Consider the following 60948-nt stretch of genomic DNA (forward strand, 5'->3'; position numbering starts at 1 on the left):
TAAAAAATTTTAAATGTTTATTTATATTTGAGAGAAAGAGAGAGAGAGAGAGAGAGAGCTCACATGCATGCAAGTGGGGGAAGGGCAGAGACAGCCAGAGACAGACTCTGAAGCAGGCTCCAGGCTCCAAGCTGCCAGCACAGAGCCCCACATGGGGCTTGAACTCATAAGCCTCGAGATCATGACCTGAGCCAAAGTCCGATGCTTAACCGAATGAGCCACCCAGTCGTCCCCCAAAATTAATTTTTAATTCTTAATTTTTGAGAAAAAGAAAGCGTGAGTAGGAGAGGAGTAGAGGGAGAGGGAGAGAGAATCGTAAGCAGGCTCCACACTCAGTGCAGAGCCTGACATGGGCCTAGATCTGACCATCCTAATTTATTTTTTGTTGATGTATAGTTGACATACACTGTTATATTCTGCTTACCACAAGTGTAGCTACCATCTATTACCACACGATGCTATTACAATATCGTTGACTATATTCCCTATACTGTACCTTTTATTCCTGTGACTTACTCATTCCATAACTGGAAGCCTATATCTACTGCTCCCTACCAACCATTTTGCTCATCCACTCACCATCTCCCCACTGGCTGCCATCAGTTTATTCTCTGTATTTATGGGTCTGTTTCTGCTTTTTGTTTATTTGCCTATTCATTTGTTTTTCAGATTCCACATATAGAGAAATCAGATGGTATTTGTCTTTCTCTATCTGACTTATTTCACTTAGCATAATACACATGGGTCCACCCATGTTGCAAATTTGCCTCTGTCTTTTCAATCTATGTTGAGAGAGAATAGATCAAAGATATTTAAGATTGTATATATATATATATATATATACTATATATATATACAATATATATGTATATATATATTGTATATATATATATGTATATATAAAACTACATTTTAAAAATTGTATGGGTATCTGGGTGGCTCAGTCAGGCATCTGACTTTTAATTTCAGCTCAGGTCATGATCTCATGGTCATGAGATTGAGCCCCATCATTCTCTGTGCTGAACTGGAACCTGCTTGGGATTCTCTCTCTCTCCCTCTCTCTCTGCCCCTCCTCCCCCACCTCTCTCAAAATAAATAAATAAGCATTTAAAAATTGTATTGGCTCTAAAATTGTGATTTAATGAGATAATAAATTATATAATTTATCCTGAAGACTCAATCTCTTACAGAGATTATAGTCAACAATGTTGTATTATAAACTTCAAAGTTTCTAAGAGACTAGATCTTACTTGTACTCATCACAAAAAAGAAGTGATAATTATATGATGTGATAGAAGTGTTAGGTAATAATACAGTGGTAATCATATTGCAATATATAAATGTATCAAATCAACATGTTGTATACCTTTAACTCATACAATGTTACATGTAAATTATACTTCAATAAAAATTTATGAATTCTTTAATTCAAAAAAGGAGAGAGAAGATAAACCAGTTTGAAAACCTAAAAATAAAATAAATAAAATAAAATAAAACAAATTATATAATTTATATTATAGACAACAACGAGTAACTGGATTGGACCAGCTTTCTTTTCAAGTGTTTTTTAGGACACAGATATTTCTGCCATTTTATAAATTATGGAGTTTTCAGTTACTTTAATATTTGGAGTTATGTCTTACTTACCAAGTTTTTTTAGTGAAAATTTGCGCTCACTGTAAAAAATGTTGAAACTCAAAAGAATAATTCATCTAGTCTTTTTCTCTCTTGTTAAATGGCATGATTTAATTCACTGTGAAATTAGCTGAATTTAATTTCCTTAAGATAGGATAAGGATAGGATCCTTAGGGTAGGGTACTTAAACTATTAATGATGGAATTAAATTGTTAAGTTAAATTTCCTAAAATTCAAAATAATATGAAAATACAACTAACATAAGTTTGAGTGACAAAACCAAGTCAAATTTCTAGTTGGAGTCCCATTTTTTTCTTAGGATTCATTAATAGAAGGATTCTAATTAATTTATAACTCAACTTCTAAAGATCACATAAAAAGAGATTAAAATAAAGCAAATGCCTCATGTAAAATTAGCATGTTACCATTCTTTGTTATTAAAAACAATTAGAAATTAATTTTTTTACATAAACTTTTATTCCAAAATAGAGAGGGAAAAATAAATGGCAAGCTAGACCCCTCAATAATTCTACAGATTATAAAGATCAGGTATTGATTTAGAATAACTACATACTGGCAAAATACTTTAAATGCTTCAGTGGATCAGATCCATTGAACCCATTTAAAGTCTTCTGCCATTTATTTTTTTTCTCTATGTTTTAGAAGACAATTTATGAATAGCAGTGTGGTATATAAATAGGAATTGTTGTTATGTGCTTTGAATACTCCTAGATTTGGAGAAATGTTGTGACTCTAACCTGTGAGTTTATGTATTTTCCATTTATTTTGTTTGTTAATAAAGACAGAACTATTTATATATACAATTCAATTAATATATCAAAGTTTATATACGGACATGAAAAGTCTAATCCAAATAGGTTTGATCCTACGGGCCAAGTTGTCTGTGGAGGGAAGAAGCAGTAATGGAGAAAAGGGCCTGTGAATTAGATGTGTGGCTCTACCTTTCCTAGGATTCAACAAATCCTTGAATAAGCTTCTAATAAGCTAAGGGAGTAAGGGGAAACAATTTTAAACTCTCCTCTCTGCACAATAAGTGCTCCACAGGCAGTCATGTGTTTTATTCCACTCAATCATAAAGACAATAAATATTTAAATATATATACGTATTTATATACCAACCTGCCATACACACACACACACACACACACACATACATGCATAAACATGATACACACACACATACATATATACACACGTATAATCACAATTTTTTTAAGCATCAGAGTTGTAGGAGAGGTGTAGATAGAGACGTAAAATGTTAATTGTAGTTAAATATTCAAGTACCCACAATGTGACAGGTGTTATATAACACACGTGCTGTCTTCCTAATTAATATATAGAAGATAACTCCTCTTTCTCTTATTCCTAATAAGATAAATTAGAAACACCTCCAAACCTGTCAATTAATTAAAGAATACCATAGCTACAAAGCCCTCAGAAATCTTGACTTGCGTCTATGAATTTCCTTGAATTTTAGGACTAGGTCTCTGTTAAATAGTAGAATTTTGGCTTACTTTCTTTGTCCTGGACATTTGTACCCAAACATCATTTTATGTTTTTTTTTTTTTTTAAGTTTTTAAAAATTTATTTATTTTGAGAAAGAGAGAGCAAGTGTGCCAGCAGGGAAGGGGCAAACAGAGAGGGAAAGACAGAGAATCCCAAGCGGGCCCCTCAGCATCAGCACAGAGCCCAACAGGGGCTCAAACCCACAAACTGAGATCATGACCTGAGCTGAAATCAAGAGTCCGATGCTTAATTAGCTGAGCCACCCAGGAACCCCTCAAACATCATTTTAAATTGTGGACCATTTCTGAAAGTAATATAAAAACATGGATATTTGGGAAGGGAACAATTATAACTGAATTAATCTCTATCATTTATTAAATGCTTCCATGACCAGTTTTTGTCAGTTTGACTAAAAAAAGAGTAAACTGGTTCTGTCTTTATATATGTCATTAAACATATATACATATACAGATATATAAATATATTTAAAAATTAAATATGTAGCATTTCACAAAGAAATAAATCAGGTATGCACTCCCCATACTGTTTGACTTCAGATACTACCTTGTGCTTCAAACACTACCTTTCCTTTTCTTCCCTCCTGAGAAGTAATCTTTATCCTGAAGTTGGTGTGTTTCATTGTTAATTTTTTTTTTAACGTTTATTTATTTTTGAGAGACAGAGCATGAGTGGGGGAGGAGCATAGAAAGAAGGAAACAAAGAATCTGAAGCAGGCTCCAGGCTCTGATTGTCAGCACAGAACCAGACAAACTCACGTACAGAATTGTAAGATCATGACCTGAGCTGAAGTCAGACGCTTAACCAACCGAGCCACCCAGGCACCACTGGTGTGTTTCATTCTTATGCACATTTAAAATTTTTTCTATGTAAGTATATTCATAAATATTTTTCATAACTATATTTTGTATGTATCTTCTAAAGCTTGCTTTTAATTTAACACTGTTACATTTATTGACATAACTATTTCATTCATGTTTACTCTTATGTAGTATTCCATCACATACATAAATGTAAGTAAGTATATTTATTTAATCTTCTGGTGGGCAGTTAATTCAAATGGGAAATAGATTCTTAAACTTATTTTAATAAATATTCTATCATGTTAGAGATTTTTATATCTTTATGAAGAAAGGATGGAGGAACTTCCAAAGGTCTCTTCTGAATTATTAAAGAAACAAAGAAGCTTGAACAAGTACTTTACATTTCAGAAAACAGAGAAGTCAATCTGTTATCAGGGCAATAAATTACTATTTAAGATTTATCTTAACCACAGACTTTCTTTTTTTTTTTTTTTTTTAAATTTTTTTTTAACGTTTATTTATTTTTGAGACAGAGAGAGACAGAGCATGAACGGGGGAGGGTCAGAGAGAGAGGGAGACACAGAATCTGAAACAGGCTCCAGGCTCTGAGCCGTCAGCACAGAGCCCGACGCGGGGCTAGAACTCACGGACCATGAGATCATGACCTGAGCTGAAGTCGGAGGCTTAACCGACTGAGCCACCCAGGCACCCCTCTTAACCACAGACTTTCAAGAGTTAAAAACATAGCAAAAGCCTGTTTTAAGTTAACTGGAATCCAGTTTAAAAACCCCACCATTGTTAACACATAAATTAAGAAGCCATCAGATATTCTTTCTTGTGAAATGCCTGTTCAAGTCTTTTTCTAATTGCTAAACTTTTAATTTGATTGTTTCCCTTTTTCTTACTGATTTGTAGGAGTTCTTAAAAATTCTGTATAGGAGTCATTTGTTAGCTATACGTATTACGAATAACTTTTTCAGTCTGGGAATTGAATATCAAGTATCTTAATTGTGTCTTTTGATGAACAGATGTTTTAAAGGTTGATGAGGCCCAATTTCTCAGTTTCCTTTCATGGTTAGTGCAGTAAAAACAAACAAAAAATAATGAACAGAGACCATATGTGGTCTATAAAGCCTCAAATATTTACTCTCTAGTCCTATGTAGAAAAAATAAAGATGATCCCTGAACTAGACTAATGAATTGAACATAGCTGCAATTCAGAGATCAGAAAGTGGGTATAGCTACCACCACCATCAAATCAGCTTCAAGACATGAGTGAAATTAGTAAGTATTGGAATGCTGAGTCCAGGCACAAAAACTGGTCTAACCCCTATTATTCATAACCCTGCGTGCCAGCTGAAACAGCAAAAGGAAGCTGTCTTACTTCCTCTTTTTATATTGACCTTGTATCTGGCAACCTTGCTAAATTCACTTATCAATACAAGTAGCTTTTTTTGTAGATTCCTTAGGATTTTTTATGTAAATGATCATGTCATCTGAGAACAAGTAAAGTTTGACTTGCCTCTTTCCAATACGTATGCTTTTCCTTTTTCTTTTCTTATTGCACTCGCTAAGACATCTAGTACAATACTGACTAGAAGGGGTAAGAATGGTCATTCTTGCCTTATTTCCCATCTTAGTGGGAGAAAATATTTAGTCTTTCACCATTAAGTACGAATGTTCATGTTAGTTTTATGTAGATGGCTATTCAGATTTACTATTTATTCTTTTGTCAACTTTCATAATATGTTTTTGAAGTAATGTTCTCGTTTTATTTAGGCTGTCAAATCTGTTGACATATGGTCTTTGTTAGCAAACTCTACACGTGCAGGTAAAAATAATGGGTATTCTGCTGTTGCTGGGTATATTGCTCTATTAATATCAATTAGTCAATCATGTTATTGAAGTCTTTATACCATTATTGACTTTGTTTCCTATTTTATCAACTGCTGTGAGAAGGCTATTGACATTTCTGACTCCAATTGTGGATCTGTCTATTTCTCTTTGCAGTCTATCCATTTTTGCTTCATATATTTTAAAGCTTTGTTATTAGGCGCATACACATTATGGTTGTTATGCCATCTTGAAACAATCCTCCTAACATTATAAAATATCTTCCTTGTCTTGAAGTCTTCCTTGGCTGATATTAATATAGCTATGCCAGCTTCCTCATAATTAATGTTTACATGGGATTTCCTTATCTACCCTTTTACTTTAAGCCTATATGTATATTATATTTCACTTTTGTAAAAAGTGTATATACAGGTCTTGCTTGTTCTGCCTTTTACTTGGAGTGTATAGAATATTATGTTTAATGTAATTATATATCAGTTAACTTTAAGGGTATCTTATTTGTTTTGTTTGTACCAACTGTTCTTTTTTCTCTTGTCCTCTTACATTCTTTTGGACTAATACAGTACTTTTTAGCATTCTATTTTATCTCTTTTTATTGTTTTATTAGCTACAATTCCATGGTTTTTTTTTTTTTTTTTTTTAATGGTTGCCTTGGGGTTTCCTGCATACATTTTTATACTATTTTATTTTACTTTTTAAAGTTAAAAAAAAAAGCATTCTGAGGGAGAGAGAGAGAGAGAGAGAGAGACCGAGTGGGGGAGGGACAGAGAGAGGGAGCAAGAGAGAATTCCAAGCAGGCCATGCATGGATAGTGTGGAGCCCCATATGGCACTCCAATCCAGGAACTGTGAGATCATGACCTGAGCCTAAAACAAGAGCTGGATGCTTAACCGACTGAGCCACTCAGGTCCCCCTTCCCACATACATTTTTAAATTTATACTACTTCACATATAATGCAAGAACTTATTAGCAGTAGACTTCCACGTCCTCTCTCCCATCCTTTTTACAATTGCTGGTCATACATTTTACTTTTACATGTTATAAGCTTCACAATATATTAGTATATTTGCTTTTAACAGTTAATGATCTTTTAAAGAAGTCTTTTATATTTATAAATGTCAGCACTGGGGCGCCTGGGTGGCTCAGTCGGTTAAGCGTCCGACTTCGGCTCAGGTCATGATCTCATGGTCCGTGAGTTCGAGCCCCGCGTCGGGCTCTGTGCTGACGGCTCAGAGCCTGGAGCCTGTTTCAGATTCTGTGTCTCCCTCTCTCTCTGACCCTCCCCCGTTCATGCTCTGTCTCTCTCTGTCTCAAAAATAAATAAACGTTAAAAAAAAAATTAAAAAAAAAATAAATGTCAGCACTTACAACATTTTGTATAAGTTGTATAAATAGCTTTCTGTTTATTATTAATTCCTAAAACCCATTCATTTAAATAATACATATTTCATGACATTTGGTCACATTTTTATTATAGCACTTAAGTTGACTTTATTTGTTTACAGACCCAGAGCACACTAGATGGTGAGCTTCTATGTTAGCAGGTCCAATGTTTTGTTTTGTTTTGTTTTTTTAATTTTTTTAATGTCTTATTTATTTTTAAGACAGAGAGAGACAGAGCATGAGTGGGGATGGGGCAGAGAGAGAGAGGGAGGCACAGAATCTGAAGCAGGCCCCAGGCTCCGAGCTGTCAGCACAGAGCCCCACAGGGGGCTTGAGAACTGTGAGATCATGACCTGAGCCAAAGTTGGACGCTCAACCCATTGAGCCCCCCGGGGGGCCCCAATGTTCTTATTTTTATCTAGCATTTAACAAAATAGTATAAAATTTATATGAAATAAATGACATCGTAAAGTATATCTAATAGCATTATTTAAAGAAATAAGTGAACTTTATTCTGTGGTCCAAGATTTAGGATTTTACATGAAAAATTACTTTCTAAAACACTGGTCTGGGCCTGTCGTTAGACTGTACCACTGACTTTCAAAAGATGTGACCAGAGATTGAGGACACAAAGTTTCAGTGCAATGAATTACAGAACTCGGTTTTTACATAATCCCTCAACCCTGTCTACTGCCATTGTCTAGTGCCTCAATTTTAGAAGATCTCAGGCTCCTTTGTGGGAGCCTGTAAAAGAGGCTGAGGAGGGGCAGAAATGTGTGGCGTCCCACAAGACAAAGGAAAAGGGTGTGGTCAGCAGTGTCTGAACAGGACCAGCATTAAATAGGACAAGGATTTGAAAGGGTCCTTCGGTTTCTGTGAGAAGGGAGTTCTGTAGAGGTAGGTGGTGGAGGCTGCGGCGAGGCTACAAGGCTGCCGGGGGGTCTAGGAGAAAGCTGGAGGTGAGGAAGAGGGGGCTCCCGGAAGCAACCCCAAGATCCCTGGGAGTGGGCTGGGAGGAGGGAGACTGGAACCAAGGGTGGAGGCCCCTCTGGGAGGGCTGCCCTCTTCAGACGCCCCCAGAAGGAGGGGTGGCGCGGGGGCACGAGATGCTCCCGTCAGAGGCGAGGCGCAGGTCAGAGCACTCACCTGAGGAGCCGCTCAGTTTGCGCAGGGAAACACCCAAAAGCTCTTTCGACGCCGCCAGGGGGAACGCGCGCCCTCTCTGCTTCTGCTTAAACTTTCCTGGACTCCCGGGTCGCTCGTGGGCCCGGGGAGGTCCTGGGTGCAGGTTGCCGCCACGTTTGGTGCTTCAACCTGCAACTTTTGGGGCGTAGCGACCCTCGCGAGGCGCCTGGGCCCGGTTTCCCACGAGGCGGTCCTCCGAACTTGCTCCCAGCGGCACCCGAGAGCCCAGCGGTGTGGGCGGGCTCGCCGCGGAGGCCCCGTCGAGCCGTTGTCTCCGAGGTCCCACGCAGGCGGGCGTCGTCGAGGCGGCGGCAGGTGGCGCAGCCGGAGGCGGGAGTGGGGACGGGTCCGGCGGGTCGCCCTCATCCGGCCGGGAGGAGAGGCGGCCGAACGGCCCCCGCCTTCCCGCCCCGGCCATGCTGCGCTGGCTTCGGGGCTTCGTGCTGCCGGGGGTGGCCTGCCAGAAAGACGAAGATGACTTAAGGTACGAGATCCTTTTCCAAGACCTGGACAGCGACGGGGACGGGTTGGTGGACATCGTCGAGCTCCAGGAGGGGCTGAAAAACTGGGGCTTATCGTCCGGCCAGAACTCGGAGAAGGTGAGTGACCAAGGGAACGTGGCACCGGGAGTGTGGGAGACGTTGGGCGGAGGTTAAAGCCACACTTGCTCTTTGCAAAGCTTCTTTCCAAGAACCATGTTGGAAGGGTGGGGTTCTCTTCCGTGAGCGCCCCCTCTCACCCGCGACGCAGAATAACGCAGCCCAGCCCAGCTAAACACGTTCTCGGCCTTACAACAGTCACTTTCCACAATGACCAGAGCCTTCTCCTGGACTTTTTGGGAGATGCTGAGTGGATGTCTAGTGACTCAACATTTACTGAACCCGCACAGAATTTCAGGGGCTGTGTTAGCCTTTGTGAATTCGTAGAAGAGACTTTCTTCTTTCCCAGGATGTTCACAGCCTAGGTTCACGCTTCAGGGTCTTGCATAAAAGGCAAGAGCAGGTAGGTCCCCAGAGCTGCTCTCTCTTTCTCTTAAAGTTTATTTATTTTGCGAGGCTGGGGCAGAGAGAGAGGGAGAGAGAGAATCCCAGCGTTGCGTTGCTTAACTGACTGAACCATCCGGGCGTCCCTCTTCTCATTCTTAAATCGACACCAAATGTCTTGGGGGGAAATCAGACCTAGATCCGTGGGTTTACGCTTCAGCTGACTGATTTAGTGCCTTGCCTAGATTAGGGATGTCTTCCTTCTCTGGACCAGTCTTGATTATTTAAATACTGGTTAGGTGAAAGTTTCAAAATACCAAGAGAAAACAATCATGTTTCCCCTCTATTAGTGCTAACCAGTCCTCAGATTATCTCCCCACTTGTTTCAGCTCTCTGGTGAGATGTGTGTTAGAAGTCCAGAATATTCTTATGGGTCAGGAAATTCCTTAAGGGTCTGTGTTCCAGAACCAATTGCTCTGATTTGATTATTATCTCTTTATCTCATACCTCTGTCTTCCCGCTCTGCTTTACTTCCTTCTACTTAGTCCACAACTCCAGGACACTGGACCTCAGCCTATCAAGTATCTCTGGCTCCTGCTTACTTGAGAAGGGATATCAGAGAAGAAACCTGAGAGAGTAGGGTAGGAATCAGAGAGGAATGGTAGGGATATAGCTATATTAGCATGAGTACTGATTTAAGGTATACACTATGTCTTAGAGAATGGTATCTCATTCTCAAAAGGTATCATCTCCAACCTGTCACTTGGAAGCAAACCACTTATTTTCTGTCACTATATCAGGATTGGACAGCAGGATTGGACAGAGGGGGAAGTTGAACTGTGATAGAATTGCAACAGAAGCTTCAGACAATTCAAAAGGAGCTTTGCATCTGGGGTAGTTCTTTAAGAGTTGTCCTTCCTTGAGGCAAGAGCGCCAGGGCTTTATTACCTACCCCTGTCTCTTATGCCTCCTCCCCTACTTATTGAACATTGGCTGCCTCCAGGGAGTGACTTTAGGCAAGGTGAGTCTTTTCAGCCTAGAGAAGCATGAAGGAGGAGCTCAACTGAGAACTGTCAGTCACCAGTACTCCCAGCTACTGTCAGTCCTGAGAATGTGGGCAATGCACCACAGCATCTACTGCAGAGAAACATTTGGAAAATAGTGCTGACAGGACAAATTAATTCGATCTGGAGTGTGAGGTAAAGGAAGAATTCAAGAATGATTCCAGGAATTTTGGTTTGAACAACTGGTTGGTTGGTGGTGCCATTTGCTAAGATCAGGCAGAATTGGAGAGTAGTGAAGTGGGGTGAGTGATGATCGAGAGTTCTTGGTTTGGACATTTGAGGTTCCTTAGAGACATCCAGGTGGATATAGCAAGTAGTAGTTTTGTATTTGAGTGTGAATCTCAAGGAGATAATCTAAATCTAAATTTAGATAAATCTAAATCTCAAGGGTTAGAGATGTACATCATCAGCATTGTATCGGTAAAGCTTTTTATTGGGTGAAATCCCCTAGGTAGAGGGGTCTGAGGACTGAGTTGGTCTGAGGACTGAGTTGTGAATCATTGCAACATTTTGAGGTCAGGAAAGAGCCAACATAGGAGACTAAAAGGAAGCAGTTAATGAAGTAGAAGGGAAATCAGAAGAGTAAGGTCTCTTGGGGCCAATTTGAGTCAAGTATTTCAAGGAGGTAGTTATATAGAACTGAGATATCTGCTGAGAGATCTTGTAAGATGAAGACTGAATTTAACTGTGGGGTTTGTCACAATGGAGGAAATTTCTAACCTTGAGTAATTCCATGTATGCATGTACCTTGTTGTTGGCTGTGTCTCTGAGGAAAGTGAGAGGGCTAGGATCCTGAATTGCTCAATGCTTTACCACCTTCTTCTGCTAGTGATACATGTTATAGACGTAGAAGGTATACAACACAGATTACACTTGACCTGGGGCTTTGGTCCTAGATCCCCATCTTATTCCCTTCTGTGATGAGGGAAGTTGTGCTGAACTACAGGTGAGTCTTGGTCCTGTTGCCTTGAACACAATCCAGACTATTGGATCTCAAAACTTGAAAATATAGGCCAAATATTATCTTTTAAAGAAAAACAATTCTTGTACTCCTAAGGATTGAGTTAAATCATTTTTGTCATGTTACTTAGATATATTTATAAATATAAAGAAAGTATAAAATCATTATGCTTATAGCTCTTATACAACCATAGATCCTAACAGGTATGTAAATTAAAGATTATAAAAACCACCCAAATTCTAATTAATAACATTTATTTAATGAGATAACTAATAGTGTTTGGCTAAAACTAAATTTCCATTTTCTTATGAATATTCTGCTGATAGGTACATTTGTTTGAGTTAAACATTCTGAAATTATCACAGTGTTTGCCCAGTTCTCCCCCACTTTCTTTTTTTGTATGAATACTATGAAAACTGTTATATATATGTGGGCTCTGATGTCACTGGATTTTACTTAACAAAAAATACATTATTGCCTATGAGGTGAACCTCTGTTTTTTGTTTTTTGTTTTTCATTAGCCTTCAACAAAGTGGTATCATTTTAATGCTTGATTACTGGATTACACAGGGGCAATGAAATAAATATTAGACCTTAGTTATAAGGTGGCTGTCTGGTTGCTTATGCTATTTGTCTTCAGATTATCTTTAAAAGGAAAACACAGGGGCGCCTGGGTGGCGCAGTCGGTTGAGCGTCCGACTTCAGCCAGGTCACGATCTCGAGGTCCGTGAGTTCGAGCCCCACGTCAGGCTCTGGGCTGATGGAGCCTGGAGCCTGCTTCCGATTCTGTGTCTCCCTCTCTCTCTGCCCCTCCCCCGTTCATGCTCTGTCTCTCTCTGTCCCAAAAATAAATAAAAAACGTTGAAAAAAAAATTAAAAATAAATAAAAATAAAAGGAAAACACAAAATTAGGAAATTCTCACAAAAGATACTCAGACCTGTAGGAGTTTATGGATTTCAGGATAAGAAATACTTACCTAGATTATAGGCAGATTTAAGCTGCCACAGCCCTGTCTCTTTTCCTCTGGACTCCACCCTGTTTCCTACAGGACCTTCTAAGGGGAAGGGTGGGGGACAGGGCCTAGAAAACCGGTTTGGAGTTTACCAAGCAGAAAGAAATGTGCATTTGTTGGAGTTATAATCCTTTTACTCCTCCCAGCAAAACTCCCCTGTTTTAGCACTGGGCCTAATTGTTTTTGATCTATATCAGTGCTCTTATTCTTTGAGGAAGAATAGTAAAGTAGCAGGAAGAAAGCTTTCCTTCTCCCTGAACCCTCTGTCACCTCTGGAACTTTTATTCTGTGGTTAACAACCTTTCTCAGCACTTAAACCTCTTCGTAGAGCCTTGCTTCTTACTGAAGCAGCTCTCCTCTGAGGAGCCTCCTTGCAGCCCTCTCAGGGCTGAAGTCCCTCCTCTTTCTCCTTTCTAATTACCCGCTTCATTGAGGTCCATGCCATCTACCCTCTGACCTAACCATTTTATTCTTTGCTACTCACTGAACTTCTGTATAAACCTCTTGGTCACTCAAGACTTACCACCTGCTCATGGTCTCCATCTCTACTGCAGATCTTTATATCATCCTGAGTGACTTCCTCATCCACTTCTGCGTATGATCCATACAACATCCAGACTTCCTACTTCCTTGGCTATATATGTCCAGTGACCTTCACCTCACAACACTTCAGCATCTCACTCTCTGGGCCCCACTTGGGTAAATTTTCTTAATAGGACTAGAACTCACCTTATAGGGTAGCTGTTAGGATTAAACTAGGTAAGGCTTTATTTTAGCACAGCGAGGACACATAATTGTCATTTAGCATATGTTAGCTGTTTTTGCACTAATTTATATCCATAGGGTTGGAGGGTGGTGAAAACAGAGCAAAAAAGATTTCCATTTCTACAGATTTCACTAGGAATGTGGGAGATTCTGAAACACTAGAATGGGAGTATGGCTGGGAGTGTGTGAGAAGGCCCAATGATATGAGCGGCTCTCTCCCAGGCAGTGGTCCCGACTGAGACCACAGGGCATATACATACACACTGACTTTAATTAAAAATAGGTGAATTGAAAAGTTTACCCACAACTTTGTGAAATGGCATACTTGATATAAAATATTGAATTAGGCTACCTCTTGTCCAGTAATGTTACAAACCATACAGATAAGCCACTGGCTAGTCATTTGACCATTGACAAGGCAAGCAGAAGAGTGACAGAACTATTTATTGATTTTTTACCATGTGTTAAGTACTGCCTTAGGTAGTTTACATCTTCCATTTCATTTTAAACTTGTGTTTTCTCATGTATAAAAAACAAGAGAGTTCTAAGTTTCAAAATTCTGATTCTAGGGACATCTGGGTGGCTCACTGGGTTAAATGTCCGACTCTTGATCTCAGCTCAGGTCTTGATCTCAGGGTTGAGAGTTCAAGCCCTGTGTTTAAAAAAAAAAAAAGCAAAATTCTGATTCTCATTTGAATTCTCAGGATTTACATAAGTAAATCACCTGGAGAAATGAGCCTCATTGACCCTTGGGAAAATGAGCAAACTCTTATTTTTTTTTTTTAATTTTTTTTTTTTAACGTTTTATTTATTTTTGAGACAGAGAGAGACAGAGCATGAACGGGGGAGGGGCAGAGAGAGAGGGAGACACAGAATCGGAAGCAGGCTCCAGGCTCTGAGCCATCAGCCCAGAGCCCGACACGGGGCTCGAACTCACGGACTGCGAGATTGTGACCTGAGCCGAAGTCGGACGCCCAACCGACTGAGCCACCCAGGCGCCCCAGCAAACTCTTATTTTTAAAAACAACATATTTCTGCATTTTTATATGCTTTATAAAAATAAAACTGTTGTCCTTCACTGTGAGCTTTCCTTGTGCTACTTCAAAAACTTTCTTCATTTTAGCCTCCAGTTGTTTTGTGACTTACTAGCAAATGTCATGCATAGGAAAGCATATGGTTCCTACATTTTTTCTTGAAATTGGCATATGACTTTAAATTGATTTTAATGTACAATTAAAATGTATTGAGTGAGCAGGTGTGATTAATGATGGAATGCAAATGAAGTATGGCAAAAAACTTATGCAATAATTGGAATAATTTCTATAAATTTAACTGTAATAGGAAAAAAATGTCTTTATTGGCAAAAGAGGAAAAATTAGTCTTTGAAGCCAGTTGGTGGAAAATGCTATGTAATGATTCTGATATAAAAGTGTTTAAAAGGTTCTGAAGGAGAAGAAGTTATTTTCTTATATGTCTACCAATAACCTCAATGCCTATTTGAATTCTGTGCTGTACACACAATATAACATCTTAGGAATACTACAAGTTGGCTTGCTTTCCAAAGCAGCAAAATATATACATCTTGGAGCTTCATTAAACAAACGTTCCAATAAGAAATTGTAAATTGCTTTGGAAGACTTGTCCTGCAAAGGGAATGGAAGAGGAATAAGTGAAATTGGTAGAGAAGGACTAAAAATTTCAGGAAAGTGAATAGATGGAAGAGAGTTTTCAATCTTATATAGTATTGTTTTCTTTCAGTATTATAAATATATCAAGCATACATTTATAAAGTATGGAAAAATTTAGGGAGGAACTTTAAAATTTGGCTGTGATATCCTAGGTTTTATTATGAAATTTAAAAATTAGAGAACTTTATACTGATAAATAATGGTAATTTTGCCAATTTATATTCACATTTCTAGATGTTTTGGATTTCTAGTAGGTTTTCCAATATTAAAGTAGAGGAAAAATCTAGTTGAAATGTGTTTTGTTTCACTTAGCAGTGAATAGATGTTATGCCATATGATGATAAGAGAGTATTTCACCTCTTTGAAATTAATGTCAGTATTATATAGATAAGGAATCAAAGAAAGACATAAATTATAACTACCCCCCATCACTTCTTAAAGGTATAAAGACTTAGCTATCCTCTTATGAGAACAAAGCATCATTTTAACAAACTTTCCTGCAATGTAAATGATGTGTGCAATTTTTTTCCCCTTATATTTTCATCTTCCTTAGAATAAAATTCTAGGTGAGTAATTTCAGGGTCAAAAGGTATGAATAAGGATCTTAATACATACTGCAAAATTATTATGTAGTTAGATTGTACTATTATCTAAGTAGATTGTCTCATTTACTGCCATAAATGAGAGTGCTTGTTTCCCTACATGGTCAGCAACAATAGGTAAGTAAAAAAAAAATATTTCCAATTCAGTGTGACAACCAGCATGTTAATAATTTAAAATGATAAATTATTTTATCATGCCATCTGGTCTCAATAGCAGAGGTTAATTTTTACTTGCAATGTTTTTTGACCTGTGCTTTTTCCCCCTTTTCTTTTATATGTAATCAGTCTTCTGTTTTTTGGTTTCTTTTGTCTGAGTTTGATTCTAAATAGTTAATGTAATGTGAGTAGTAATTTTTAATCTTCTTGTGTCCCTTAGTGATTTGTATCCAATTTCTACCAGCACAGATTGTTAGGTTCAGATATGGGAAATAATATTTAAGCCAACAAACTTGATGTTTAATTTCATTAATAATGCAAATTGAAACAAAAATATAATTTAATATTTCTTTCCTTCCTTTTTCCTTTCTTTTTTTTTAAAGATTCATTTTTTAATTTTAGACAGAGAGTATGAGCAGGGGGGAGGGGCAGAGGGAGAGAAAGAGAGTCTCAAGAGAGAATCCCAACATGGGGCCTGATCCCATGACTCTGGGATATTACCTGAGCTGAAATCAGTGTTGACTGTTCAACTGACTGAGCCACCCAGGTGCCCTTTCTCTCTCCCTTCTTTTCTTTTTCCCTTCCTTCCTTATCAGTGAGATTGGCAAACATTTGAAAAGTTTGATAGTATTTAGTATTTGTCATAATGTGGGGAAGTAGGCACACTGTAATATTTTTGATGAGAATATAAATTGACATTCCCTTTAAAAAAATATTTATTTATTTTGAGAGAGAGAGCACAGATGACCAGGGGAAGGGCAGAGAGAGAGGGAGAGAGAATCCTAAGCAGACTCTGTGCTGATGACAGTGTAGATCCTGACACGGGGCTCCATCTCACAAACTGTGAGATTATGACCTGAGCAGAAATCAAGAGTCGGACACTTAAACGACTCAGCCACCCAGGTGTCCCTGACATTCCCTTTTAAAAAATTATTTATTTTAGTATAGTTGACATACAATGTTACATTAGTTTTCAGGTGTACAACATATGATTCAACTTCTGTATATGTTATGCTATGCTCACCACAAGTGTAGCTACCATCTATTACCATACAATGCTATTATTCCAGTACCATTGACTGTATTCCCTATGCTGTACCTTTTATTCCTGTGACTTATTTATTTCATCACTAGAAGCCTTTATCTTTCACTCTCCTTCACCCATTTTGTCCATCTTCCTACCTCTGTCCCCTCTGGCAACCATCAGTTCTCTGTATTTGTAGGTCTAATTCTGCTTTTTGTTTGTTTGTTTGGTTTCTTAGATTCCACTTATAAGTGGAAATCGAATGGTATTATTCATTCCCTGTCTGACTTATTTCCCTTAGCATAATACCCTCTAGGGTCATCCATGTTGTCACAGATGGCATAATCTCATCCTTTTTTATGACAGTAATGTTGATTGTCTATATCTACCACATCTTTACCCATTCATCTGTCAGTGCACACTTGGATTGTTTCTGTATCATGGCTATTGTAAATAATGCTGCAGTAGACATAGGGAGGTGTATATCTTTTCAAATGAGTGTTTTCATTTGGGGGGAGGCAAATACCCAGTAGTTCAGTTATTGGATCATATGGTATGTTCTATTTGTAATTTTTGAGGAAATTCCATACTGTTTTCCATAGCATCTGCACCAATTTACATTTCCATCAACAGTGCACAAAAGTTCCTTTTTCTCTACATCCATCCCAACACTTGTTATTTCTGTCTTTTTTGCTTCTATCCATTTTGGCAGGTGTAAGGTGGTATCTCATTGTGGTTTTGATTTGCATTTCCCTGAGGATTAATGATGTTGAGCACCTTTTCATGTGCCTGTTGGCCATCTCTGTGTCTTCTTTGGAAAAATGTCTATTTGGGTCCTCTGCCCATTTTTTAATTATACTATTTGTTTGCTGGTATTGAGTTGTATTAGTTCTATATATATTTTGGATGTTAACACCTTTTTGTATCATTTGCAAGTATCTTCTCCCATTCAGTAGGTTGCCTTTTTGTTTTGTTGATGGTTTCCTTCACTGTGCAAAAAGCTTTTTATTTTGGTGTAGTCCCAATAGTTTATTTTTGGTTTGTTTCCCTTGCCTCTGGAGATAAATCTAGAAAAATATGGCTATCGTAATGTCATAGAAATTGCTGCCTATGTTCTAGGAGTTTTATAGTTTTAGGTCTCACATTTGGATCTTTAACCCATTTTGAGTTTGTTTTTGTATATAGTGTAAAAAAGTGGTCCACTTTCATTCTTTTGCATGTAGCTGTCCGGTTTTCCCAGGGGGTATTTATTGAAGATAGTGTCTTTTCTCCACTGTACATTCTTGCCCCCTTTTTCATAGATTAATTGACCACATAAGTGTGTGTTTATTTCTGGACTCTCTGTTTTGTTCCATTGATCTATGTGTCTGTTTTTTATGCCAGTACCATACTGTTTTAATGACTACAGCTTTGTAGTATATCTTGAAATCTGGTATGGTGACACCACCAGCTTTATTTTTTCTCGGGATTGCTTTGACTATTCAGGGTCCTTTGTAGTTCCACAGAAATTTTAGAATTATTTGTTCTAGTTCTGTGAAAAATACTGTTGTTATTTTGGTAGGGATTGCAATGAGTCTGTAGATTACTTTGGGTAGTATGGACATTTTAACAATATTAATTTTTCCAAGAATATTAATATTCCATGGGGTATCTTTTCATTTGTGTTGCCTTCAATTTCTTTTGTCATTATTTTATAGTGTTCAGAGTATAGGTCTTTCACCTCCTTAGGTAAGTTTATTCCTAGGTATTTTATTCTTTTTGGTGCAGTTGTAAATGGAATTGTTTTCTTAATTTCTCTTTCTGTTACTTTGTTATTGGTGTATAGAAAAACAACCAATTTCTGGGTGTTAATTTTATATTGTACAACTTTACTGAATTCATTTATTACTTGTAATAGTTGTTTGGTGGAGCTTTTAGAATTTTCTATGTATAGTATCATGTCATCTGACAGTTTAATTTCTAACTTACCAATACGTATGCCTTTTATTTCTTTTTCTTGTCTGATTGCCATGGATCAGACTTTCCAGTAATATATTGAATAAAAGTGGCTTGAGTGGACATCCTTGTCTTGTTCTTGATCTTAGAAGAAAAGCTATCAGTTTTTGACATTACTTCCCCTACCCCCCCTTTTTTGACAATCTTAGTTTTTTTGACATTCCCTTTTTGGAAGATAATTTGGCGGTGTATAAAATTTAGAAAATCTACATGTCCTTTAATTCAGCAATTCTCTCTCTAGGAATCTATGTTACAAACAATTGTGATTCAAAAATTATAATTTTACAAGATTATTCATTGTAGCATGTCTTGTAAATAGTTAAAACTTGGGACCAACTTAAGTTGAAACTGTAAAACTTCTAGGTGAACTTATATTCTTAAGTAGGCCATAGAATGATTAAATAAAATTCACAGAATATGTTTTCTTTATATTATGTCATTTTTAAGCTTTATTCAACAAGTGTTAATTGATTACCCATTGTATGTCAGAAGCTGTTCTATGTGCTTGGGGTGTAGTGATGAACTAGACAAAGTCCTTATTTCTTGGAGCTTATGTTTTAGTAGCAGAGGCAGGCAGTAAAAAGACAAACAAGATAATTTTATGATATTCCCTAACTACATACACCTCTCTGGCCTTGTCTCTTGTTTTCTTCCATTTCTCATTCCCTCTCTCCTTTGCTGATTGTATTACAGTGAGCTATAATTGCTTCAGCATTGTTGCCATTCTTGCCGTTTCCAAACACATCCTAGGCAGGCTCTCATGAACATTTACATAAAGCTATGGCTCTAGGTTCTGGTGAGTTTTGTGTCAGGTACTTTGGTAAGGATGACAGACATCAAGGACCTCAGCTACTTCAATTCATGAGACTCAGCTTTCATAAAAAGGTGTATATCACTCATAGAACACTTAAAATATCAAACGCAGGAAAATCAGTAACTAAGTGACAAAAAGAATACTGCTAAAGAAAAGTCGGTAATAAAAATACTAGGTTAAAATATCAGATTTCACAATTTTAGCAATTTGACTTTGGCTCCAAAAAGTGTGTGCAAATTAAGAATTCTAGGAAAAGACCCCCATGGTCTGCTTCGTGATTACTACCACAAACCAAAAAAATAATTCTGCGTTGCCGCAATGTCTTCCCTGCTAATATAAACCACTCTTTCATAGTTCTAAAGAAACTAGATGGTAATTCACATAAAAGGGGGTTATAAGATCCTTCTTACTCAAAATGAAATGAAACTAAATATGATGTTTATCAGGTCAGAAAGAAATCTTATCAAAATGTTGACCAGACAAAGAAACCAGTTACCTTCACTGGCTGCCTCAGAGTGCAGAGCTAGCATGAACAGAGTCTTGGCTGTATCTCTGCATCCCCATAGTGTGAGGGTGGACAAAAAAGCCCTTCAGCTTTCCTGAGGTTTTGTTTCCCCAGGTGTAGGATTGAGGGGAGCAGACTAGGTGGCTTTTAAGAGACCTTTCAACTAAAAGGATCCAGGTCAGCTCGAGATCCCTGTCTTTGAGCAGACATTTAGAGTGGCAAAAGAAATAGATTAAAAATGGTGGGTGAAGTATTTTTTGCCTTTTGATCCCATCATTCAGAACTATTCCACATTACAGTTCAAGGAATCTGTGTCAGATACTTTCATCTAATGGCTGGTACTGCTAAAGGGTAAGCAAATAAATGAAGCATCTGACAATGAAATTTTTAATAAAAATATAGAGGCTGTGCCAAGTTTGGTTAGAAAAATGACGCACCACCACGTCACACCAGCAGTTAGGACTTCCTGCCTCTGAATTTTAAGAGCCATCAACTTGGTCAGGAGACGTGCATTCAAGCCATTCACCAAGATCAAACGAGTGCACATCGATTAAAAATATGCTTCCTGGTGCTTGCTTCGGCAGCACATAAACTAAAATTGGGAAGAATATGTTTCCTGAAATCTTCCCAGGAAGGGAACTTGAAAGAAACTGTTTTTAACAGAAAGGATGCAAGAGAGTTAAGTGCAGGGTAGGATATTTTTTCTTTACAGAACAGAAAGATGTCCCAAAGAATAGTAGTCTCTCATTTTTTGTGCCCTAAAAAGAATACACATATCACTTCTTTTGGAATCTAACACTGGCTTCATTTTCAAAGTGAATCATTTTATTTTCCTCAAATGCAGCCATAAATTATAAACTTTAAGCATGTGATAGTTACATGATTTCTTCAGTAAGCCTAGGGCTTCCACAAGCTTTTCTGGAGTTTAGAGCCGGAGTAGTCCAGGGAGTCAAAGATTAAAACTTTCTTCACAGCCATACATTCCTTTGATGTTTGGGTTATTGAACACAAACTCACTGGATAACTTGTCTTCTGCATTGTGCATTAAAGTGTTAGCTATGTTTTCTTCCTTTTTCTTCCTTTTCTTTTATTGTTTTATTTCATCTTCATCATAAGTGACTCTTTAATCCTCATCCCCCCACCCGTCTCCCCTCTGGTAACCATCAGTTTATTCTCTATAGTAAGAATCTATTCTTGGTTTGTGTCTCTCTTTTTTCTTTGCTCATTTGTTTTGTTTCTTAAATTCCACATATGAGTGAGATCATATGGTATTTGTCTTTCTCTGACTGACTTATTTTGCTTAGCATTATAGTGTCTGGTTCTATCCATGTTGTTGCAAATGGCAAGATTTCATTCTTTTTTCCCCCACAAAGTAAAGTTATTTTAAATAGCATGTGGGAACATAAGTTGTTCATTTCATCCTGAGCATGATTGACTGATTCATACTCTGAATGGATACAGAACAGGATATTATGAATTTCCTTGTCTTTCATTGAGCTATGATTTATATTTTCTTGATAAATTTATTTGAAAACTTATTGGATAATTTCATCTTATATTTAAGCATTATTGGAGGTAATAAATCATATTTTGAAAGACACTTAGGGTACTGAAGAACTTGTCTTCACAAGGTGACAAAATTCACTTTTAAGTAGCTTTATCCAGCACAGTGGTGACCCTGAAGAAGAAGGGACTAATCTCTACTCACTCATAGAGGGTTTTTTCCCTTTTTTAAGAAGCTTTTTAAAAATAATTTTAATTGATCATCCAATGTCACATTTCAAATCACACAAGTGATTGTAACTATAGAAGGATCTCATCTTCTTCATTCTCTAATTCTTGGTTTGCTGGTTTCTATTGTTTTGTTTTGTTTTGCCTTTTTAAGCTTTTATTTAAATTTCAGTTAGTTAAAATACAGTGTAATATTAGTTTCAGGTATACAATATAGTGTTTCAACACTTCCTTGTAACACCTGATGCTTATCCCTACACGAGCACTCCTTAATCCCCATCACCTATTTCACCCATCCCCTTCCCTGGAAACCATTAGTTTGTTCTCTATATTTAAGAGTCTGTTTTTTGGTTCGTCTCTTTTTTTGTTTTGTTTTGTTTTGTTTCTTAAATTCTACATATGAGTGAAATCACCTGGTATTTGTCTTTCTCTGACTGACTTATTTTGCTTAGCATAATAGGCTCTAGCTCTATCCACGTCATTGCAGATGGCAAGATTTCATTCTTTTTTATGGATGAATAATATTCCATTGCAAAAAGTACTACATCTTCCTTATCCATTTTTCTATTGATAGATACTTGAGCTGCTTCCATAGTTTGGCTATTGTAAATAATGCTGCAATAAACACAGAGGTACATGTGTCCCTTTGAATTAGTGTTTGTGTATTCTTTGGGTAGATACCTGGTAGTCTGATTCCTGGATCATAAGATAGTTCTATTTTTAATTTTTTTGAGGAACCTCTACATAATTTTTTTGAAGAGCCTCTATGAGGCTAATCATTCCTTCTTGTTCTGGCCATGGTACACAGTGGCTGCACCAATTTGCATTCCTACCAACAGTGCAAGAGGGTTTCTTTTTCACCACATCCTCGCCAACACTTGTTGTTTCTTGTGTTGTTGATTTTAGCCATTCTGACAGGTGTGAGGTGATATCTCCTTGTAGTTCTGATTTGCATTTCCCTGATTATCAGTGATATTGAGCATCTTTTCATGTGTCTATTGGCCATCTGTTATGTCTTTTTTAGAGAAATGTCTGTTCATGTCTTCTGCCCATTTTTAAATTGGATTATTTGTTTTTGTGTATGTGTGTATTTTCTTTTCAGGGAACACTCTGACTCCATGAGGAACTCCTCCATCAGAATTTCCTTTTGTTTTTGTGTGTTCTAAAAGTATAAGAAAGGCCATTACAACCCTTGGTTTGGACATGATGTTCAGGCTTATCTTTAAGAATTTGTTTTATCTTGGGGTGCCTGAATGGCTCAGTTGGTTAAACGTCCAACTCTTGGTTTCGGCTCAGGTCATGATCTTCGGTCATGGGGCCTGCTTAAGATTCTCTCTCCCTCTGCCCCTCCCCTGTGTGCCTGTGCTCTCTCTCAAAAAAAGAAAAAATTGCTTTATTTCATTTACTGCTGAAGGTGCCAGGGCGAGGGTACCTGGATGTGCTTTCTCTTGCTCACAGCCCGGAAGGTGACCTAGGATAATGAAGCCAACATCCTCCCCGTCCTGGCGCCAGGGCTCCTGGGGCTACAATTCAGTCACCTCAGCCTCTCTCCATGGGCACATGTTGACCAGGATTTACTGCTGAATTGAATTCTTAACATTAGCATTAAGTTTTCTGGCCATGTTATAAACAGTTGCTTACCTTTAAATTATATGCTATACTCTTCCATTTCTCATCAAGTTCCTTTTATCCCATGTTTTCCTCTTTCTTGGATTTTTTTTTTTTCATTTTACTGCAACTGCATCCTCAAGAAGCCTCTCCAGAGTTTAAGGGTAACAAACGGAGTATATCCCAAACTGGGTTTACTTTGATCATATTTGAATGCTAGTTTGGCTAGGTGTCAGCTTTTAGCTTCTGAATCATTTTCCAAGAGAACTTTGAAGATATTGCTCAGGTTTTTTTTTTTTTAAATTAAGGTACAGTTGACACACACAGTGTTATATTAGTTTCAGTGTATAACATAATGATTTGACAAGTGTATAAGTTATGTTATGTTTGCTCAATTGTTAATATTCAGTGTTGCAGATAATTAAGTTTGATGCTAATCATTCCTTCTTCTCTCTCTCTCAGGCCTTAGGGTTTTTCTCTTTACTCAGATATGTCTAGATCATAATACAACTTCTGTTTGAAGACTTTTGTCTTTCTTCTAATCATTTTCTTTCAAGCTCTTTATAGAACTTCAAATAAATGAATATTAGATCTCTTGGATCTTTCTCCCAATTCTACTTTTTTTATCCTTTTCACCTCTCTCTTTTTGCATTGCATTCTAGGAGACCTTCTTGGCTTAGTCTTCAGCTGTTCAGCTATGTGCATTTTGTTAATAAAACATTGCTGAATAATTTATTACTATAATTTTTTACTTATAAGAACTGTTGGTTTTTGTTTTTCCTAATGGATATAATATTCCCTCAAATCTTATACATATCTCCACTACTAAGGGTTTTCTCAGGAGTAGTTCTTCCACTTACAGAGTATGGTGCTTTTTCCATGCTGGTGGTGATTCTTGGTTGTCCGATTTTGTTGATGGGCATTTGGATTGTATCCAGTTTTTAGCTATTGGGAATTATACTGCCATGAATATATGTGCTTAAGTTTTTGTATAGCTGCTTTAATCTCTCTTGGTTAGATGCCTAGGAGTGGAATTGCTGGGTCATTTGCTAAGTATATGTTTAACTTTTTGAGAAACTGCCACGGTTTTGCAAAGTGGCTATACCATTTTATATTCCCACCATCAGTGATGATTCCAATTTCTCTACATCCTTGTCAGTACTTGACTTTTTTGACTATAGCCATTCTAGTGGATGAGTGGTGCTGTCTCACTGTGTTTTTAATTTGCATTTCATTAATGACTGATGTTTCTGAGCATCTTTTTATGTGGTTATAACCTTTCTTTCATATTCTTTGCTGAATTGTCTGTTTAAATCTTTTGTCCATTTTTTTGGTTGGGTGAATTTTTATTTGTAGTTACTTTTAATTTCTGGCAACTTAAACTGCTTTCCTAGTTATGGTAGTGATACAAAGTTTATTTTAAAAATAGTTGGTTTTTAAAAAGTATATCAATTAAGTGAAATATATTAAGGAAAAGATTATCACTTATCATTTTGTTGTGGCAAAAATTTTGAAGATGACATAAATGTCTAAAAAAACCACTTCCTCAAGGGTAGGTATTACCAGGGTCAACACCAGCCCTTTTCTCATTCTCGATATCTCTCAGTGATTTTATCTACTCCCATAGCTTCTGCCCTGTCCCTCTACTGATGTTGTTGAAGTTCACATCTCCAAGACCCGTATGTGAGGATCTGCAAATGCTGTCTACTGTCTGCTAGACATTTTGAAGATACCTCACTAGCACTTCGAAGTCAACATGTTTTCCTGACTGCCCCCTCATCACAGTGTTCCTTCCAACTTCCTATTTTGGGGTTCTCACCATTTTATAGTCACTGAAGCTTAAACTCTAGAACTCAGTCTTGCGTTATCTCTTTGCTTCTTTGCCTATTCCTTAACTCAGAATGCCCCAAACTCTTTTTCTCGCAAACCTGATGACTGTCAGAGTAAGACCCTGCCTATACACATGGCAACCCAAATAACACCTTCAGAGTTCTAGATTCCTCTCTTTCCCTTACCTTCTATATTGTGTCAGTGATCAAGTTACCTCCCACTTGCTAAAGATCTTTTGTATTTTGCTCCGCATTGCCATTCCTACCACCTTCCCCCTAGTTCGGAGATTCATTTCTCTTCTGGATTTTTGTAATAACCCTCTTATTGTTCTTTCTATTTTTAATATTTTCTCTCTCCTCACCAAAGTTTATCACTGGAGTAACCTTTTTCTAACATCGATCATGTCACTTCTCTGCTTAAAATTCATCAGTAGGAAAAAAAAAGGAGTGGGAGATACAGGCTTCTAGTTATGGAATGAAGAAGTCTTGGGAATAAAAGGCACAACGTAGAGAATATAGTCAATTGTATTGTACTAGCATTGTATGGCAATAGATGGTAGCTAGTCTTTGGTGAGTACAGCATAACATATAAAGTTATCAAATCACTATGTTGTATACCTGCAACTGATGTAATGTTGTGTGTCAACTACACTCAAAATTTTTTTTAAAAACCCCCAAATTTGTCAGCAGAGAACCATTATTTATATCAGTATTTCCCAACTTCATGAGTTTGCTATAATCAAGAACTGACTGTACTCTAATTATTTTAAGAGTGGATTCATTTATATGTCAAGAAATTTACTTTAAAATAAAATTTTGTAATACTACCATAGACAGAAAGCTAGTTGATTAAAAGTAAGCATAAAATACAGGTCGCCCGGGTGGCTCAGTTGGTTAAGCATCCACTCTTAATTTCAGCCCAGGTCATGATCTCATGGTTTGTGGGATCGAGTCCTATGTGCTCCGTGCTAATAGCACAGATCCTGCTTGGGATTCTCTCTCTCCCCCTCTCTCTGTCTGCCCCTCCCCAGTTTGTGCTTTCTTTTTCTCTCAAAATAAATAAACATTAAAAAAATAAAAAATAAAATTAAGCATAAAATAAAAACAAATTAGTGTTGTGAATTGCTGGCTAAATATTGTATTATTTGATAAAATTATCCTGTTACTTGTCCTCCCTTTTTTTTAAGTTGGCAAGTATTCAGGAATATTAGCACAAAACTGAAATGTTGCCCATGATGTTACCAGAAGGACTGAAAGATAATTGAAATGAGAATAATTTTCTCACACTGTGATTTAGTGTTATTTAATACTACTTCAACATAAGCACCACATGTATTCCACTCATTTGGAAATACTAACTATAGAATTCATTTGAAATCCTTTTTGTGGCACGTAAGTTCTCTCACGATCTCCCTGTGCTTATGGTGTCTCCTACTTTTCTCCCTTGCATTTTATCCTTAGCAAATTGGAACAATGTAGGGTTGTTATGAAGATTAAATGAGTTTATATGTATAAGGTGCTTAGAAGTAAGCGCTCCATAAATATTAGCTGTTGTTATCACTATCGTTATTAATGTGTTTTTTCTAATTAACATGTGTTCTGCCTGCTTGCAGACACTGTGATGTATTCTTGGGATGTTTTTTCACATTTGTTTGCTCAGCTAATGCCTGTTTTGTTTTTTTTTCTGCAAGTCTCAGCTCATACAGTCTTCCTCTCCTGAATCCCGCCCCCCCCCCAACTCTACTATACCTTGAATACATTCCCAGTATAACACCTGAAATATTCTCTTTGGTTATGTGAGTGGTCTGTAACTTTCTTCAGGGAAGGCACTGCATCTTCTTGTCTTTTAACCCTAGCACCTAGACCAGTGTCCAGCTCACAGTATTTAAAAAAAAATTTTTTTTAACGTTTATTTATTTTTGAGACAGGGAGAGACAGCATGAACGGTGGAGGGTCAGAGAGAGAGGGAGACACAGAATCTGAAACAGGCTCCAGGCTCTGAGCTGTCAGCACAGAGCCCGACGTGGGACTCGAACTCACGCACCGCGAGATCATGACCTGAGCCGAAGTCGGATGCTTAACTGACTGAGCCACCCAGGCACCCCTCACATTATTTTTTAATTCAATAAATATGGATTAAGAGCCTTAGTATGCCATACCTTATGCTAGGCATGGATGGTACAAAGATGAATAAGACATGGCCTATCTCTTTGAGGTAGGAGTCTGTTGGAAATACATATGATGTATATTTAAGAATTATGATTATTAATTTTTTATTTAAAAAACTGTAACAACCTAGTGAGATTCGAATATACACTCTTACTCCATAAGGCTGAGTCTCAAACCATTAAGCTGTGAGTCATACCAAAATTTTAAGTATTTTATCTCATCTGGTTAATAGAGTGTGAGGTCTCTGATGGCAAAGACTATGTATCTCAGTACCTTTCTTCCCTCAAGGTACTTGGCATTCATTGTTTACCTCTGGTAAATACTTACCGACTTATAAGATTCAGAATTATTTGGAATGACATGGTGGCTATTGACTCTAGTATTGCACAAGTTTAAAAATCACAAATGTACTTAGCCTTGTAGCTGTGACTGAAAAACTAGGACAATGGATGCTGATGAAAATGATAATTAGTATGAAATGTGTCAATGTTAGCATGCTACAGTGGCTTTATTTGTAATACATCTCTGAAATGAGTTTCTACTTTTTTGTAGCACATTTTTGAAGCTGGAAATACCAATGATGATTCAGGATTGGACTTTGAAGAATTTATGCAGTACCTTAAAGACCATGAGATAAAAATGAGGCTGGCATTTAATAGCCTGGACAAAAATAATGATGGTGTGTGTGTTTGTGTTTTATTCACAATTAGCTTAACATGAATAATAATTGTCAGTATTAAAGGGATTTTTTTACTAGCTTTTACTTACTCCTGTCATCAAAGATTCAGTTATTTCTATTACTTGTCTAGCAGTAATTTTTTATTTCTAAAAATAATATATAAACTATATTTATTAGTGTTATAATTTTTGTGTGATTTTGAAAATATTTTGGTTGCAGGAAAGTTAGATAACACAGAAAAGATCCTAAAATAAAGTAACAGTTACTTGTAACTCTGCTGTGTAGATGTCAGGTTTAACACACGCACACACACACACACACACACACAAATATGTAGTTGTTTGTTTTTACCTGAGAGAGAGCGCATGCTCATGTGTGTGCAAGCAATGGGGAGGGGCATAGGGAGAGGGAGAGAGAGAATCTCAAGCAGGCTCTACACACAGCACAGAGCCTGGTGTGGGGTTCGATCCTGAGACTGTGGGATTGTGACCTGAGTTGAAATGAAGAGTCGGACACAGCTGACTGAGCCACCCAAGTGTCCCTTGATATATTTTTATATTTCCCTCTAGACTTTTTATTTCTGTTTCTTTCTTTGTTTCTCTTTCTTTCTTTAAATGAAATTGTAGTCACGCTGTATATATAGTTTGGTGTCCTATTTTTTTCTCTGAATGTTACAATGTAAGCGTTTTCATTTCATTTAGTATTCTTCACATAGTTTTTAATGACTCTGAAATATTCTATTTATGAGTACATGAATCATTCCTATATTGTTAGACATTTAGAATGTTTCCAATCTTTTATTCATAGTGCTGCAATCAATATCCATGCTGATTTACAGAGAAAAGGTATATTTTGTTACAAACCTTTAAATCAGAAAGACTATAGGTAAAAGTAGAGTACCATTTCTGCATCCATATGTGGCTAATCCACCACAGGTAATTAGAACCTAATTATATGCTATTTAAGAAACATATGTGTTGATTTTTTAAGTTTTGTGAAATCTGGTTTTTGTTAATTGAAAAATTCTAACTGTACCAGAAAAGCTATTTAAAGGATTGTACTGAAAGATTCTTGGGTAAAACAAAATGTAACCTGAATGTCACAGGCTTTAGTGACCTGTGATATCCATACTGCAGCGCTCTATGCTTCCATTCACTTTCCAGAAAGAAGTTTAGGCCTTTCTGGGTTCTGCTACTGAAATAGTACCCAGAAGCTTTAAAAGTACCACTTACTAATTTATGTAAATTAGACCTGGTCATTGGTTGCTGCTGATCTTAGACCAGTAGTTCTGTTCTTGTGCTATTCTGGAATTTCACTCTCTTACTACTGCTTACCGCCATGATCATCATTTGTAAGCTGAAAATCCACCGTGTCAGATAATCAGCGGAATTAGAATGCCATTAGTAAAATATAATGATATCACTATCTCTGGTAGGCTGTAAATCACTGCTTGTAGCTCTTGGTAATAATAGAGAATACTTTTTCTGAGGAAAGATGGATATCCGAAAGTAATATAGTGATTGGCAATATAGATCTTTTAATTTCTGCCTTGTCTAGTCAAACTGCCAGGACTCAGCCCCCAAAGTCCTGAGAGCCACAGTCCCAGTTCTCACGGGCTTCACGTGTCTCGAACACCTGAGCTGCAACAGTTGGTGTGAGGCTCTGCTGTGGGCACCGGGGCTACTGCCCACCTGACCTGCAGAGCTCAGGCTCCAGGAGCCCTGCAGGAGCACCAGGTCTGGCGGAGCTGCCTGTTCCCTGTGTCATCATTGTTGCCGCTTCAGTGACCACCTTGCAGAGCTCAGCCAGTTTACTTTGGCCAGCATGCTTTTTGTGTGTGGAAAAGGGAGCACATCCTCTGTTATGGGTTGAGAGGTGTGCAGCTTAAAAAAGATACGTTGAAGTCCTAGCCTCCTGTACCTCAGACTGTGACCTTATTTGGAAACAGTTCTTTACAGAAGTAATCAAGTTAAAATTATGTCATTAGGGTAATGCCCAATATCTAATATGACTGGTGTCACATCAAGGGGAATCGTGGACACAGAGGCACATGTGCACAGAGGAAGATGATGTGAAACGACCAGACTTCTGGCCTCCAGAATTGTGAAACAGTAAATTCCTATTGTTCTAAACTACCCAGATTGTGGTACTTTGTTACGGCAGCCCCAGGAAACTCCTCCCTTCTGTTATGCTTTATCAAGTGTCTGACAATACCAGAATGTTTTGGGCCTCAAAGTACAGCTTTCTCGATTCATGTGAATATGCAGTCACTTTCTTCCAGAGTGTACAAATGCTTCCAGATTGGCTGGGATAGGGTAGTTTCTGCTGTCAGGTGTGTATCATTGACCCTGGAGCTGACATTTCCTTCTGAATTCTATTACTGGATCTGGCTCACTGCATCATACCTTCCCACGCTTTTCCTTCCTGACATCATTGTTCCTGATGGGACTCTCCCAGCTCATCACACATTATATTTGTTAAACATTAATAGTATACCGGATTCAATGTTTACCACCTGCTTTCTGTCCCCCAGGAGGCTTTCCAGGCCTTATGCCAATCAGTGGAGGCAAGAGGATGCATGTGGGCTGCTGTACTATCAAACTCATTAGCAGGAAGTGCTCAAACCCCAGTGTAATCTCATCTATTTAACTTCGTTCACCAAGTAGTATCTGAGCTCCTGCTCAGTTATTCAGCCAAAATGTCCATGGAATGCTGTTGTAAAAATGTGAATGAAGTAATTATTGAACATAATTTTATCATTAAGATTATTTTTTAGATGGAGTTTTTTGGAGGCTGAGGAAATGGTGGGAAAGAAATTAACATTTATTGGACTTTATCTTCTATATCTTATTTTTGTCTCACACAAGTCTTCGTAGCAGCTGTTTTTCACAGATGAGAACACTGAGGCTAAGGAAGGTTAAATAATTTTGCCTTCCATTGGCTTTCCCAGTGAACCACATCTCCCAGCACTTATGCCTTGGTGTAGCCATATACCACACAGACCTGTGTTTGGCCATTTGACTTGCTTCAGCCATTAGCACATTAGCAAGGCTTAATAAGTATTTGTACATTGGAACTTGTCCTCTTGGAATACTCTTTCTTGAACATCCTGAGCCACCAGAAAAGAGGTCTTAGCTACCCAGTTGGAGAGATCGCATGGAGAGAAATGCTCATTTAGTAATCAATTATTTTACATTTCCATCTGAGGTAATAGATATGAGTGAAGCCATCTTGGATTTCTAGCTGTAGTTGAACCTCCAGATGATTGAATTCACAGGAGTGGCCCAGGCAACACAAGAAGAACCAATGAGTTGAATCAAGCTCAGATTGCATACTCATAGTCAAATATATCCTTTTTAAACCACTAAATTTTGGAATAGTTTGTTACTTAGCAATAAATCACTGGTACGGGAATGGAATATTTTGTATTTCTCCCTGGAATTGCAATGCTGGAATGGTTGTGTTCCTCCTCTCCATCCATCTAACTATTGTTATTCCATTGAATTTATTTCAAGTCCATTATATGCTTGCTGCATATAATTAAAAACAACTTTGAATCTCTTTTTCAGGTCACATGCCTTGATTATATTCTGGAACACATTACCTAATTTTTTCTACATCTTAGCTTGTAATTTTAGCTTCTTCAGGGTAAAAATTACTTAATGTATTTTAGTTAAATGAAGCAAACAGTTTTTCAGCACTATATGTGAGTTATTGCACTAGGAACTGTGTGAACAAAGGTCTTCAGAAGCACACCATTTGGGGTGAATTAAGAATAAACATACAGAAGACAGACTATGATCATTGCTCTAGAAGCGATATAAGGAGAGCTTAATTGTGCCAAGGGACACTTCAGATTTGTGCTGGATCAATATGTAAATAGAATGGAAAAGAAAGGGTTTCTTGAGCAAAGAGAGTAAGTAGTTTGAACAAAGGCAAAATTAGGAAATTGTCAGTCAAGGTCAGAACTGGTTAATATGGCTTTTCAAGTTTGGCCCTAACTTACTATTTTTTGGGGGAAATTTCACTGACATATAACATATACATCAATGTGCACACATTCTAAGTTAAAAGCTCTACGAATTTTCCCGAGGCAAACACACAACATGAAAACAGCATCCAGATTAAGAAGCAAAATATTAGTAGTATCTCAGAAGCAGCCCTTTTATATCCCTGCCAAATCACTATCGCCCACTAAAGTAGCTATTATCCTGCTTTCTAGTACTGTATGTAAGTCCTCAATCAATCTTTGTTAAACAAGTAAGTGTACCTTGCTCATACTGTATCTCTTGCTGAAATGCTTTTTTGTTTCTTTGGTGGTATCTTGTTTATCCTTTATTGTACTTCATTTGTGACTTTTGTTTTTCACTCCTTTATTTATGCCTCCATTACACTTTATTTATAACTATCCTATAACATACATTTGGCACAGTGTGATATAATTTTGAAATAAGTAGTTCATCCATACAAGCTGGCAAGCTTCTCAGGGGTTGTTGTTTTATTAATCTCTGGCTTCTCTCACATTTAGCATAGTGATTTTAATAGTATGCTTTCAAAATACATTTTTTAAACTATTAATGAGCATAGTGTTCAGAGATTGTAATGGGATATAAGGCAGAGGATTCAGTTTTCCCAGTTGAAGAAAAGTTTGATTTCTAGGCTGAGGAATAGACCAGTAAATTCCACCCCGTGAATCTTGGAACGCTAGGGGCCTTGGAATGATTGCAAAGAGTCTGAAATTCTATGCATGAATACTGGGCTTTATCTATAGGCTAAATGAATAATATATCTCATACATATGTGCACTATTTATAAATGTATACAGGTGCAGCTATGGCTCATAAAATATGAACTAAAGATGTGACTGAATTCATATATTTTTGATGTTACATATTTTCAACTAGGTGACATTAAGTTGATTTTTTTAATATAGAAATGTCCTCATATTTTAAAAGACTGAGTATCCTCAACTCTTTGTTTTACACAGAGGAGGAATCAAAGGTTCTTTGGACTTGGATAGTACCATGATGAGTTATGTGTTTTAGAGTTTGAGGAGAAAATGGAATACTTAATTTTTCCTTTATAACATCCTGCAACATGAGATTGAGATGCATAGTAGGCTTGTATTCAATATATCAGTTGATTTGAGTTATAACATAGGATATGGTTGTGCTAAAAAGAATTTGTGTTGGGGGTGTCTGGATGGCTCAGTTGGGTAAATGTCTGACTCTTGGTTTCAGCTCAGGTCATGGTCTTGTACTATGTGGGATCAAGCCACATGTTGGGCTTTGTGCTGACAGCATGGAGCCTGCTTGGGATTCTCTATCCCTCTCTCTCTCTCTGCCCCTCCCCTGCTCTCATTCTCTCTCTCAAAAGGAAATAAACTTTAAAAAATGCACCTTAAAAAAGATTTTGTGTTGTATTATAATTTAGGTATGTTATTATTTTTTTAGTTTACCTTATAAAATGTTGGGTTGCCTTATTTTCATGTGCCTGAATCAGATCTTCAGAGTTAGCTTTTAAATTTTTTCCAAGTGGGTATCATAATCTAAATCTGTTGTAGATCTGCAATCTCTTACTGGAAATCCTTAGGGTCAGATGTGTTTAGAAATTTAGAATTTGGGTTTTAGACAAGCAATACAGTTCCTGTATGATATATTATGTGATAACTACAAGTGAGATTTGGGGTACCACTGTGCAATTATATATGTGAGTATTTCTTCAATGAAACAAATGAATAATTATATAGAATCATAAATAATTGACTACCAAATGAATTTTGATGACAAATATACAAGAAGTCTTTTAGTTTTCAGAGCTTTTAAGCTTTGTGTTGTGAATATGGAATTATAGGCCTAAAAAACATGGACTTTTTAAAGACTATTATGTTCTAAGTATATTGCCTTATCTTTTCAGATACTTTAATTTGACATTTTTTCACTTTTTAAAGGAATAATAGAAACTTCAGAAATAATTGCTGCTTTGAAATCACTGGGTGTGAATATTTCTGAAGCTCAGGCAAAAAAAATTCTACAAAGGTCAGTCCTCATCCTTATTTTTAACAGTTTTTATTTAGTTCCATGTTAGAAACTAATTGCTATATATGTAGCGCCTTCCTTCCTCCCTGCCTCCCTCATTTCCTGCCTGCCTGCCTTTATAACATCATCTTTTATTGACAGTGTTATAAGAAGAGTCCCTGAGAAATTTATTGAACTGTGAGAATGCTGTTGACTAAATCATGAAGTGTTTACACTTCACAAAGTCCCTAGGATAAAATCCTTCCTGCTTCTAGTTCAAAGAACAGATGTAATTCTCTTAAGCAATTGACCTAACACGTTTCTTTTTAATTTTTTTGACATACAAAATACTGTACATAATTAATATACACAACTTGGTGAGTTTGGAGATAAGTGAACACCTAGGAAATCATTACCACATCTGTGTCATAAATCTATCCATCCCTTCCAAAAGTTTCCTCCTACCCTCTTATTTACTACTATTATTTTTTCTGATAAGAATACTTTTTGTAGTTAAAACTTCAACTTATTTATTTTTTTACTGAGGTGTAACTGACATGAAACACTAGTTTCAGGCATATAATGTAATGTTTTGATATTTGCATATATTGGGAAATGATAATCACTGTAAGTCCAGTTAGCCTCTGTCACCATATATAGTTAAAAATTTTTTTCCTACAATGAGAACTTCTAAGATTTACTCTCTTAGCAAGTTTCAAAATTATGCAGTATACGATTATTAACTCTAGTTATTATGCTGTACATTACATTCCCATGACTTACCTATTTTATAACTGAAGTTTGTACCTTTTGGCCTCTTTCACCCATTTCACTCATTCCCTAAACCCCCACTTTGGACAACCCTAATCTGTTCTCTGTATCTATGAGCTTTTTTATTATTATTATTTTTTTAATATTTCACTTACAGGTGAGATCATACGGTATTTGTCCTTGTCTGAGTTGTTTAACTTAGCAAAATTCCCTCAAGGTCCATCGATGTTGTCTCAAATAGGTAGATTTCCTTCTTTTTTATGGCTGAATGATATTCCATATTCCACACACACGTGTATGTGTACACACACATACCACATTTTCTTTATCCATTCATCCATTGGTAGACACTTAGGTTGTCTCCATGTAAGAACAACTAACATAAATCTGCTGTCTTAGAAAATTTTTAAATATCCAACAGAGTATTCTTACACTTAGTACTTATTCTTAGAGGATTTATTATAAATGTTATAAGCACTATTTCTGTTGTAAGTTTCAGCATCGATAGTGATGGAACAATGACAATAGACTGGGATGAATGGAAGTACTACTTTTTACTTCATCCTGCAAAAAATATTGATGAAATTGCTCATTTCTGGAAGCGCTCTACCGTAAGATTACTTTGTATTTTACTATATTTTTATTTTGTCACAAATGCCATAGCTGTTATTATGATCACATAATCCCTATACTACTTCCAGCCTCAGTGGCTAAAATAGCAAAATTCTCTCCTAATAGTGTTCTACTAATTTAGCAAGGAGTGTTAGTATTATATGTACAAAGACAGCTACCACAATTTCTTTGTTTGGTAAAACCTAGAACTTAAAGTAGATACTTATCTGCTATTTGCATTGAGAATAAGTTATTCCGATATAGTTAACTATCTTAGGAAAGTGGAAAAATAATATACTTTAATTCTTTTCACAGAAATGATATACTCAGTTAGGTTTCTATCATAGGAAATGCAAAGTCAATCATTAAAATGCAAAATTTCAGAATCAGAAACGATCAACTGTGTAATCTACCTATTCGTTTTATATAAGCACTTGACTCAGTTGTGAGGAGGAAATGAGGTTTTATAATTGAAAACATTTTTTTTTCTTTTTTAGATCTCTGATGCAGGGGGTTAAGTTAATCATTTATTCATGGTATACTATTTGCAAATCCTCCTCTCCATAGACAATATAAGGGAGGGCCAAGAGCATAGGCTTCGGAGTCAGATGCCTAGGTTTGAACTTCGCTTCTGCCATCCACTAGCTATATAACCCCTCTGTGCCTCAGGTTTTCTCAATTATATACTGGGTATAATAATGGTAAGAGTTTTGAGAATTAAATTAGTACATTAGTTAATAAATGTAGAAAAGGGCGGAGCAGGTAATACATGTCTTCAGTAAAGGTTACTTATTATGATAGGCACTTATTCTAATATGTTTCCTCTGTGTCTTGGATATGTATATGATCTTAGGAATCATGTAGTGTTTCATGTGTGTGCTTTTATTTTACATAGATAGTATTCTGCTAAAGGCCACAGCTGATTTTTTGCTTTGTTCACTCAATATTATGATTTTAAGATTTGTCCTTGTTTTTATGCATTCATCTAGTTTATTGCTTCTAACTACTGCATGCTATACATTTAACACATCTTCTTTATCCATTTTCCTAGTAATAGGAACTGATAAGAAATAGTTTTCTTCAACTTCAAGCAAAATGCCTTCCTCTAGCTTAGGGAATTTCACCTGAATTTCTGAGTCAGAAATAATATGCATTTGCAAATTTCAGTAGGTTATCCAGTCTTAATTTTATAAAATATATCCATGTTATTTCCCAGGATAACTTGCTATGGTAGCTTACATTCCCACCAGCAATGCCTGAAAATTCCTGTTTCTCTACGTATTGCTTGGTATTGTCCAGTTTTCTAATACTTTCCACTCTGTTGGGTACAAAGTGGTATCTTCTTTTAATGTGCACTTCTTTGATTTTAGTCCATTTTAAACATCTCTTCATAGAAATACTAGAGATTCACGTGTTCTTTTTCTATGAATTATCTATTTATATCCTTATAAGATTTGTTGAGATATAATTGATATATGACATTGTGTAAGTTAGGGTGTACCACATAATATTTGATACACTTATGTATTGTGAAATGACTGCCACAGTAGGGTTAGTTAGTTAGCACTTCTGTTACCTCACATAATTATCATTTCTTTTTTGCAGTGAGAACCCTCATAGCAACTTGCAAGTATATAATACAGTATTAACTATAAGCACCATGCTGTAATTAGATCCCCATAGAATTTGTTCACCTAATAACTGGTGGTTTTGTCCTTTGACCAACGTCTTCTCATTTCCCTAATTCCCCAGCCCCTAACAACCACCATTCTGTTTATATGAATTTGGCTTTTTTTAGATTCTGTATATGAGTGAGACCATACAGTATTTGCCTTTCTCTATCTGACTTATTTCATATCTAGCATAATGCCCTCAAAGTCCATCTATATTGTTGCAAATAGCAGGATTTTCTCCTTTCTAGTGGCTGAGTAATAATCTATTGTGTAGATGTATATATATCACATCTTACACTTAGGTTGTTTACGTAACTTCACCATTGTGAATAATGCTGCAATGAACATGGAGGTACAGATATCTTTTTGAGATCCTGATTTCATTTTCTTTGGCTTTATACCAAGAAGTGGAATTTCTGGATTATATGATAGTTCTGTCTTTAATATTTTGAGGAGCCTCATACTGATTTCCATAGTGGCTGCACCAATGAAATTCCCACCGACATTGCAGAAAAGGTTCCCTTCTGTCTACATCCTCACCAACACTTGTCTCTTGTTTTGTAGGTAGTAGCCATTCTAACAAGTGTGAGGTAATATTGTGATTTTGATTTGTGTTTCCCTGATGTAGACCATCTTTTCATATACACATTGGCCATTTATAGGTCTTTTTTTTTTTTGAGAAATGTCTGTTTTGTTCTTTTGCTCATTTGTTTTCATTAGATTGTTTGTTATTGAGTTGTATGAGTCCCTTATATATTTTGGATATTAACCCTAAATAAGATATATGATTGTTTCTTTTACTGTGTAGAAACTTTGAAGTTTGATGTAGACCCACTAATTAATTTTTGCTTTTGTTACTTATACTCTTGGTGTCATATCCAAAAGGTCCTTGATGGTACCCATGTCAAGAAGATTTTTCCTTGTCTGCTTTAAGGAGTTTTATAGTTTGAGGTCTTATTTTAAGTTTTTAATCCATTTTGAGTTCATTTTTCTGAGTGGTTTAAGGTAGAGGTCCAATTTCATTTTGCTGCATGTGATTATCCAGTTTTGCCAACAGCATTCTTTGAAGAGGCTATCTTGCCCATTGAATATTCTTGGCTTCGTTGTCAAATATGAATTTATATGTAAGGATTTATTTCTGGGCTCTCAATTCTGTTTCATTGGTTTATGTGTCTCTTTTTCTGCCAGTAGCATACATTTTCATTATGAGCTTTGTAGTATTGCTTGAAACCAAAGAGTATGATGCCTCTAGCTTTGTTCTCTTTCAGGATTGCTTTGGCTATTTGGAGTTTGTGTTTCCATATGCGTTCTAGGATTTTTTTTCTATTCTGTGAAGAATGCAATTGGAATTTTGATAGGGATTGTGTTGAGTCTATAGATGGCTTTGGGTATATGGACATTTAACAATATTAGTTCTTCCAAACCATGAGCATGGTATATCTTCCCATATATTTGTGTCATATTCAATTTGTTTTTTAAAATTTTTTAATGTTTATTTATTATTGACAGAGTGTGAACAGGGGAGGGGCAGAGAGAGAGGGAGACACAGAATTGGAAGCAGGCTTCAGGCTCTGAGCTGTCAGTACAGAGCCTGATGTGGGGCTCTAACTGACAAACCACAAGATCATGACCTGAGCCGAAGTCGTCCACTTAACCCACTGAGCCACCCGGGCGCCCCACATTTTCATTTTATTTCATCAATGTCACCTAGTCCTCAATCTGTAGGTCTCTTACTTCCTTGGTTAAATTTGTTCCTAAGTATTTTATTGTTTTTGATGCTATTATGAATGAGTTTGTTTTCTATATTTCTTTTTCATATATTTTGTTGCTAATGTATAGAAATGCAGCTGATTTTTATATATTAATTTTGTATCTTGCAATTTTACTGATTTAATTGATTAACTCTAACAGGTTTTTTTGTGGAGTCTTTGGGATTTTCTATATATAAGATCATGTCATTTGCAGCAGAGACAATTATACTTCTTTCTTTCTGATTTGGATGCCTTTTTTTCCTCTTTCTTGCTCAACTGCTATAGCTAGAACTTTCAGTACTGTGTTGAATAGGATTGGTGGGAAGAATGGTCAACATTGTCTTGTTCCTGATCTTCAAGGAAAAGCTTTCAACCTTTAACCATCAAGTATTATGTTAGCTGTGGGCTTGTCATATATGGTCTTTAATATGTTGAGTTATATTCATTCTCTACCCAATTTTTTGATAGTTTTTTTTAATCATGAAAGGATGTTGAATTTTGTGAAATGCTTTGTCTGCATCTATTGATATGATCATATGATTTTTATCCCTAATTCTATTAATGTGATGTCACATTTTTTGATTTGTGTATGTTGAACCATCTTTGCATCCCAGAAATAAATCCCATTTATCATGATCCTTTTAATGTGCTATTGAATTTTATTTGCTAATATTTTGTTGAGATTTTTGAATTTATATTCATCAGGAATATTGGCCTGTAGTGTTCTTTTTTTGTAGTGTCCTTGTCTGGCTTTGGTATCAGGGTAATGCTGGTATTGTAAAAATTAGTTTGGAAGGTTCTATACTCTTCAGATTTTTAGTAGAGTTTGAAAATGATTGGTAATAATTTTTCTTTAGATGTTTGTAGAATTCACTAGGGATACCATCTGATCATGGGCTTTTATTTGTTGGGAGATTTTTGATTACTGATTCAGTCTGCTTTCTCATTGGTCTGTTTACATTTTCTTTTTCTTCATGATTCAGTCGTGTGTGGTACATTGTATGTACCTAGAGATTTATCCATTTCTGCTAGATTATGCAATTTATAGGTGTATAATTGTGCAGAGTAGTGTCTTACAACCCATTGTATTTCTGTGGTATCCTTTATATTATCTCCTCTTTTGCTTCTGATTTTATTTGGGTTTTCTCTCTTTTTTTAGTTTAGCTAAAGGTTTCCCAATTTTGTTTATCTTTTCAAAATAGCCAGCTATTAGTTTTGGTGATTTTTTTTTTTTTTTTTTTTTGCTTTGTTTTTGGTCTCTATTTCCTTCATTTCTGCTATGGTCTTTATTATTTCTTTCCTTCTTATAATTTTTGTCTTAGTTTGTTTTTCTTTTTCTAGTTCCTTAAGGTATAAATTTACATTGAGGTTTTTCCTGTTTCTTGAGGTAGGCCTGTATCACTATGAACTTCCCTCTAAGAACTGCTTCTGTTGCATGCCATAAGTTTTGGTATGTTGTGTTTCCATTTTCATTTGTCTCAAGATATTGTTTTGATTTCCCCTTTGATTTAATTTTTGACCCATTCAGAGGCCTTATTCTCTTCCTTATCTCCTTTATTTTTTGTATTTAAATATCCTGCATTTAAACATTTAACATATTTAAGTCAGTATCATTTAAAAAAAGTATAATCCTACTGATGTTCCCTCTAGCTACCTTATCTTTTTTACAGTCTTCATGGCTATACTTTCCATTTACTTTTCAACTAACTGGCTTTGCTTTTAGCACTTTATAAAAATTATTTTACCAAGCCAGTCTCCCAAATGTTAGTTCAATGTATATTTTCTAGATCTTACCACTCTCTCTTTTTAAATGTTCTCTTCAGCTGGCTTCCTTGACACTGCATTCTCCTGGTTTTCTTCCCACTTCTCTATCGTTACTTTTCCATATCTCTTGAGGATCTTCTTCCACAGTTTGTTTCTTATATGTTTTCTTCTATATTCTATTTTAAGCTTTCTTTACGTCTCATTCTGTACATTTTCTTTCCTAGGCAGTCCCACTTACTCTTCCATCTAGAGCATACCTTCCTTCTGCATGTACAAGCATTCATTGGACATCAATTGAGACACCTCAAACATAAACACAACATCATCTGTTCCCTAGACCTTCTTTTTCCATTTCGCTGAATGGTGTCATTAACTTCCTAGTTGCCCAAGCCAGAAATGTCAACATTATTCTGAGGTCTTGAGCTTTTCTTTATCCTCCTTCCATCCCTGTATACAGTCTTGCAATTCTTAGAATATGCAGTATCTTTGAAGAAATTATTTCCTTTGCCTAGAACATTCCCTAGGTTAATGCCTACTTCTATAGGGAGATAGTAGAGTGTGATAGACAAGAAGTTAACCTTTGAGGTCAGAATACCTGGATTCATATTGCTTTGCTACTTCTAAGTCACTTTGTGCGGAAAATGTTCCCTGACAGTTCCACTCATCTCTCCCCCTGCCAAAAAAAATTCTATACTCCATTCAGTGTCTCTATATTATGTTATTTTTTTTAATATTTATTTATTTATTTTGAGAGAGAGAGTGTGTGTGAGCAGGGGAGTGGCAGACAGAGAGGGAGACACAGAATCTGAAGCAGGCTTCAGGCTCTGAGCTGTCAGCACAGAGCCCAACATGGGGCTTAAACCCACAAACTGTGAGATCATGACCTAAGCTGAAGTTGGACACTTAACTGACTGAGCCACCCAGGCACCCCTGTATTATGTTCTTAAGACATTTTTTTTTGCTACCCTTATTATTGTACTTATTCCTCTGTATTATAATTGCTTGTTTCCTTTCCTATTTTTCTCATTATACTATAAACTCCCAGAGGGAAGAAAGTAACTTTTGAACCATAATATTATGAATACACAGCCCAGCACGTGGCATGTTAATTTATTAATTCAACACCTATTTACTGAGCACACTTATCTCCATAGACCAAGGTGCAAGGTTGACAACAGTGAGAAAGAAAGACTAGTTTGCAGCTCTTATCAGGATTAATTTCTAAAGGAGGAAGCAACCAATAGATAGAAATGAACTAATTAAAATTGTGCTAAGTGTTAGAGAAGAATTCATGGAAAGAGCGAAGGAGGATTGTTCTAGGTAGAGGGGAGATCAAGTACAATGGTTTTGAGGTGGAATGGTGTTTGGAAAGGGGGCATTCAATGAATGAATAAACTGAAGGTGGGAAAACTAAGAACCAGAGAAGTGACTTGTCCACCATGATTGACAAGTAATGGAACCTAGATCCCCTGAGTCCAGTGTGATGCTCTTTCCAGAGAGTCACACTGCCTCAACATTTAGCAAAAACGGACAAGCTTAGCAAAAGCATGTATGATTACTGAAAAGAAAGTGAAATGCAAAACTTGTCAGAGTTCAGATTTTTAAAAAGAAAATTGTCATTTGAGGAAAGAATTGATGTCAGTAATAAAGAAATTAAAGCATATAAAATGCTGCTCTTGAATTCTGACTTAGGTAAGTACACAGTGGAATTTGAGAGAATTTTAAATAAAGTAAAGAAACTTAATTAAGCATTTATTCCTTACCTATTGTGTGGCAGGCACTGTGGTGTGTGACTAGGACGTGGTCACTGCACTGATTATTTACATTTTTCATGGAAGAGATTAAATAGGTTGATAATTTAAAATTAATAACTCTAATGGTAATTGATTTTACAGATTTTAAACCTATATGTGAATGTATTATTAAAAATCATTTGGTCTAGTACAGGTGCTGAGAAAATTGTCAGTCTTCATTAACAGGTGGTGAGATATGAAAAAAAAATCTTTGGGTTTTTGGTCTTTGTAAAAAGTTATCTTTTTAATTTATCAAGTGGTTATACTTTTCCTTATTATGTAATTCATATTTATATCGTATCAGATAATTGACATAGGGGAGAGTATATCTATTCCAGATGAATTTACTGAGCAAGAGAAGCGTTCTGGAGATTGGTGGAGGCGTTTGGTGGCAGCAGGTATAGCCGGGGCAGTTGCAAGGACATGCACGGCACCTTTTGACCGCTTGAAAGTCATGATGCAGGTAGATTGCACACTTTACCCCTTAATCATTAACATAACTTGAAAAACCCTCCTTAATTTTCAAAAGGAAATATTTTGACACATTTCATCCTATTTCCCATTAAAGTTTTACTTTTTCTGAAAATGTAAATTTTCTTACTTCAATATTAAAAGATTTCTTAATTTTCTTACAGATGCTTGTGTGCTATTTGAATTAGTTTTTATTGGAAATAATAATAGAACACTCTGTTAGAGGTTTTTTTTCCCCAGAAATATAACTAAATCTACCAAAGAAGTGATAAGACACCACTAGTCTTATTTATTGGTTATCTTTAGACTCTAGCACCTACATAATAACACAGTTGTATTCTACTAATGAAGTGTTAAGCATATTTCTAAGAACTGGAAAATAAGTTACTTAAAGTTTACTAGTGGCTGATACTTCACTAGAGGTAATGTCAAATTATTTTTATTTTACCGAGTAAGGATTATCAATGATAGTTTTAAAATAGTGCATAGTTTAGTCTGTTAACTATCATAATTCAAATTTAATATTTGCAGAATACTTTCTTTGCAAGGATATAAAAATTTATAATTCACAGTCTAGTGAGTTTAAATTTGTAATTAAACTTACATACTGGATGTTGTTTTGTCTTTTGTTTTTTTGGTAACATTGGTGACATTTGGTAATGGATTATGAATAGTGTTTTTCGGTTGATGGCTGATCTTACTTGTTACTCTTAGAAAATCTTATTTCTGACAGACTCAGATGTACACGTTGGGAGCTCTCAGAGGGGATAGCTCCCATCTCCTGACAATCTATTCCTGCTATTTTCCTTTGGCTTCCTTCCTTCTCTTGCCAAATGTTTACCATATTCTATGGCCTCTTCCTTATTTTTCTTAGTATGCTATCTCTTCAGAGCCATCATTTGTGTTGCAGGACACGTGGAACAATGAGATGCTGAATCTCAGGCACTTGGGTCCTGGGTTTCATGCCTTCTTTGTTCAGGGGCTTTCTGACAACATGTTGGGGGACATCATCTTCTACAGACAGAATGAAAAGTTTGCAGATCCTGCTACCTCTTATGGGTGCTAGGTGATAAGGCACAGTAGTAGCAGCCTAGGAATATCCTTCTCCCATTTTTTTTACAATAACCAAGTTGAGAACACTCAGATCTGTATCCACAATGCAACCCTAAACATATTTGCACTTTCTTTCTCCAGCTCTTCTGCATCTATAGCAGGAATGCCTCTTACTAAGTAGCAGTATATATGAATAATTTATATACTGTTTTTTGTTCTTGTAATGAACAGGATAATGTGAGCATGTTTTCATGTTATTTCAGATATTCTTCAAATATTTCAAATATTTGTGTATTCTTCAAATACAGGTTTTAATGACTGTATTATTTCAAGTGGATATGTCCTATTATTTTTGTTTTTTTTTTCTATTCTTGGACATGTAGGTGGTTTTAAAATTCTTTTAAAATTATAATTCATAATAGTTCATAATTATTAACATCATTATTTATGAATATTTTTATTATATTTAGGATTATTTATTTAGAAATAGTTCCTAGAAATTAAGTAATGATTTGAACATTTAAAAAGCTGTGTGGGTGCACGTGCTTAGTGTTAAATTCTTTTCCAGACTTCTTCCCATAGGAGGTGAGAATACCCATTTCACCCTGCTCTCCCATTATTATTCTCTTATATCATAGCCAGGAGGGTATTTTACTGTTTTAGTTTTCACTCTCTTAAAAATAACATTTTTCTTATTATAAAATAAAACATTAGGAAAATGGGAAAATAAAGAAAAGTATAAAGGGGAACATTAAAATGACCTGTAATCCTTGTATATTAGTTTGCCAGGGATGCTGTAACAAAATATCACATACTGACTGGCTTACACAACCAAATTTTATTGTCTCACAGTTTTGGAGGCTAGAAATCTGAGATCAAGGTGTTGGCACCTTCTGAGGGCACTGAGGAAAGGATCTGTTCCAGGCCTTTCTCCTTGGCTTGGAGATGACTGTCTTTTCTCTGTGTCTCTTCACATTGTCTTCCCTCTCTACATATTTCTGTGTTCAAATTTCCTCATTTTATAAGGATACTAATCATATTAGATTTTAGAGCCCACTTTAAGACCTTACTTTAATTTTATTATCTGTATAAAGACCCTGTCTTCAAATAAGGTCACATTCTGAGGTAATAGGCATTAGGACTTCAACATATAAATTTTAGGGGGACGCAGTTCATCCCACAATACCTTGCTACCCAGAAGTATCCACTTTTGAAAGTTTGACATATTCTCATCCATTCCTTTTTCAGTGCATATTTCAGTGTACTTTTTAATCATCTTGTGATATATTAACAGCAACACATTTTGTGTGTGTAAAAATTTTCTGGTAAGTCATTCCTGTTTTCTTTAAGTTCTTCTTTTCTTTGATATATGAGATTAAAGTATGTATTTGGTAAAACAAAAGAATTAATATATCAATTTTATATGTCTCCAAACAAAAATGAAAATCGTGTTGAATATCATAGATATTTATATTTATATATCATTATTTTATTAGCAATAATAACATCATTGTCATATTACCAACAAAATAAATTAAAAAATAAATTTCCTGTTCATTTCTAGGTTCATAGTTTAAAGTCAAGGAGACTGAGATTGATTGGTGGGTTTGAGCAGATGGTAAAAGAAGGAGGAATTCATTCTCTTTGGCGGCGGAATGGTGTAAATGTTTTTAAAATTGCACCTGAGACAACACTCAAGATTGGGGCCTATGAACAGGTAAAATGTTACTTCTTGTGGAATTTTATGATAAAGATCAGGTTTTAAATTTAATTAAAAAATTTAAACTTTCATGAGAGAGAAAACTGGCATGTGCACAAGCAGTAGATATCATTGTGTAAATGATACTTTGAAGATATTGTGGGTTTGGTTCTGGATCACTGCAATAAAGGGAGTCAAATATGTTTTTGGTTTCCCAGTGCATATGAAAGTTATGTGGTCTATTTAGTGTGCAATAGCATTGTATCTAAAACAAAAATCAAAAAAACCAAAAAAAAACCAACTATGTATTTACTCTAAGTAAAAGTACTTTATAAGCATCATCTGAACTTTTAGTGAGTTCTAATCTTTTTGCAAATGGAAGGTCTTGCTTTCATGGGTATGGTTGCTAACTGATTAGGGTGGTGGTTGCTGAAGGTTGGGGTGGCTGTGGCAATTTCTTGAAATAAGACAGCAATGAAGTTTGCCCCATTGATGAACTCTTCTTTTCATAAACATTTTCTATGTAGCATGTGATGCTGTTTATTAGCATTTTACCCACAGTAGAACTTTTTTCGAAATTAGAGTCAATCCTGTCAAACTTGCCACTGTTTTATCAACTAACTTTATATAATAATCTAAATCCTTTGTTGTCATTTTACCAGACTTCACAGCATCTTCACCAGGAGTAGATTCCATTGCAAGGAAACACTTTTTTTGTTCTTCTATCAGAAAAAACTTTATCTGTGAAAGTTTTATAATGAAATTACAGCAGTTCAGTCCCATCTTCAGGCTCCATTTCTGATTCTAGTTTTCTTGCTGTTTCCATCACATCTGCAGTTACTTCCTCCACTGAAGTCTGGAGCCCCTTCTTCCAAACTCTTATTAATTGATTAATTGATATTTTGACCTCTTCCCATGAATCATGAAAATTCTTAATGACATCTAGAAAGGTGAATCCTTTCCCGAAGGTTTTCTGTTTACCTTCTGTAGATCTGTCAGAGGAATCTATGGCAGCTATAGTCCCCTGCTGTCAGCCCTGAGACAGTTATCTTTGGGTCTTTCAACAAGGACTCCCTTCTTCTCTTAGAAACATAGTCTACTGGTAGGTTCTCCAGGCATGATAAAATTCATTGTAATATTTCTACCTTCCTGAGTCTGCTGACCCCTTCCTCAACAATCTGTCAAGACTTTAACATCTCTATCTCATTTGCTGCCAGCTGTAGTTGTGTCCAAGCTTTAAAGAGCAGTCCCAGTAGCATGTTCCAACCGGCTTTAGGAGTCCTGTGTCATGAGAGAGTGTTCCACATCAGTAAAGTCTTCTCTATCCAGCATTACATCCCACCTCTCATATCCCCCCGGTCAGTACTCTTGTGATCCACTCTCACACCATTCCCTTGGTTCCTTCCAGCCCATAGTAGCCAGGTCTTTGGGCTGTCTGAGGACTGACCCTATATAAGTTATTGGTTGAGAGGCAGTAAGAGGCAGTCATAGGTGGGACAGATTGTGGGAAAAGCAAACATCCTCTTGTTAGGTATCTGCCTTTTTGAGGCCTTTACATTGCCTCTGGACAAAGAGAAGCTTCTCTGCTCTAGGATTAGGAAGGAGGCAACTTTTTGCCAAATTGGAGGGTGCTAGAGACTACATTTTCTAGGCATATACATCCAAATGTCCCCATCCCATGTGTCAGGGTCTTACTCCTCCCCAGCGAGGGTCTTCACTTTACCATAGGAGACCTTTTGAGACTCTACGTGGTTTCCTTAGTAACTGTTACCTTTACATTTATATCCTGGGCCTGATTTGTAGTTATCCATGAGGCTCTCTTTAAATGCTTATATGAAGGCCTTACGGTGTTCATAATATGATTTAAGGTGATAATCAGCTGATCTAACCTTGACATTATCTGCCTTCAAAGTATCTAAGACATGGGGTGCCTGGGTGGCTCAGTCGGTTAAGCGTCCAACTTCAGCTCAGGTCATGATCTCATGGTTTGTGGGTTTGAGCACCGTATCAGGCTCTGTGCTGGATTCTGTGTCGCCCTCTCTCTCTGCCCCTCTCACACTCGCACTCTGTCTCTGTCTCTCTCTTAAAAATAAATAATTTAAAAAAAAAGGATCTAAGACATGATGAATCACTAAACTCTACACCTGAAAATAATACCACACTATATGTTAGCTAACTTGAATTTAAATAAAATCTTGGAAGGAAAAAGAAAATAAGAAAAAACAAACAAAAACCCCAAAAAACAAAGTTTCTAAGACAGTGAATTAGAGCCAGCCACCTCTACAATCTTGTAATTTTCCCCGTGCTGTTCAAGTATTAGGGCAACTGCATAATATAATGCTTTGCTGCCTATGAATATCTCATCCCAACCCACCATGACTATGAATCTTAGTAATTGTAATGCCATAGCTTACCATAGATTATCATCATCCCATTTACCAACCAAGATCCCATAATTGTCCAGTAACTGGTGAGTGATCCACTCTCTACGTCTACTTTCTAGGACCACTTTTCAAAGAACCAGCTTTTGATTTTATTAATTTTCTCTATTGATTTCCTATTTTCAATTTCATTGCTTTCTGTTCTAATTCTTATTGCATATTTTCTTCTGCTTACTTTGGGTTTAATTTTCTCTTCTTTTTCTAGTTTTCTAAGGTGGAAACTTAGATTATTGATTTTTAGGTCTTTGTTCTTTTTTAATATATGTATTTAATGCTATAAATTTCCCTCTAGTACTGCTTCCGACTCCTTTTGATAAATTGTGTCTTTATTTTCATTTGGTTCAAAATACTTTAAAATTCCTCCTGAGGTTTCCTTTTTGGCTTGTGTGTTATTTAGAAGTGTGTTTTTAAATCTCCACATATTTTGGTAAATTTGGTAGATATTTTAAAAATAGTTTTTCTGTTACTGATTTCTAACTTTATTCCACTGTGGTCTCAGAGCAGCCATTGTATGCTTTCCATTCTTTAAACTTTTTGTTTTTAATGTTTATTTAGTTTTGAGAGAGAGAGACAGAGAGAGACAGATCTTAGGTGGGAGAGGGAGACATAGAATCCGAAGCAGGCTCCAGGCTCTGAGCTGTCAGCACAGAGACCCATGGGGGCTTGAACTCAGAAGCTGTGAGATCATGACCTAAGCCGAAGTTGGACGCTTAACCGGATGCTTAACCAACTGAGCCATCCAGGCATCCCCATTCTTTTAAATTTGTTAAGGTGTGTGTGATGGCCCAGAATGTGGTCTTTATTGGTGAATGTTCCATGTGAGCTTGAGAAAAATGTGTACTCTTGCTATTCTTGGATGAAACAATCTGGATGTCAGTTATATACAGTTGATTGATGGTGGTGTTGAGTTCAGTTATGTCATTACTGATTTTTTTTTTTTTCTGGATCTGCCCATTTCTAATAAAGGATATTGAAATCTCCAGCTATGATAGTGGATTCATCTACTACTCTTTGCACTTCAATCAGTTTTGGCCTCATGTAGTTTGATGCTCTGTTGTAAGGCACATACGTGTTAAAGATTGTTTTGTCTTCTTAGATAATTAACCCCTTTATTATTATGTAATGCCCTTCTTTATCCCTGGTAACTTTCCTTGGTCTGAAGTCTGGTCTGTCTGAAATTAATATAGTTACCCCACTTTCTTTTGGTTGGTGTCAGCATGGTATATTTTTCTCCATTCACATTTAATTTGTATGTGTCTTTATATTTAAAGTGGATTTCTTATAGATAACATATAGTTGGGTCTTGTTTTTTTTATCTACTCTGACAATTTCTGGCTTTCAATTGGTGCATAGGGTCACTTTTGAAGTAATACCAACTGTTTTAATTTGGGTTCCCCCGCTCCCCTCAAACAGAGTCTGGGTACAGCTAGCTTATTTGTGAAGAAGCAGGGACAGTGAGACATGGAAGGAAGAAAAGCCAATATAAGGGTACATAAATGAGGTTTCAGCTACAGGAAGTAGGGGCTTGATTCTGAGGGAACTTCTAGGAAGTATACAGAATGGTTCTCAGAATTATCTGCCTGAAAGAAGAGAGCTGAGCTATTTATCTGCCAGTTTATATCCCATACTATATGAGGATTGCTCTTATGACTTTAACTTCCCCAGACTTCTGGGCTGGACAGTCTCCTACAGCTTCAGAGAAGGCCCTGAGGCAGCAAAACAGAGAGATGAAAGGCTTTTGTTTTTGATGGTGTTCTGTCAGTGAAGTGAGTCTGTGAGTCTGTACAGAACTGTCCAAATGTGATGCAGAGCTCTGGAAGTGTCTGCCACGGCCAGGTGTCTGCCTGCTTACATTTGGGGGCCTGAGAATTGCTTTAGAGATCAATGGAACATAGGGTCTTGTAGGCTTTGCTATGGGTTTTCTAGTATACAATTGTTTCAGAAGTTTCTTAGACTTCTTCTTTGTTTGTTTCCAGTCAATACCACATAGCATAACCACATCCAAAAATCTCTTCTCTGATATTTTATTTTCTAGCTCCTGTGCTTAGTCATTCCCCTTCTCTCTCGTTTTTATAGTAGGCTATGTTGATGTGAACTGAAACAATAAACTGAAATCAAATGACAGAGCCCGTAATATGATTTTTTTCAGATAGGCAAGTGCTTTAGGACAATCTTATTTCCTTCTGTTGGGGTACAGAAGCAGGTGGCCTTTCCAACTTGGAAACCCACCATTCTTGAATACAAAGCCAGGCTCAGAAAACTCCCATAGCAGAGCTCCATTCCCTTCCATTTCTGCTTGCAAACTGGCTTTGGAGAGCAGAAAAGCAGAGAGATACATTACCTCATATCTTATAGATTGTGCCAAAAGCAGCAAGGAACATGCAACACTGACCAATATTCTGAGATTTTACAATCAGTTTTCCTAGAACTTCAGGCTCAAAAAGCACACCATCTGCCTCCCACATTATCACAGCAGACGCTTTATCAAGCATTTCCACAAAGCATTAGAAAGATCATCATCTGCTTAGACTGTAATATCTGTGTCCTAACAATAAAGCCAGTGCCACAGATTTTAGGTTTTAGTTATGGTAGTACCCTACATCTAGTAACCAATTTCCGTTCTTGTTGGGGTTCATTCTAAGCTGTTTTAACAAACAGATTCCAAAACACAACAACTTAAATGAGATAGAGGCAAGTGGTCCATGGCTAACAGCACATCTCTGCCATCTTCAGTGCCTAGCTTCAGAGGTTTCTTCCGTCTTTGCCATTCCTGAGGTGGAGGAAAGAGGTGTCCAGGACAGGCAACTTGAAGAAGATGTCAGAGTTTGCACACTCAGCTTCTCCTCATATCTCTTTGGCTGAAATTAGCCACTTAGCCACACAACCTAATTGCAAGAAAGAAGAGGGAAATGTAGTTGGCAACTGAGTCAGCTGTGCTACTAAAAGGAAGAAGAAGGTGGTGGGTGCTAGGTGCTGGGAACATGTAGCAGTCTCTGCCTTCACTGAATCAATCACACTTTCTGATGGGGAGTTACTGATTTGAGAACCAGAGTTAGTTGAATTATATTGATGATAGACCTCTAGGAAAAGCAAACAGGAAGACATCTTACCTAACAGGTGACAAGATAATCAGTTTGCTAAGGCTGTCTTGGATCCTAAATGAGTTTAGTTTCAGTCTCCATGAAACTTGACTTACTTTACTTCCTGCGAAGCCTGACCTTTACGCTATTGTTTTCCTTATTTCCACATGTGTTATTGCAATAACCTCCCTTCTGTTTAAGCTAACCAGAGTAAACCATTGTTCCTTGTAACAAAAGGAGCCTCTCACATTAAGTTACTGTTCTTGATTATCCAGTAACCAAGCAATATTAAGTACCTTGCATATCTAAGACATGGGGCTAAAAAGAGATAACAGATGCAATTTCTGTCCCTTTTTGTCATTTGCATGCCCTTTATGAAATAGTACATTCATTAATATGCTTACGTGATTTAATGTTGCTAACTCATTCTGTGGGGAAGAAAAAGGAAAAAGGAGGCCAAATAGAGAAGTCTTACTTATTATTTTAGACAACTAATTGCGTAAAAATTAAAATCAAGTATTTCTCTAGATGCTAATGTTAGGTGTCTGGAATACTTTTCCAAATAATTTTATATTACTAATTAACATTATAAACTTAGAAACAATATATGGAGATATATATATATATATATATATATATATATATATATATATTCCATTTCAGTAATATTATATATTTCAATGCTTTTATTTATACAGTATAAAAAATGGCTTAGTTTTGATGATGCTAAAGTAGGAATTACTGAGAGATTTGTATCTGGCTCATTGGCTGGTGCAACTGCCCAGACCTGTATTTACCCCATGGAGGTATGTATTATTATAAAACTGTAAGTAAAGTAATGTTTTCAGTGCAAATTATAACTTTTTAAAGCAAATGAATCCCAGATCAGGATTTTGTACAATAAACAGCTTTCTAGCTACAGGATTTAAATCTCACACTAGTGAGTGTTAGTTGGACCTAGTAAATGTTTTCTTTTGTTTATTTAGGATCAAGGTAGTGTTGTAGACCTATCAAGAAGATACATACATGTATCAAGAAGAAAAAAATTTGATTGCTTGCTTGATTGATAGAATCACTTAATCATTAATCATGTCAAATTTGTATTGCATAGTCACTAAGTTTAAGGCATTTTTCTAGATCCAGAGATAAGCCAGAGAGGCATTTTGGTCAGTCTATAAGAGGAGATAAAAATGTGCATCAGTAATCATGATTTGGTCATTTGGTCAGTCTAGAAGAGGAGATAAAAATGTACATCAATAACAATGATCCATAATAGAAAATTTGAATTCTAGAAGAGAGATCAATATGAAGTACTATGGAAATTTAGCGGGGGAGAAATGATTTCCAGTTAGTGATTTCATGAAAGACATAAATAGAATATGTGAGTTTGGCTTAAATTTTGGACATTTAGAGATAATGAGGAAGAGCATTTTAGGTGGAAATGATGACTTAAAGGAATGGAGGCAAAGGAGCAGATTTTTAGGTTTGGACTGGACACTGGATAATACCATGGATAATGGGTTGGAGGCAGATCAGAAAGGCTCTTGAATGCAATGTAAGAAATATAATTTTAATTTCTTAAAAAATAAGAAGCCATTTAAGACTTTAGAAGCTGAAATATAATCTTGGTAAAGTTTTCTAGAGTGAGGGAGACGTGAGATGACGATAAACAAGATACTGCCATCATTTGGGGAGTGATGGTAAAGACTTGGAGTATGACATTGACTGGAGGAAACTGAGTCCTTTTAGAGTTGTCACAAGAACTGACAGTGCGAGATGTGGCAGGAAGGAGAGAGGGAAAGGAAGAAGGTGAAGCTCTGTCTGGGTTCTGTGCTTAAGTGTTTAGGAGAGTTACATCTGAGTTACACCTCTAATGGAGTTTCAGAGTGGTAGAAGTGGCCCAGGTGGTGAGAGATGATGAGTTCAGGTTTGCACATATTTGAGTTTTTGTTGGACAACCAGGTTATGATTTTCAGCGGGCAGTTGCAAATGTGATACCGAGACTTGAGAGATTTCAAGTCTTGATGTGTCATCTGCAAAGAAGTGCTAGTTAAAACCATGAGATTACTTAGAAAAAAGTAGTGTGTGGTGCTTTTTTCTTTTCTTTACTTTTTTTTTACACTGAGAAGAAAACTTTGGAGAAGACCTTAATTTAGGGAGTGAGTGGGGAAAAAAACCTACCAGTGAAGCAGACAGAAAAGATATACTTGGGTAAGAAAGGAGAGTTCACTGCCCTGGAGAGGGCAGAGAGTTTTAAGAATGGGATTATCCAAAGTGTGCCTCCTTCAGAGAACTTCTTCAAGCAAAGCCTTCTAACTCATGGCTCAGAGGCAGCTCCAACAAGATAACACAATTTGCCCAATCAAGAAAAAGTTTATGCTGTTTTTTGTCTTGGCTGTTTTGGAGAGCCATTTCTCTAAGTATATATGGAGCTCCTTACATTAAATTAATGGAATTTGGGGCGCCTGGGTGGCGCAGTCGGTTAAGCGTCCGACTTCAGCCAGGTCACGATCTCGCGGTCCGTGAGTTCGAGCCCCGCGTCAGGCTCTGGGCTGATGGCTCGGAGCCTGGAGCCTGTTTCTGATTCTGTGTCTCCCTCTCTCTCTGCCCCTCCCCCGTTCATGCTTTGTCTCTCTCTGTCCCAAAAATAAAGAAAAAAACGTTGGAAAAAAAATTAAAAAAAAAATTAATGGAATTTAAGAAAACAGAAATGTTCTATAAGGAGAACTGCATAGGAATGTTGATCACAGACAGACTACTGAAGCCTACTATTGCCCCCATAGCTCCTGTTATGTTATTACTTTATGGGCACAAAATGAGCCTGTCATATCTAATAATTATAGTTAATACACTTCACTGTTACAAGAGTTCTTAGAGTATGTATTTTAAATATACACAAAAAAAAATTTTTTTCCATATTGGTTCTTCACTTTAACATGACCATTTACTTTTGTTAAACTTGGAATTTGTCTACAGTTGCTTTATTTTGAAGCAATAATGTTACCTCAAATGAGTTTGTTTTAGAATATGTTACCTTACAGCACATTAAAGAAGTTTGGACAGATGTTATCCATCAAAACCACAGTGATTAATTGTATTTTCCTATTTAAATGATTTTTAAAAACTCTGTACTGTGTCAACTGTTTATAATTAAAAGTCAGTTAGAGAGGGAGTGGCTGGGTTGCTCAGTCCATTAAGCATCTGACTCTATTTCAGATTTGGTCATGATCTCATGGTTTGTGAGATCTCATGGTTTGTGATCTCATGGTTTGTGAGGTTTCTGAGCAGACGGTGTGGACAGCATGGAACCTACTTGGGATTCTCTCTCACTCTCCCTCTCTCTGCCCTTCCTGCCTCTCTTAAGTAAATAAATAAATATTTAAAAAAAAATAGCCGGGGCACCTGGGTGGCTCATTTGGTTAAACATCCAACTCTTGGTTTTGGCTCAGGTCATGATCTCATGACTCATGAGTTCAAACCCTGTATGGGGCTCTGTGCAGATAAGCACAGAGCCTGCTTGGGATTCTGTCTCCCTGTCTCTCTGCACCTCCCCCACTTATGCACTCTCTCTGTCTCTCTGTATCAAAAATAAATAAACATTAAAAAAATAGTCAATTAGGGAGAGGTTAAAATCTTTATTTAAAATTGCTTTCTTTTTGTATTTCTATGATAGTAAAAATTGTAATATAATACAGTTTATTGAATTTCTAGATGAGTTGAGTGAATATAATATATTTTTATAATTATTATTCACATTTAGGTTCTAAAGACCAGAATGATTCTTGGTGACACTGGACAGTATTCTGGGATTATTGATTGTGGCAAGAAGCTTCTGAAACAAGAAGGTGTTAGAACCTTTTTCAAAGGTTATATTCCTAACTTCCTAGGTATTCTACCTTATGCAGGCATAGATTTGGCTGTTTATGAGGTGAATTTATTCTCATTACTATGACATTATGTGTTAGATTTGAAAATTTGGTATAATAATAGTCTTCATTCTAAAAATCAGATTATAAATGACTTTACATGGAATAGCTTCTGATAGAAGTTTGGTTGAATTGAATGCTTTTATTTGGCTTGCTTTTCATTTTATATATTAGTTGTCTTGTATTCTAATAATAACTTTTTGTTTGGTATTTCTTTGTTAATTTGGTTTCAGTGATAATAATTATAGACCTAAATGCTGATAAAATATTGGTTCTCAACTCTAGATGCATATCAGAATCACCTCTTTAAAAAATAAGATTCTTGGGCTACATCTAAGATCTTCTGATTTAACTATTCTGGGGGGAGGCCTAGGGTTTAGGTTTTTTACTCTCTAGAAGAATCTGATGTACAGTTAAAATTGAGAAAGCTGAGATGTTACTGCCCCATTATGAAAATGAGAATCGAGGGAAGGAGTAATAGGGGGCTCCAGGGGGGGCAGCGGGGGGGGGGGCAGACAGCATGGAGACAGGCCAAATATCCTAATAGTGTAGTGCTTGCTGATCAGGTAGGGTTCCAGGTTATTCCCCTTCCAACCAATCATTTCATTTTTATGACCACACATGTGTTTTAGATAGACTCTCTTAACAATATATACCATTTGGTCATAAGAACCAGGTGAGAGTAAGTGACTAGCAGAATTTCAATTCATTCTCAGTGCAGGAAGGACAGCTCTGTAGCCATGGGTCCAGTGGTATTTTTGGCAGGTGGTACCACCATCATACAAAAGATAGCCAATTTTGTTTAGCAATTAAAAAAATGTACATACCTTTTATAGAAGCTTAAAGTATTGAATACGATAGCATGTATTTCTTTTCTTCTTTGTTGTCTTGCGTCTTATTAAAATGCCTTTATTGCTCCTGTTTATGTTGGGCTCCCTCCATTCTTTTATTTTTATAGTTCAATATCTTTTGCTTTCTTGCCAGATTGACATTGCATATTTCTCTTTTTATTGTTGCATGACTAATAAATGCACTGAGTAAAGACATTTTGAAATGTATTTTTGTCAGAAGCATCAAATTATACATTTCATAATAGTTGCCTCAGTATAATGGTAAAGCTGTATCCTTTAATAAATGAACAGTTCTAAAAGCACTTAGTGATATTTAAAACCCACTGTTTTTAGGGGCACCTGTGTGGCTCAGTCAGTTGAGCGTCCGACTTCAGCTCAGGTCATGATCTCACAGCTTGTGAGTTCAAGCCCTGCGTCAGCCTCTGAGCTGACAGCTCAGAGCCTGGAGCCTGCTTCAGATTCTGTGCCTTCCTCTCTGCCCCAACCCACTCACATTCTGTCTCCGTCTCTCTCAAAAATAAATAAACATTAAAAAAAATAAAGTAAAACCCACCATTTTAAAATAACTTTTATTCAAGGAAAAGCAAATTTGGAAAAATGAATCTTTCTTAAAAGTTCAGAAAATGTGGTTTTGTTAGCCTAGAGTGGATTATGCAGTCTTCTCTACATTATTCTGTTAATCCCTCTGAGAATCTTCAGAATTTTGCTTGGGTCTTTGAATGTCAGTACAAACCAAAGCAATTAGACAAAACAAAACAAACAAAATAAGCAAAACACATGCAGAGAGACACAGAACATAGGAAAACTCAAACTGAGGTTGTGTGAATACATTTATTTGAAAACATCAGTATGCCCTGTCCATGATAGGACAGTAGGGATAGCCTCCTCTATACAAGGAGTAGGAACGATCTTTTGTAAAGACTTTGGAAAGAACAGTTACTAAAACCAAGTGATTAAGGTTGCCTCTCATTTATCAGCGTTGTGACTTGATAACTTAGTTTCTCTGAATTAGTTCTTCATTTATACAATTTATAAAATGGAGATGACAGTATTGACTTGTCAAGTTTCTGAAGGGTTTAAGTGAAAATGCTCAGTGTAATTCTCAAATCAAGAAGCCACTCAAGGGGCTCCTGGGTGGCTCCGTTGTTTAAGCGTCTCTTGATTTCAGCTCAGGTCATGACCTCATGTTTTGTGAGTTTTACCCCTGCATGGGACTCTCTGCTGATAGTTTGGAGCCTGCTTGGGATTCTCTCTCTCTCACTCTCTTTCTTCCCCTCTCACACATGATCTCTCTCTATCTCAAAATAAATAAATGAACTTAAACATTATAGAAGAGAAGCTACCCAGTATGTTTATTGAAATTGAGCAAGCAGCACACTTTTTTCTACTTAGTCTTGCATAATGGTTAAAGGATATTTACTGCTCTCTTCTCTGTCAGCTTTTGAAGAATTATTGGCTAGAACATTATGCAACAAATTCTGTAGACCCTGGGATAATAATTTTGCTGGGATGTAGTGCACTGTCTCACACTTGTGGTCAAATAGCCAGCTTCCCTCTGAACCTTGTCAGAACTCGCATGCAAGTTCAAGGTGAGTTTTTTTTTTTTTAATGGAGTAATAAGTTAAAAAGTGATTTAAGATAACTTTAATGAGGTAATAATAAAAACTAAGTTAAAAACAGTTTTAAAAAATGAGGTTGTTTTAAATGAGTAGAAATTAAAATGCCTTTATTGCTCCTGTTTATTGTTTCTGATTTCAAAAGCAGAAAAACTGAAGAATTGATAAATCAAAAGCAGACTCTGATTTTTAAGGCACATGTCTTGAATTTATTCTTTTATTGTAGAGACTTTGTCAATTTTAGATTTTATTTATTCTCCAAAGTTCTGTTTGGGACTTCCCACATTTCTTTTAGTTACCGGTGATCTCCTTAAGGAGTTTATAATTAGGAAGTACCGTGTCTAACAATAGAAAACATTTTTTTCTTCAAATTAAGTCAACAGTTACTCAATGCAAACATGCAATTTTCCCTTAGTTCTGCTATCATTGTTTTATTCTGCATCAGGAACTTAATACATTTGTGGAATTGCATTTACATTATAATCCCCTTAGCAAGGAGAGATTGGGTGGAAGGGAGGTTGTCTGGTTTTTTCCTCTCAAGTGAAATGTTAGCAATTTAGATTTTAAGAAAATACCTTTATCACTTTACAAAAAGAAAAAGAAACCTTATCTAATTCTATTTTTATATTCCTCAGTAAATTATTTAAGGAGTCATGTGGCAAGTGATATTCTTTTACATTTGTTTTCTCCTCTTGTTGGTAAGATTTTCAGATTTAATTTAGATTGCAATCCAGGTGGGGAATCTCTTTATCCATCCAATCACCCATCCATTGCCCTATCAAACTGTGTCATACCCAATTCCAAATGCTTTGTTGAGGTCCCTTATGAAAGACATTCAAGTGCTGCCCAAAAGAATTTTCTGCAGTGATAGAAATATTTTATCTCTGTGTTGTCCAGTATGAAAGCCACTAGTCAGGCACTTGAAATATTGCTAATGCAACTAAGAAACTGGATTTTTAGTTTTAATTAATTTTAATTAATTTAAGTTTAAATAGACACACGTTTCTGGGGTCTACTGTACTGGATAGCACAAGACTATTCTAGAGGTAGGGAGAGAGTTATATTTTAGCTTGTGTAAATTCTAGAGTAATTTTAGCTTCTGTAAATTCTCATTAATCATTGGACTATCTTAATGTATAAAGACTAAATATTGAATTACACTGATTTTTTTTCGATTTATAGCACTGGAGGAAAAAGGAACAACAACTTCTATGATTCACCTCATTCAAGAGATACATAACAATGAAGGAAAAAAGGGATTTTTCAGGGGTCTCACCCCAAACATCATAAAGGTGCTTCCTGCAGTAATCATCAGCTGTGCAGCTTATGAAAAAGTGACACAAAATATGGGATTAATTTAAAAGTGAAATGTCAAATTATTGTCATAACCAAAATCACTTAATTGTACGATAATACCTGGGTGGTAAAGAGAAATCTGTCCTTTTCTAAAAGGAAACATATACCAAATAATTGTTAAAACATTTTTTTATTATAAAGTCTATAAATTAAATAATCATTTTGGTAAAGTTCTTTAATAACTTAAAATCCTCAATATCCACAGAAATCTATTTGTGTTTTCTACTACTCTCCATTGAATCCTAACTTTAAACTTGTTTTTATTGGGTTTAGGTATACATACCATGGTATTTGGTTTTAACATTTATATGTTTATATGTTCTACATTTGGTAGAAGCTTGTGTTAACCTTTTTCTATTTAAACAATTGTTTGCAAATCTGAGCTTGAAAATATTTTATACACTTTAACAAAAATCACTGCATTTAGAATTAATGTTGCAGCAAATGATCATGGTTTATTTCTCTTTTTTAAGCCAAAATGGAACATTGGTTTCCTAATTCCTTCATAGTTCCTTCTATCAGATGGTAGATGGAATAATAATAACACAACAACATATTTCTTACTTCTCCAGCTATTTTATTTGTAAATACAAACACTCTTCATTCATTTTTATTCTTGATATTTTCAGCTGTTATAAGGAGGTCAGTATTGAGAACCGGTTGCCATTGGACAAATTTTCTTTTTACCTTCTGGTTGAAAAACATTTGAGAGGAAGAATTTTAAAGATTAGATCCATTATTTCATACTTGTTGAAGCAATTCTTATTTTAGCTTATGAGTTGATTGAGTCAACCCTGGAAAATCCTGAATACTTCTTGCTTTTATGGAACAACGAATCCTGTTCCCTGCTGAAACTGAATGAGAGTGTGGCAAGGGGCCGGTTGGCCACAACAAGCTTCAAATGAAGAACTGCCTCACTAGACTGACTGATCCAGGCTTGGAGACCTGGCCTTGCTGATTCCAAAATTTGACTTTATTAATTTCATCAAGGTGATCAGTTCCTTGGTGATAGATTAATTAAAATTACTCACGAGATCTAGAGGTATCACAATGCAAAAGTATTAGTGTGTGTGGACTTTATACTTTCCACTGACCAGAATACTTTCATCCCTTCTCTTGGGCACAGTCTCCTGGTATCAGGGTACCCGGGAAACCAAATAAATCATGAGAAGATTGATGTAGAATGAGAACAAAGAGAGGACTGTTTTACTCAGACCTATCCCAGTTAAGGTGCGAAGAGGTAGGAGCTTGTGAACAAGGAAGAGTGGTTGAGGAGTGGGAGAGAGGAGAGGCTTATGAAACTTTAGCTAACTAAAACCACAGATCACCAGAGGGGAGGAAGGCAAATCTCATCTGAAGTCCAGGAGGGTGTGTGAACAGCAAGTAATGGTGATAATTGTGTAGATAGACTTTTACAAAGCATTCCAAATCGATGAGATAGCTTGAGTGGTAACATGGAAATGGTGGTGGGGTTGTGGGAGAGGGTTTGTGGAGCATTAGGGAAATCACAAGTAGCCTGGTCATTTGGGAATGTGTGGTGAATAGGAAGATACAGTGAAATATAAGGCTACTGCTATAGGTTGGTGACGGGTCATGGAGAGCTTTGAATTATATGTGATGCTGACATGCTCTGGTATAAGAAGGCAACTTTGACAACAGAAGAAACCATTGAAAGAGGAGATAATAGAGCCAGTGAGACCAATTAGGATTTTTCCCATAGCCATAATTATTAAATGCTGGCTTCTGAGTAAGCTTTTCTTTAGAATAGGTATACAAGTCAAAGTACAATTTATTTTATCAAGTTCCTGCTATGTGCCAGGAATTATTTCAGGACACTTTTAAAGGTTCTCTTAATTCTAACAGGAAGTTGAGATTATTTTTTAAAATTTTTATTCAATTTATGTAAATAGAACACAACAGTTCATCCCTTTCTCCCACCCCCATACCCTGCCTCTTGCAACCCCCAATCTATTTTCTGTATCTGTAAGCTTATGTGTGTTTTAAATTCCACACATAAGAGAGATCATACAGTATTGGTCTTTGTCTTACTTATTACACTTAGCATAATGCCCTCGAGGTCCA

The 60948-nt window shown here is 36.4% G+C and overlaps 1 protein-coding gene and 1 pseudogene across 1 annotated transcript; one reads left to right on the forward strand and one right to left on the reverse strand.

The window, feature by feature from the left end:
• Window positions 1–8702: 8702 nt before the first annotated feature.
• LOC109271963 (calcium-binding mitochondrial carrier protein SCaMC-1-like) lies at window positions 8703–60708 on the forward strand. Its single transcript, XM_019457692.2, has 10 exons — window positions 8703–9005; window positions 27866–27992; window positions 33943–34030; window positions 35280–35391; window positions 42678–42836; window positions 45462–45614; window positions 51816–51923; window positions 54878–55045; window positions 57333–57483; window positions 58693–60708. Exons 1-10 carry the CDS (start codon window positions 8823–8825, stop codon window positions 58869–58871), a joined length of 1428 nt encoding a protein of 475 aa, XP_019313237.2. The 5' UTR covers window positions 8703–8822; the 3' UTR covers window positions 58872–60708.
• LOC128773835 (iron-sulfur cluster assembly 1 homolog, mitochondrial-like) lies at window positions 20926–23199 on the reverse strand (annotated as a pseudogene).
• Window positions 60709–60948: the final 240 nt, after the last annotated feature.

Source organism: Panthera pardus, unplaced genomic scaffold (genome assembly GCF_024362965.1).
Source record: "Panthera pardus isolate Hobbes unplaced genomic scaffold, ASM2436296v1 HiC_scaffold_11, whole genome shotgun sequence".
In the NCBI taxonomy this organism is placed as follows: Eukaryota; Metazoa; Chordata; class Mammalia; order Carnivora; family Felidae; genus Panthera; species Panthera pardus.

What these genes read in the sequence shown, in the direction of transcription:
- LOC109271963 (XM_019457692.2), top strand. Translation starts at nt 8,823, where the DNA reads ATGCTGCGCTGGCTTCGGGGCTTCGTGCTGCCGGGGGTGGCCTGCCAG. An exon ending in CCTGTATTTACCCCATGGAG is followed by an intron (nt 51,924 to 54,877) that starts GTATGTATTATT and finishes ATTCACATTTAG; the next exon opens with GTTCTAAAGACCAGAATGAT. An exon ending in TAGATTTGGCTGTTTATGAG is followed by an intron (nt 55,046 to 57,332) that starts GTGAATTTATTC and finishes CTTCTCTGTCAG; the next exon opens with CTTTTGAAGAATTATTGGCT.